Source organism: Triticum aestivum, chromosome 4D, assembly GCF_018294505.1.
Source record: "Triticum aestivum cultivar Chinese Spring chromosome 4D, IWGSC CS RefSeq v2.1, whole genome shotgun sequence".
Lineage (NCBI taxonomy): Eukaryota > Viridiplantae > Streptophyta > Magnoliopsida > Poales > Poaceae > Triticum > Triticum aestivum.
Window position 1 is genome coordinate 366,288,617 of NC_057805.1, and position 72,089 is coordinate 366,360,705.

Consider the following 72,089-nt stretch of genomic DNA (forward strand, 5'->3'; position numbering starts at 1 on the left):
AAAGATCTTCTCTAACTTGCAGATCAACTCCGGCGCCAACTCTTCCATTTCTTCTAGCACGCCAGGCGATAGTTCTTTCGCACAAAGAACACGGAAGAAATAGCTGAGTTCTGCCAGTACTAGCCATTCATCCTCAGGGATGAAGCCACGCAACATCACCGGCATTACCCGCTCAATCCATATGTGCCAATCATGACTCTTGAGACCAAATATCTTCAATTTATCAAGACTGGCTCCCCTCTGTAGATTCGCTGCATACCCATCGGGGAACATCAACTGCATTTTCACCCACAAGATAATTTCCCTCATAGCTGGCCTTCCAAGATTGAACCATGCCTTTGGCTTCGTCCAGTTCTGCTTTCCTTTCGGTTCTTTCATGTTTTGTAACGGCCTATCACATAGCGCCTCCAGATCGACTCTAGCCTTAGTATTATCCTTTGACTTCCCATCTATGCCGAACAATGTACCAAAAAGTGCCTCGGCGATATTCTTCTCAGTGTGCATCACGTCGATGTTGTGTGGGCAAAGGAGGTCTTTGAAGTAAGGCAGATCCCATAAGCATGTTTTGTGAGTCCAGGCGTGCTTAGAATTATACCCCTTGAAGTACCCTGGACGCTCTGGATCTGGCTCGAGAGCGTTTAACTGATCCAGGGTCTGTTGGCCTGTCAATGCATGTGGTGCAGAGTTTTTGACAACTCTACCTCTGATGAAGTTCTTCTTGTCTTTCCTGAACTTATGGCGAGGATTCAGGAACTGTCTATGCATGTCGAAGCAAGAAAACTTGCGACCGGCCTGAAGCCAACGAAACTCAAGAGCTCCCTTGCATGTGGGGCACGGGAACCTTCCATGCACACACCAGCCAACGAATAGCGCATACGCCGGCAAGTCATGCGTCGAGTACATGTACCAGACACGCATTATGAAGTTCCGTTTGCTATAGGCATCGTATGTCTTGAACCCATTATCCCAGGCTTCTTGCAATTCGTCCTTAAGCGGTTGCATGTACACATTCATATTTTTCCCCGGATAGTTGGGCCCTGGAATTATCAACGTCAGGAAAATGTTCTTTCTTTGCATAATCTGTCCGGGGGGAGATTGAGTGGAAAGACAAATACGGGCCAACAACTGTATTGGGCTGCCGTCATACCAAACACACTGAACCCATCCGTGCTGATGCCGACTCGAGGATGCCTCGGATCTGCCGCTTTGTCACCATGTAATTCATCAAACTTTTTCCACGCAACACCATCCGATGTGTGTACAATCATCAGATTCCCATCTGCATCTAGTTCGGTTCTTTTGCCCGTTTTGTGCCATGTCATCTGTCTGGCCGTCTCTTCGACCATGAAAAGACGTTGAAGTCTTGGTACGATTGGCATATACCGAAGAACACTAACGGGGATTTTGGTCTGTGTCTTCTCACCCATACCGTTGTCTACCACAACATACCTGGAAGACTTGCAAATGGGACAATAGTTCAAGTCCGCATAGTCAAGCCTAAACAAGACACATCCTTTCTCACAGGCATGTATCTTATCATAGGGCATCTTCAGTGCACGGAGGATTTTGTCCGACTGGTACAGGTTTGCAGGCATTACATGGCCTTTGGGTAGAAAGCGTCCAAATACTGTCATCATTGCATCGTAGCATTCTCTGCCCAAGTTGAACTGAGCCTTCAGAGCCATTACTTGTGAGATGGCATCCAACTGACAAAGCTCAGTGTGCTCATGGAGCGGACGTTTTGAAGACTCCAACATTTCATTGAAGGCCTTTGCAGATTCCTCCATCTCCTCGTCCGAATCCCGAGCATCATCAAAGTCTTGCACCATGTTTTCCATCCCGGTACCATGCTCGTCGGTGCGACGACGATCCACCTCAGCTCGGTCACGTTGGGCAGACTCACCATGAAATGTCCACACCGTATAATCGGGCGTAAAACCACTCTTCTGCAGGTGTTTGCCCATTTCAGCCTCTGTCCTCTTTTCCCAATTGCCGCACCGTAAACAGGGGCACCAGGTTTTCCTCTGGCCATTTGCAAATGCGGCTCGCACAAACCCCTTGGTTTTTGTGAACCATTCAGTGCTCCATTTGTTCTGACCAGTGTGACCGGTGTACATCCACGCACGATCACTCATCTTGACTTTCAGAGCTACTAGACACACAACAAATATATATATATATAATTCACCATGTATGTATTCATCAGTTGATCTACTTTGTCAATTTTATTACGTCCATGCAACCTACACTCTAATAGGTAATGATAGGTCCTAATCCCACCCGAGTATGTTTAGATTGGGTTCATTTTCCCATGCTATGCCCCGGATCCTACGCAAAATTTCGGCAGCACCTCCCCGCTGTTCTCCTGATACACGTCTCTGCAATAAACAGAGAGGATGTGTACCCGGAGAACAACAGGGGAGGCACTGACGAAATTTATGCGTCGGATCCGGAGCAAAGCATATGGGAAAACGAACCCAATCTAAACATACTCGGGCTGTCCATGGATAGCGTTGGACAATTCGAAAGAATCAAGGTTATAAATATGCAAATGCATGCATATTTATAACTATGACGCTTTCGAATGGGAGACACATATTGGTTACGCATACTGATGATTCAAGACACATATATATCTAGCTATCAAGTTTCATCGGAATAGATCAAATAATTAATGGGGGAGGAGGACATGTCATTTGTGCTCACCCACGAACGAAGGGGCAGAGCTCGTCAAACGCACGGCGAGGTCGTCGAACACCAAACCTCGCAGCGATGAAACAACTGCACATTTAAAACTACCCGATCAACACAATTATATATGATGTTTTTCATAACAAAATCGAAAGATATATGACCTAACTAATAATTCACAAATATATGACCCCGTCGGCTTCTGGAAGGCCAAAGAACACCTTTTCGGGAGGTGTCGGGGGTCGGGGTGTCGTGTCGGTCTCGGGGTGCCGTGTCGGGGTCGGGGTCTCGGGGTCGGGGTGTCGGGTCGGGGTCGGGGTGCCGTGTCGGTGTCGGGGTCGGGGTGTCGGGTCAGGCTCGGGGTCGGGGTGTCGGGGTCGGGGTCGGGGTCGGGGTCTCGGGGTCGGGGTCGGGGTCGGGGTCTCGGGGTCGGGGTGTCGGGGTGTCGGGGGTGTCGTGTCGGGGGTCGGGGTGTCGTGTCGGTGTCGGGGTGCCGTGTCGGTGTCGGGGTGCCGTGTCGGGGTCGGGGTGCTGTTTCGGGGTCGGGGGGTCGGGCTGTCGTGTCGGGGTCAGGGGGTTAGGGGGTCGGGGGGTCGGGTGTCGTGTCGGGGTCAGGGGGTTAGGGGGTCGGGTGTCGGGGTGGAGTCGGGGTCGGGTGTCGGGGTGTGGTGTCGGGGTTGGGGGGTCAGGGGGTCTTCTCATTCTTCTACTACTTCTACTTCTTCTCATTCTTCTACTTCTTCTCATCCCCCGTCTTCTTCTTCTTCTTTCTCCTCCTCCTCCTCCTCCTCCTCCTCCTCTCTTCTTCTTCTTCTCTCTCCTCCTCTCCTCTTCTTCTTCTTCTTCTTCTTCTTCTTCTTCTCCTCCTCCTCCTCCTCCTCCTCCTCCTCTCCTCTTCTTCTTCTTCTTCTTCTTCTTCTTCTTTCTCCTCCTCCTCCTCCTCTTCTTCTTCTTCTTCTTCTTCTTCTTCTTCTTTCTCCCCTCCTCCTCCTCCTCCTCTTCCTCTTCTTCTTCTTCTTCTTCCCCCTTCTACTTAACCTAAACCTAAACTAAAAACCTAAACTAATTAAAACTAAACTATTTAAACTAATTAAACTAAATAACCTAAACTAATTAATTCTAAACTGAAAAAACATAAACTAAAAAACCTTATCTAAACAGAAAAAAACAAAAAAAACAGAAAAAAAATGGGAGGGGCTCACTGTGGGGGGCGCCGACGGGTCGGGGAGGGGCCGGCGACGGGGGGCCGGGGCGGGGCGGTGGAGGAGGCGGGGCGGCGGGGGCCCGGCCGGCGGGGGGCCGGGGCGGGGCGGTGGAGGAGGCGGGGCGGCGGGGGCCCGGGGCGGGGCGGTGGAGGAGGCGGCGGGGGGCGCGGGGTGGCGGGGGCCGGGGCGGCGGGGGCCGGGGCGGCAGTGGGCCGGGGCGGCGGTGGGCGCGGGGCGGCGGGGGGCCGGGGCGGGGGGCGACGGGGCGGTGGGGCGGCGGGGAGCCGGGGCGGCGGGCCGACGGGGCGGCGGGGTGACGGGGCGGCGGGCGGCGGCGGGGTCGGAGGAGAAGGGCGCGCGAGGACGAAGTGAGTAACGGGCGGGGGGGCACTTGCCGTTAGTCAAGTGCCCTCTTTGCCGTCCGCCAGCCTTTGCCGTCCGCCTTTTTGCCTCTTTGCCGTCTGCTAGCGGACGGCAAAGAGGTGGGCCGTTAACATTTTTTCAAATGAGCGGGGGGTGGGGGCCACCACACTCTTTGCCGTCAGCTAGCAGACGGCAAAGAGCTGGCAGATGGCAAAGAGCTTCTTTGCCGTCAGCCTTTTCTTTGCCGTCTGCTTATGCGTAGCTGATGGCAAAGAGCTGCTTTGCCGTCAGCTAGCAGACGGCAAAGAGCTGGCAGATGGCAAATTAGCTGATTCCAGTAGTGTGAAGTGGAAAATCATCGTGACAAGAAAATAAAGTTTCTACGATCTGATCGTGGAGACAAATATTTGAGTTACGAGTTTGGTCTTCAATTAAAACAATGTGGAATAGTTTCACAAATTCGTGCCACCTGGAACACCACAGCATAATGGTGTGTCCGAACGTCATAACCGTACTTTATTGGATATAGTGCAATCTATGATGTCTCTTACCGATTTACCACTATTGTTATGCATTATAGACAGTTGCATTCACATTAAATAGGGCACCGTTTAATCCATTGAGACGACACCGTATGAACATTGTTTGGCAAGAAACCTAAGCTGTCGTTTCTTAAAGTTTGGGGTTGCGATGCTTATGTGAAAAAGTTTCATCCTGATAAGCTCAAACCCAAATCGGAAAAGTGCGTCTTCATAGGATACCCAAAAGTTACTGTTGGGTACACCTTCTATCACAGATCCGAAGGCAAGATATTCGTTGCTAAGAATGGATCCTTTCTAGAGAAGGAGTTTCTCTCGAAAGAAGTGAGTGGGAGGAAAGTAGAACTTGATGAGGTAACTATACCTGCTCCCTTATTGTAAAGTAGTTCATCACAGAAATCTGTTCATGTGACTCCTACACCAATTAGTGAGGAAGCTAATGATGATGATCATGTAACTTCAGATCAAGTTACTACCGAACCTCGTAGGTCAACCAGAGTGAGATCCGCACCAAAGTGGTATGGTAATCCTATTCTGGAGGTCATGTTACTTGACCATGACGAACCTACGAACTATGAGGAAGCGATGATGAGCCCAGATTCCGCGAAATGGTTTGAGGCCATGAAATCTGAGATGGGATCCATGTATGAGAACAAAGTATGGACTTTGATTGACTTGCCCAAATGATCGGCGAGCCATTGAGATTAAATGGATCTTCAAGAGGAAGACAGATGCTAATAGTAGTGTTACTATCTACAAAGCTAGAATTGTCGCAAAAGGTTTTCGACAAGTTCACGGTGTTGACTACGATGAGAGTTTCTCACTCGTATCTATGCTTAAGTTTGTCCGAATCATGTTAGCAATTGCCGCATTTTATGAAATCTGGCAAATGGATAAACAAAGCTGCATTCCTTAATGGATTTATTAAAGAAGAGTTGTATATGATGCAACCAGAAGGTTTTGTCAATCCTAAAGGTGCTAACAAAATATGCAAGCTCCAGCGATCCATCTATGGACTGGTGCAAGCATCTCGGAGTTGAAATATACGCTTTGATAAGTTGATCAAAGCATATAGTTTTATACAGACTTGCGGTGAAGTCTGTATTTACAAGAAAGTGAGTGGGAGCACTACAACATTTCTGATAAGTATATGTGAATGACATATTGTTGATCGGAAATAATGTAGAATTATTCTGCAAAGCATAAAGGAGTGTTTGAAAGGAGTTTTTCAAAAAAAGACCTCGGTGAAGCTGCTTACATATTGAGCATCAAGACCTATAGAGATAGATCAAGACGCTTGATAAGTTTTTTTCAATGAGTACATACCTTGACAAGATTTTGAAGTAGTTCAAAATGGAACAGTCAAAGAAAGAGTTCTTGGCTGTGTTACAAAGGTGTGAAATTGAGTAAGACTCAAAGCCCGACCACGGCAGAAGATAGAAAGAGAATGAAAGACATTCCCTATGCCTCAGCCATAGGTTCTATAAAGTATGCCATGCTGTGTACCAGATCTATTGTATACCCTACACTGATTTTGGCAAGGGAGTACAATAGTGATCTAGGAGTAGATCACTGGACAGTGGTCAAAATTATCCTTAGTGGAATAAGGATATGTTTCTTGATTATGGAGGTGACAAAAAGGTTTGCCGTAAAGGATTACGTCGATGCAAGCTTTGACATTGATCCAGATGACTCTAAGTCTCAATCTGGATACATATTGAAGGTGGGAGCAATTAGCTAGAGTAGCTCCGTGCAGAGCATTGTTGACATAGAAATTTGCAAAATACATACGGATCTGAATGTGGCAGACCCGTTGACTAAACTTCTCTCACAAGCAAAACATGATCACACCTTAGTACTCTTTGGGTGTAAATCACATAGCAATGTGAACTAGATTATTGACTCTAGTAAACCCTTTGGGTGTTGGTCACATGACGATGTGAACTATGGGTGTTAATCACATGGTGATGTGAACTGTTGGTGTTAAATCACATGGTGATGTGAACTAGATTATTGACTCTAGTGCAAGTGGGAGACTGAAGGAAATATGCCCTAGAGGCAATAATAAAGTTATTATTTATTTCCTTATTTCATGATAAATGTTTATTATTCATGCTAGAATTGTATTAACCGGAAACATAATACATGTGTGAGTACATAGACAAATAGAGTGTCACTAGTATGCCTCTACTTGACTAGCTCGTTGATCAAAGACGGTTATGTTTCCTAACCATAGACATGAGTTGTCATTTGATTAACGAGGTCACATCATTAGGAGAATGATGTGATTGACTTGACCCATTCCGTTAGCTTAGCGCTCGATCGTTTAGTATGTTGCTATTGCTTTCTTCATGACTTATACATGTTCCTATGACTATGAGATTATGCAACTCCCGTTTACCAGAGGAACACTTTGTGTGCTACCAAACGTCACAACGTAACTGGGTGATTATAAAGGTGCTCTACAGGTGTCTCCGAAGGTACTTGTTGGGTTGGCGTATTTCGAGATTAGGATTTGTCACTCCGATTGTCGGAGAGGTATCTCTGGGCCCACTCGGTAATGCACATCACTTAAGCCTTGCGAGCATTGCAACTAATGAGTTAGTTGAGGGATGATGTATTACGGAACGAGTAAAGAGACTTGCCGGTAACGAGATTGAACTAGGTATTGAGATACCGACGATCGAATCTCGGGCAAGTAACATACCGATGACAAAGGGAACGACGTATGTTGTTATGCGGTCTGACCGATAAAGATCTTCGTAGAATATGTGGGAGCCAATATGAGCATACAGGTTCCGCTATTGGTTATTGACCGGAGACGTGTCTCGGTCATGTCTACATAGTTCTCGAACCCGTAGGGTCCGCACGCTTAACGTTTCGATGACAGTTATATTATGAGTTTATATGTTTTGATGTACCGAAGGTTGTTTGGAGTCCCAGATGTGATCACGGACATGACGAGGAGTCTCAAAATGGTCGAGACATGAAGATTGATATATTGGAAGCCTATATTTGGATATCGGAAGTGTTCCGGGTGAAATCGGGATTTTACCGGAGTACCGGAGGGGTTACCGGAACCCCCCGGGGGTTAATGGGCCATAGTGGGCCTTAGTGGAGAAGAGGAGAGGCGGCCAGGGCAAGGGCCGCGCGCCCCTCCCCCCTAGTCCGAATAGACAAGGAGAGGGGGCGGTGCCCCCCCTTTCCTTCTTCTCCTCCACATCTTTCCCCCTCTTCTCCTAATCCAACAAGGAAAAGGGAGGGAGTCCTACTCCCGGTGGGAGTAGGACTCCTCCTGGCGCGTCCCCTCCTGGCCGGCCGCACCTCCCCCTTGCTCCTTTATATACGGGGGCACGGGGGCACCCTAGAGACAAAACAATTGATCGTTTGATCTTTTAGCCGTGTGCGGTGCCCCCCCCACCACCATAGTCCACCTCGATAATACTGTAGTGGTGCTTAGGCGAAGCCCTGCGTCGGTAGAACATCATCATCGTCACCACGCCGTCGTGCTGACGAAACTCTTCCTCAACACACGGCTGGATCGGAGTTCGAGGGACGTCATCAGGCTGAACGTGTGCTGAACTCGGAGGTGTCGTGCGTTCGGTACTTGATCGGTCGGATCGTGAAGACGTACGACTACATCAACCGCGTTGTGCTAACGCTTCCGCTTTCGGTCTACGAGGGTACGTGGACAACACTCTCCCCTCTCGTTGCTATGCATCACCATGATCTTGTGTGTGCGTAGGAATTTTTTTGAAATTACTACGTTCCCCAACGGTTTAAGCACAATTCCCGTGAAGTACTATCTTAGTTTATATGTCGTTGTTACTCCCACAGGAGTTGTTGGGATTCCCCCAAGAGTAAGGGTGAAGCAACAAGTAGCAAGTTTTCCCCCAGTTAAGAACCAAGATTTATCGAACCAGTAGGAGCTTCTAAGGTGCACAGGTCAATAGTACCTGCACACAAGACACAAACAACACTTGTCCCCAGCACGACAAGAGGGTTTTCAAACCCCTTGTCTTGCTAGTTACAAGGTAAAACACAAGTGATAAAGATATATAGTAGCAAAAGGTAAAATAGCAAAATAGTGGCAATTGTGTAGAAAAATTAAGCAACGGAGAATAAACCCCAGGGGCCATAGGTTCACTAGTGACATCTCTCTCAAAAACAACAAGTAGCATGGTAAACAAATTACAGTTGGCCAATTAAAAATATTACAATATTTATGACTACGATCTTCATGGTATAATCTCATATAGGCATTAATTCTGTGATAAGTAGACTATTGATCCAACTACAGCTACTACTAATGCTACACCCCAAAACTGCTATCCAGCATGCATCTCAGGTATTAAGTTTACAAGAAATAAAGTACCAAGTAAGCAAGATGACATAATGTAGACAGGAAGAAGTCAATCAATATGACGAAACCCTATCGTTTTACCCTTGTGGCAACAATACAATACATGTCTTGGCCCTTATTGTCACTGGGCTAGATCACTGCAAGTTTGAACCCACTACAAAGCACCACCCCCTCTAAAGAAAACCCCATCGAACTTGGTCAAAGAAGACAGATAGATCGATGAGCATGCAAAGCTATTTAATTATACAACAAATAAAACCTCGAAAAATTCAATTGATTTCAGTGAACAATCTGATCATAAAATGACAATTCATCATGTCCCAACAAACACACCACCGATTACATCGAATTGATCCCAATCATGTGAGAAAGCTCATGGGAACATGATATTAAAGATCCAAATAGAGAGAGTGTGTGATCTAGCTACTACTATGGACCCATAGGTCCTGATGGAACTACTCACACATCATCATGGAGGCAGCAAGGTTGATGAAGAAGACTCCGACAATGGCTTCCCCCTCCGATGGAGCTTCAAAAAAGGCCTCCAAATGGGATCTTAGTGTAATAGGAGTTTGCGATGGTGATAAATTCTTCTAGAAGCATGGCAAATAGTTTCAGTATTTATAAGGATTTATGGAGGTGGAATCAGGTTAAGGAGGTGCAGAGGGGCCCACACGGGCAGGTGGCGCCCCCCTAGGCCGCGTAGGGCACCCGTGTGGGCCTTGGAAACTCGTCTCGAGGTGTCCCGAAGCTTAGTGTGTTTCTTGTTGCCCCCAAAAAAGTATTAAATCGACAACTTATTTTGACCTCCGTAGATATTGATTTCCTGTGAAACCAAAAACAATCAGAAAATAGGAACTGAGCACTAAATTAATAGGTTAGTCCATAAAAATAATATAAATTGCTACAAAAGTATATAAAAGTGATAATATAATAGCATGAAATAATTAAAAAAGTATAGATACGGTTGAGATGTATCAATCATCCCAACGAAGAGCGTAGGCGAGTGTTATAGTGAGTGTGTTTATTGCACTCGAGGTGTCACTAGTCTCGAGTGAATTGACTAGTATGGGATCCGCAAGACTTGAGATGGTAATGGTGAAATAGGTGTTAGTGTTTGCAAAGAAGTGTGAAATAGCTGAGTATAAACTACTACAAGTGAAAACATAAAGTAAGCGGTGTTTCATGCAAATTTAGACAAGAAGAGATTCACTTCATGGCAAAAAGAATAGTGGAAGTGACATGTGCAATGGTAATGTAGTGTTGCCCTTCGCAATGAGTGTTCATTGAGTGAATCACCTTTGTATAGCCAAACTCCATGGATTGTTCGACTCTATGTCTTGTCTTTGGTTACCATCATCAATGGTCGCCTCGGCAATTAGGTCGTTAGACTGGACCAACTCTTTGACATGTCATGAGTTCTCGTGCTCCTTGTTTATATCAACACCTATCACCTGGAGGTCGTGGATTCGCTAGACAACAAGTACTTATCCATGTAGGTCTCTAGGTCATGTTGTTGCGTCCTTAAATTAGACAGAAAAACGCGTACACCATGTATAATTAACCTCATAATCATTCATCTAAATAAATACACATAATTAGAAATAAGGATTAGGCACAATCATATCTCACCATTTCCCTATATCTCCCACACCAAGTGGGATTCCTCTCACATAAGAAAGGAATCACAACAAACATGGACATCATGTAAAAGGAAACCATATCGATTTTATCGTAGTTTGCCACAATAAGACATATGAATTTTTGGGTCATGATCTTTGAGTCAAGGTATGAATAGAGATTACAAACCCTAACCCTACAAATATAAATCTATCTCTAATGGTGGTGTTCTCGATGGTTGAATGGAGGATCTTGTTGTAGAAGAGTCTAGGGTGGATCTAAGTGAAGAAATTCCCCTTCTATATATATCATCCTTTGCTCTGGTCTCTATATCTCTCCCCCATGTTACCATGATGTGTCTCCCTCCTTCATGGAATTTTTTAGGGGTATACGAGAGGGAGGCGGTGCCACCTGGTGCGATCATTGGTACGAGCAAGCATGCCTGTGCCAAAGTTCATCTTCTTCTCTGTTGATGTTGGATGAAAGTTGTCTTCAATAGGAAAGTTGTGCCTCGTTTCCCCATTTGTATTCCCTAATTTGGCTATATATCCTTCCAAAAGTGTAATATCCTGTAATCAAAGCAAGGATCCAAGTTTTCCCTATTTTTGATAGATAAATTGTAGGTAAAGAGTGAAACCCAACAAAAACATGAGACGAATCATAAGAAATCTCTTGGTAAACTCTATATAAAACAGAGCCATCAAATTCTTCAAGCTTAGAGTGTTTCTCGTCCTCAAGCAATTCTAATGAAGCCGGAGAACTCGAAGTTAAATAAAAAATCATACCGGTCTGAGGAGATATACTATTGTCATCTTTGCGATTCGAGCAAACCCTAAACAATATGATACAAATATTTCTAGTTCCTTTCTTAGGCCTTAAAGTTAGCTAGGAAGAGAAAACAAGTCAAAAAGTGCCTCTCTTTTTTTAGAGTCAAAACATTTTTTAGCACACAAGGCATTTTCACAAATTTAAAACGTCGATGACGAGTGTGATAAAGTAGCTACTTTCCTCCACCAAGGATTCTTTATCAAATCTCTCTACCTTGATCCAAGGTCATGAACTTAATAAGGGAACAATGCTTGATGTTTGTAATAATCTAGTTTGGGGACCATTATCTTGCCTGGTATAGCTATTACAACTACACTCAGCATTCCGCTCTTAACCGAGATGTAAGTGATTAGAGAGTTGAGCTTCATGTCATAGCGTTTCCGCTACATGATTTTCCCTACAGACACTACATGTAGGTGATGGGAAATGGCGTGTGTGGTGAATAAGTTGTGAGCGGCGAAAGAATATGGCTGGAAAAGGCGCGAGAAATGGCACAGTCAGTTAGCATGGCTGCCATTAATTGGCTTGTTTCAATGAGATGAGTGGTGGGATTGCTATGACTGTCTCCAAATATACAAGCCGTAGGAGCCAAAATGTAGTGCACTCCATAAAATATGCCAATCGTAAACATTTTGGCTAGAGCCCATTTTCATCCCTCTAACCTCCATATTATCAGTTATTATGGAGGAAGGAGTACATGACGATTCTGCTAGAGTTGTCTGAGGGTAGTATGTATGCCCTTTGCTACATGTAATTTGGCAAGAAAGGAAGTATAATTCGAAAATCACTTAAATGCGGGAGCAACTAACTGGAGGGTGCCCCCTGCCCACCGCGCGCCGAGGGGGGTGCTTTTCCTACCGTGGGGAGCGCTCCAACGCTCCACATGGTGCGCCTCAACACCGCCATGTGTCATGCGTTGGACACTTACCGACCGAAACGTTTTTTCATGATTTCTTTTTTTTTCCATTTTATTCGATTTTTCTATTGTTTTTCGGGTTTTAATTTTCATTTTTCTACCTTTTATTCTTCCTCGTTTTTCCTGTTTTTCTTTTGTTTTTATATCTGTCAAAGCACATGTGTGCTTTCGCGTAGAGCATAGAGGTGCTTCATCCCACGAGAGCACAAATTAGTTCACTTGAGGAGCATGGGTGTGCTTCCCCTCTTGGGAAGCGCAGTTTAGTTAGCTTGGAAGCACTGGTTAGTGTTGGTTGGGAGAACACACTATAAGCACCAATGTTAGTGCTAACGGGAAGCAGTTGGGAAACACATGTGCTGGTTGGAGCACAAGTTAGTTCACATTGGAAGCATGCCAATATGTTAGTGTTAGTACTAGCTGGGAGCATAGAGTTATTCGGAAGAAAAACTTCATGAAAATATATCAAGAAGAGGTTTAGTTTCAAAGGTCTCGACGCGAGAAACACAATGATGAAAACATACGATATTTTGTATGCACTGTCCAAGAGATATTTTGTTCAAAAAAAATGATTTTATTTTTAAAAAAAGTGCAACAACAGCAACAACAAAGATTTTAGTCCCAAACAAGTTGGGGTAGGTTAGAGATGAAACTCGCAAGATCTCGCAACCAACTCATGGTTCTGGCACATGGATAGCAAGCTTCCACACACCCCTGTCCATGAATAGTTGGTGATACTTCAGTCCTTCAGATCCCTCTTTGCGGACTCCTCTCCCATGTCAAGTTCGGTCTATCCCCGACCTCTCTTGATATTATCAGCACACTTTAGTTGTCCGCTATGCACTGGCACTTCTGGAGGCCTGTGTTGAATATGCCCAAACCATCCCAGACGATGTTGGACAAGCTTCTCTTCAATTTGCTACAAATGATGCGCATGTGATGCGCCACTTATCACCATTAGAGAAGATGAAACTAACCTTTTCAATAGATACCTCCGCGAACTAAGCCTAGGTAGATTTGGTTTCTTGTGGTGGAACAACTCCCCCGGGTTCAAGTTCTAAACTTGACACATGTGCTCGTATATTTACTGGATTTATTTCAGGCTCTCCGATGCCGGTGTGTTAGTCGACCATGAGTACCCCTGGAGATTTCAAAGCTATGTAAAAGCATCTTCAACCGATCCCCAAAAAATTAAAGGAGGATACGACCAAATACCTTTAGAGAAGCATATTTGCTCCTCTAGAAAAGTGTCGTTTCTAATCGATCCCCAATACTTAACTCCCTAAAAAATCAATACAAATTCGGTGCAAATTTGGTTCAAACTACTACACCAAACTTGATTCGAAATATTTTACATAACTTGAATGAAGATTAGATTAGATTGCATAAAAACTTACTAAAACTACTCACTAATCGCTCTCCTAGTTCGATTCGGTAAGCGTCGTGTCGTCGGAGTCATGGAGCAAAGGTCAATGACCTCCCTTGCCCCAGCCGCGTACTGCTTACATATGGCGCTCCGTCTTGATGTGCTCCGGGTATTTGTGGCGGAGCTCCGCCCTGTATGCTTCGCCGTCTTGCTCCGCCTTGAGGCGCTCCCTAGCCTCCCGATCTTCCCGCATCTCCCGTGCGGTGGCTAACCGAGGGTTGACGGGCGCCAACTGCGACAGGCCGTCGGAGAAGTTCAGCCGGTTGTTGGCACTGTGGAGGCGGACCGACATAATGTGGCATTCGTGCGCCGCCTTCATCGGGAGTGGGAGGAGCCAATCCAAATACTCTCGCGGGTGTTGCGGTCAGTGATATCCGCGACCCACTTCCCCCACTGGTGCTGCCACACTTGAGGTATTTCGGCTGCGGCGGCAGCAACGGCAAGAGGCCAGGGGTGCGGGGTGCGTCGACGCAGAAGGAGGAAGCGTCGTCGCAGGAGGAGGATGCGTCGCCGCGGCCACGGGCTCGGGACCACGTGACGGCGTGGATCCGCACTAGGGATAAACTGTGGGGAGCGACGGCGGCTGGATCTGGCCATTATCGGCGGCAGGGCTATGCGGGAGTGGAGATGGGGTGCCGGCGTGCCGACGGGGTCAAACCCCTAACATTAAAGCTTAGAGCATCTCCAGCCGTTGGCCCCCCAGGGGCGCCTAAAATCGCCGCCTGGGGGTGACCCGGCGAAAAAATGGGCCTGGGGCGAGTTGGCCCCCAGCCGCCGCCCCCAGGGCCGGCCCAGGCGCGGGGAAAAAAATTGTGTAGCAAATTTACGCAAAGTTCGGCTAAAACACGCCAAATTTCGGCAAACTTGGGCTTATATTCGCGGATATAAGTCGAGTAGTCGCCATTACATATAAAAACTAATAAAAAAAACTTGCTGAAGGCCGAGAAGTCGTCGTCGTCGCCGCCATCGTCGGCCTTCTCCTCCTTGACTCGGGCGCCCCTGCTGGACCCCTCCCCGGGTGGTGGCGGCGGCGCGTCGTCATCGTTGTCGTCGATGATGAAGACTCCTCCTTCGTCGCGGCCTCGGCGACGCTGCTCGAAGCGCCGCAGGGCGGCGCGCTGGAGCTCCGTCGCCATCTTGATGGAGTCCTGGCGTGCCCATTCAAGGGCCGCGTCGTCGTCGAGCTCGACCTCGCCGTGCTCCGTCTTCACCGGCGCGAGCCCCGGCTCCGTCTTTGGCTTGACGAAGCGCGGAGGAGGAGCCGACGAGGAGGCGCGCCGGCCGCCCTCGTTGATGACGATGCCGGGCTCGGCCTTGACGCCGAGCAGCGTCGGAGTGCCGGAGCAGTGGGAGGAGGAGTGGGAGGAGGAGGAGGAGGAGGCCGCGCCGAACCTCCTTGGCGCCCATTGCCCGTCGCGTCGGCGGTGCGCCGGGGCGGCCGCCCTCGCCGGGGGGTACGCCAACGGCGGGTTGTTGCCGCCCTCGAGGTGTGTCAGCACGCCCTCAAGTGTGCGGCCGGGGGCGCCCCACCACAGGTGGCGTCCCTCGCTGTTCTTCACGCCGCCGACCACCGGTGCCCCGTTGGTGGACGCCAGCCGCTGCTGCTGGCGGCGCTCTAAGTACGCCGCCCAAGCCGCGTGGTTGTCGGCGGCGTACTGGGGGAGGGAGAGCTCGGCGTCGGTGAGGGAGGCGCGCACGATCGCGACCTCGTCGGCGAAGTAGGATGGTTTGGCCACGGCGTCGGGCAACGGGGGAATGGGCACTCCCCCATTGCTGAGCCTCCAGCCCGTCGGCCCGGCGCGCATGTCCGGCGGCGCCGGGATGTTCGCCTGGAACAGGAGCCAGGACTCCTGTTCGCGGAGCGAACGGCGGCCGAAGCCGTTGGCCGCCGCCTCGTCTCCGGGGAAACGCTCGGCCATCGGGGAGATGGAGTGGCTGGGGAGAAAAGATCGGCGGCGGCGCTCGGGAGATGGAGTGGCTGGGGGAGAAGAGATCCGCGGCGGCGCTCGGGAGAGGGAGGGCTGGGGGAGAAGAGCTCGGCGGCGGCGCTCGGGAGAGGTGAAGAGGTGGCACTCATCACAGGCGAGCGAGGCCATATATAGCCGCGCCGCGTCCGTGTGTACGCGTCCGAGGGAGGGGAGGCGTCGGCGCGCCGCCCCGTGAACGTGCCGCCTGTGAGGAATCAATGGCAAAGCTGACCGGCGGCAGTCTTGCCATTGATTCCCCGCGGGAAACCGAGGCGTCGGGAGAAGACGAGGCGGGCGGTGTTGCTGACGCGGCTGGCCCGCGGCGCTTTCGCGCCAAAAACGATTCGTCCGGCGCCCAAAAAGCGCCCCCAGCGCGCCGGGTTCGGGTTGGGTCCGCCGGCGCCAATTTCGGCCCGAGCCGGCGAAAAAAGAGCCCCTGAGGGCGTGACTGGGCCGATTTTTTGACGCCGGCGGCCGAAAAATCGTCTGGAAAGCCTTGTTGGCGGTGCGGTTGGAGATGCTCTTAGCCTTACGCCCTTGCCCCTCATAAGAAAAAGAAAAAAACCACAGGGTGCTGGTCTGGTCTTCTTCCTAGGCGCAATTCGTCACGATTCCTAACAAGCCGAGCAGAATCGCGGGCGCAGAGTGCCCGGAGAGGAGCGTGGTCAGTGGAGCAGACCACGCTGCAGCCATGTCGGTGCAGGAGTACCTAGAGAAGCACCTGCTCCCGCGCAAGATCGAGGAGGCCGTGAACGCGGCCGTCCGCGCCAAGGCCGCCGACCCGGTGCTCTTCATCTCCACCCACATGCGGCGGGCGGCGCCGGCCGTGATCACGCGGGTGTGCGCGCGGCAGATCCTGGACAGCCGCGGCGCCCCCGCGGTGGAGGTCGACCTGCACACCAACAAGGCCGTGCACCGCGCGTCCGCGGCCGGGCCTGGCGCCCCCGAGGGCGCCGCGGTCGACGCCACGAGGGACGTCGAGAAGCGGAGGCTCCTCGCCAAGGCGGTCGCCGACTCGGTGCGGCTGATCAACGGCAAGGTGTCGGAGGCGCTCGTGGGGATGGATCCGCAGCAGCAGGCGCAGATCGACCAGGCCATCATGGACTTGGACAAGGCACACCACAGGGTACAGTCGAAACCCCGATTATTCTGTCTCTCATTCTCTATTGTTGATTTGTTCCTGCATTGCCAAGCTCTATTTGTGTAGATATGACAATGAATTATTATATGAGGATGCTGTTATGCTGTGTCTAGGTGTTTTCCTTAACCACATACTCCAATTGTGTACTCTGCTACACGGTGACAATATTTGGCACTGGCTTGCTTCATTTTAGGCTTCCCTGCTGGAAATAATGATTTGCCATTTTCGATGGTTGTAATGAATACTAGTTTACGAGTATCTCAATTTAGTATGATTGTGTAGTTCACAAAAGTTTCTGTGGATGTGCATTGTCCTCTCTGGTTGGAGGGCACCATGCAACACATCCTGCATACAAAGTAACTAATTAACTGTGACAACCATGTTCAGACTGAGGTTGGAGCGAATGCTATGCTGGCCGTTTCAATTGCAGCTTGTAAAGCTGGTGCTGCTGAGAAAGAGGTATCACTTATATTCTTTATCTGGGTCTTAGGTGAAAATTGAGTCTGTGACGATAACACAAATTCTTATAGTTGTTTGCCTATTTCTGTGCAGGTTCCGCTGTACAAGCATATAGCAGATCTTGTTGGTAAAAGCGCAACAACGCTTCCCGTCCCAGCAATTACAGTCATTAATGGTGGAACCCATGCTGGAAATAATCTTCCCATTCAAGTATTTCCACTTCACATTTAGGATTACCTTTTGTAGTAAACTTTGCTTTGCAGACTGCTGAGAACACTCTTTTTCTTTTTTTGCAAATAGACTGCTAAGAACACTCTCTTAGGCTCTTCTATAAACCCCAAAACTTTGCTGTGTTTGAGATTGTTACTACCTTGTTTCTTACTGTAATATACTACATGTAGTTTGACATCCCAATATACTGTAATGTTTTTTTTTTTTGCGTAGTACTTTGAAGTAAAGTTTACATTTCTGTAGGAAATTATGATCCTTCCAATCGGTGCCAAAAACTTTGAAGAAGCAATGCAGATGGGTTCAGAGACATATCATCATCTGAAGGTACCCTCCATTTTAACAAACTGCTTCACGGATATACTTCGATAATAACACCGTGCACACTTTCTTGGCTATGTGCGTGTTGTCTAGTCCCATATTTGGACCAACCTGCTACGTGCCCATCAAACATTCTAGGAACATTGTGTTTCCACGAAATCTTAACGCCTTATGCTAGCTTGCCAACTCTCTTTTATGTCTTCTTAATTCGCTTGGCACTATTTTTTCTCGGTGATTGCTGCTAAGACAAAACAGAGAAATTGCTTAAACATTGGCTGTCCAGCTGTTTGAAAGTTTTGTTTTTATAATGCAGTTCTGCACAGAATTGTTTGCTTATTTTCACTAATGATTTGTTAGGATATTATATGGGAGAAGTATGGTTCAGACAGTTGCAACATTGGCGATGATGGTGGATTTGCTCCTAATATTTCCAGGCAAGTAAGGAATTGATTTTACTTTTTCCTGATGTGCTTTCTTTCTCAGTTTCCCTTTTGAGCACCTACATATGGATATTAACATATACCATATCTATGTCTGGTGAATGTTCAGTATAACCGAAGGCCTGGATCTTGTCATTGCGGCAATAGATAGAGCTGGATATAATGGAAGGATCAAATTAGCAATTGATGCTGCTGCTACTGATTTTTGCGTAGGTAAGGATAAATCAGTGAAATCTCTATCATCCATATATCCTTAGCTGTTAACACCATGGTTTATATTCTCCTTTGAATAACATCTTGGGCATCTACATAACTATACCTAATAGAAATGCAAGTAATGGCGTGCATTTCGCAGATAGTTCCATAGTGTTGCTGTGTTAGAAGGATGTGTTTTTCAGCCTACTGTGTTTTCCAGCTTATTCTTTGTGTTCCATCGTTGTTGTTTTTACAGCTGCCATTGCTGCCTGTAACAGTGTAACTTGATATGCTAGGGCCAGTTAAAGCATACTATTGTAATCAGCATTTCCAATCAGGCACCATTTGACCAATCTCTTGCTATTTTACTGTTGTTCTACTTTTTGGAAGTGTACGACCTTGAAACATGGAAAACAATGAGTTTTTTCATTCAAGTTAGAAACAGTGAGCTTGAATAGCAGTCCGATGTACTCCCTCCGTCCCCTAGACATGTTTTAGTGTTAGATACATCCGTATCTAGACAAATCCAAGACAAGTAATTTGGGACAGAGGTAATATATTGTAGGCTATTGTTAATTAGTCTTACTATTTCCGCGAGTTAACTTCCCTGCTTGCTCATGCATCTCTTTGCAGGAAAGAAATATGACCTGGAGTTCAAGTCTGCAAAGAAATCAGGGCAAAATTTCAAAACTGGGGACGATATGATTGAGATTTATAGTCAACTATGTTCAGGTATCACTTGTTTGTGGATTTACATATTCTGGGAGGCAAATCTTTTGACTTCATGAACCTTATATTTCCTCTTTTTTGTACACTAGAATACCCACTTGTCTCCATTGAACAGCCCTTTGACAAAGATGACTGGGAGCACTCGAAAAAGTTTACCACCCTAGAGCTATGTCAGGTACCTATTGTGCTTTTTATTTTCTATTTACTGTCAGGAGCTCATGCCATAATGCATTTGCAGGTTGTGGGAGACGACTTACTGATGTCAGATCCTGAACGCATTAAGCGGGCAGTAAATGAATATACTTGCGACGCTCTTACTCTCAAGGTAAGTCACAAATCATTCATTTGTTTATTGATGTTTATAAATTTGCTGCTTTGTTCAAGTTACTGGGACCGCCGGAGGCTAACAATACCACAGACTCTGGAATTAGGCATTTTTTTTAAGCTGGAACAAGACGCAATTCATTTTGACTAACCACAGCAATCTTTGTGCCTGGATACTCAGTGTGGTTCTTTGTTTGATTGAATGCCGCTCATTCGGAAATTCGCTTTGGCACATGGGAGCGCGCGCTCCTGCCACCAGAAAAAATATTTCAAAGTGTGAAAAAATTGGAAACAAAAATTTGGTGATCTCGACATTATATGTGTGCACGTCAAGTTTCGGAGAAAACCGACATTTTTTGTGGCTTGTGTAAAAAAGACAAAAAGATGTCTTGTGAAAAGCACTTTTTAACACCGGATTTTGTCTTTTTCACACGCGACACATAACTTGTCGGTTTTTCACGAAACGACTTTGTGAGCATGTACAATATCGAGATGTACGCGCCAAATTTTTGTTTGGAATTTTTTGACATTTCAAAATACGTTTAAAACACATTTTAAAAACCAGGAGCGCGCGCTCCCGTGTGCCAAAACACCACTCTCGCCGCTCCTTCCATTTTGTGCCTATTATTTTGCATGGCATGATTTGAGTTTAAGGGCATTTACAGACAATGCGATGTAGTACCTGAATTCACGAAGATGAGCAATTAATAATTGAACTGATTGTAGGCACATAAGGTTGCAAGAGCCACATGATTGCACATGTAGTACTTGCCTCCTTGATTCTTCCTTGCTCTCTTGATTTCTGTAACTGTCCAGGGATTCTCTGTTTCATGTACCTTATTATGTGTTTCCTTTTCTTATCATGTGTATGTAGGCAAGTCAAGTGGGCACTGTCACTGAGGCCATAGAGGCTGTGAAACAGGCAAAGGATGCTCATTGGGGTGTGATGGTGTCACATAGGTCTGGGGACACAGATGATTCTTTCATCGCCGACCTGGCTGTCGGTGCAGCAGCTGGACAGATCAAAGCCGGTGCCCCCTGCCGTGGAGAGTGCCTCACGAAATACAATCAGGTTTCTGTTGAATGCTTGCTGCCTTTTATGTGAATACATGCACCGAAGTATTGGTCTAAAGTCATAGTACCATAGTCATTCTAAATATCTTCTTAATTTGTCTTGAGTGGTCTTTGATGACTGTGTGCATTGTGTTTGCAGCTTCTAAGAATAGAGGAAGAATTTGGAAGCGAAGGGGTTTACGCTGGCGAAAATTGGAGAACTACCGCGAGCTGACTCGTGGCTCACTGGATTCCGTTGATGCAGTCCGGGGGGTTTCTGTAGAAATGTGTTTTGTGCTGGCTCAGCAAAGGCAAGGAAAGAGGGTAGCTTAACAAACTGGGGAAACTTTCAGGCACACATTTCTTAGGTGTAGTGGTTGAACTGCAGGGACTTTACTTTGAGAGATGTTGGGCTATGCCTTTTTTCCCTTTTCATTTATATGTGGTATGGAATGGATCGTGCACAAGATACATGAATTTGAGAATGGGTTTGAAGGAGTAGAGTTTTTCATTTATACAGTATACACAGTTCCAATGTACTCCAGTTTTACTTTTGAAGTTCTTCAGATATACGTAGTTAGTCCAAAGTGTTTTTTCTACTGAGAGCAGTTTGCGTGAGCTCAGCTTATTAATATGGTAGAAATTGTGGAACAGTCGAGCAAATATCAAACCAGACAGCAAAATGGTGTGCTGAAGTATCGAAGCACCGAGGCACACAAGGAACTCCTTATATCAACGAACAGAAAAAAGCACACGGTACTTGATGCACAACAATTTCTTCCGAAATGACATTCAACTCCATGGTTCAACAACGTGATCGAGCTAGCCACATATGGGGACACGAAATATGGTCCTGGTATCCCCAGAGCTAGAACACAGCACACAGCAGGTTACAATCGTAAAAAAAGAGCAAGGCTTTCCAAACTTTCGCCCTCAAAGCCCACTTTAAAGATGACAGCATAATCAGGAGGATTCAGCAGCCGCCGGCGCTGTTTGTGCTGCCGCCTGGGCTGTTTGCGCCTCTGCTGCGCGCTTGACCGATGCGCACTTGATCAGATGGTTGTAGCTCCCCTTCTCCTTGAAAAGCTGGGAGAAATGGTGCTTGCAGTAGAGGATGCCTTCCAAAGCCGCGTAGTTGGACGGCGAGAGGGCGCAGCCTCCATGAGAGCATTTGAAGCAGGACTTGTGGTAGGACTTCTCTTCAACTGTTACCTGCAAGATTTGGTTTAACAACTAGGCATGAGACATCTGCATGTTCTGGAGGCTTGAGGATATAACTGAAAAGGAAGTTGATGATTCAAGACAATTATGACGGAAGTTGGCTGCCTAAAAGGTACTACCTCTGTTTCTAAATGTAAAACGCTTTTGGCAGTTTAAACTGAACTGCCAAAACGTCTTGTATTTAGGAACAGAGAGTGCAGTACAGATCATTATACAGAGGTGCAAGTAAATATCGAACCAATCGACAGTTTTCACATTCCGAAACATCAATTATTTCGTGAAATGACAGAATTCTGATACATCTTAGCTAGCTATGCTGACGCCTGGGTCACGAAACAAAACAAAACAAATATGGTATACTCCGTGATATTACCTTCTCAAGAGGGTATGCTGTTTTACCACAAGTGGCACACTTGTCCTGTGTTCCCGAAAACATGCCCGCAGCTTTGCTTGGCGATCTGGTCTGAAACAGCACATTTCACATAAGACTAACGGAATCGCACGGCAGCAAAGAGACAAGACGCATATAGAAAGAGGCAGGCTATATGGTACAGACCAGCTCAGGAGTCAGCTTCTCCGTTGCAGATTTTGCGGCTGAAAGAAACAAAACCAAGGATCAGGACAGATTTAATCAAGAAAACAATAGTCACTTTTGTCATGCTGACTGAAAACCTACGTGATTGTGATTGGAAGCTCTTGTTGTAGCTCCCGGTCTCCTTGAACAGCTGCGCGAAATGGGGCTTGCAGTAGGGCACCCCTTCGAACGAGGAGTAGCTGCTAAACTGCCAAATAGCAAAACAAGATGTCCAGACAGATTGTTATTTCTCTTGGTCTTGTTCTTACCAAGCCAGAAAATGCGAATTGGACAAAGTCATGATCTCCTATCCTAGGCACACGATTCTGACAGGAATCCAAGCGCCAGATCCGTGCGGCAGAGCAATCCGCAGATCTGACATCGCATTTCATTCTACAGATCCGTCGACCGTTGACGTCCATCCAACGATCTTCTTCTTCTCGCGTTGTCTCCCGGAAGTAAAAGAAGAGGAGGAGAGAGGGAGAGGGATAAGAGAGCGAGAGGGGAGATGACATACGGAGAGGGTGGACTTGCAGTGGTGGCACTTGAAGCAGGCGCGGTGGAAGACGGCGCCGTCGGTGGAGAGCTGGTCCATGGGGTACACCGTCTTGGTGCACACCTTGCACTTCTGCTGCGTCCCGCTGAACATGGTCGCCGTCGTCGCCGCCGATCTGATCTTGGCCTGGTTGATGTGACGAACACCCCACGAGCGCCCCAAATGGCCGCGTAGGACGCGGCAGCGGATGGATGGATGGAATTATGGCGGTTTCTTGAGGTGCGTGGGGGGCGGCTCGCTCGATCGGGCCGGCTCACAGTTGCCGCGGCGGAAAGAAAAAGGCAACGCACAAACGAAGCGAGGGGGGAAGGAAAGGAAAGGGAGGTGAGATGAGATGAGATGAGGGTGAGGGGCCGCGCCAGTGCTCTGCTCATTAACGAATACGCAATTAATTTTTACAGCCTTTTGTGCGAGTGGTGTGCTCCGCGCACGAACGTGCCTCCGGCTGCACGGCTGTACTGTAGGTGGGCCCGGGACCGCGCGGGGACCGGATGTCAGCGGGAGTGTGTTTGGTGGCACGCGGCTCTGGGCCTGACTGGCGCGAGAAGTGCAGCAGAAGCAACGACTATTATCCCTCAAAGAAAAAAAAGCACAAGCAACGACTACTAGTATTCGCATCGATGCGTGGGGCCCGGTGGTCAGCCCCTGCGACGGGGAGAGGTGAGATATTCTCTTGGGCAATCTGTTTTTATTGGTTATATATATACTGGCATCTTAGACTCAAAAAGAAAAAAGATTATACTCGCATCTGCTCCTTCCGTTCATTGTTATAAGGTGTTTTAGATATTTTAATACGAAGTACATACGGACTAAAATGAGTGTACAAACCTACTAAAATATATCTATATACATCTGGTTCAGAAAAAAAAAATCTTATAATGCAATAGTGAATGGAGGGCGTACGTATTATTTTGATTTTTTTAAAACAATTTATTATTTTGATTTGAAGGAGGAATATGTAGTGCGGGGGAGGGGTGGCTCTGCCGCAGCGGCGAGCGGTGCGGCCCACGTCGGCCAGCTCTTTCCCTGCTGCCTCGTCGGACCACTCGGCTTGTTCGCATTTGTTTGTCTATATTTATATTTGTGCAACAAACAGCGCACTGCGTGAGCATTAATTCCTGCTACGTATTTTATTGCGGTGCGAGAGGACAAGGCCGTGTTTTTATTGCATGCACAAGCTAAGCTCGGCCTACTCCGCCTAAACGGAAGAGACTGAGGCGTGGGGCCGGGCCGTTTAGGCGAGTGGGGCGGTGCCAACTGTGCAAGCACGCACGGCGGTGACCAGCTATGGCTTAGCAAACGGATTACTATTGCTCATTTATTCGCTCGTGCGTGCTTATACGGGCAGGATACAGCTCAATTTCGTAACGCCCGGTTCAAGCATGGTTAGGAGCATACTGGAATGTGCCCGTAACAGCCATCAAATTTGTTCACTGGGCCGGACGGTACCCCTAATAAGCTGATAGTACTACCAAACACGCCCGTACAGCTCATCTAAGGAAGATATCATTCCGGCCAGCAGTGCGTTGCAAAATGATATACCTAATAACCATCACATACTCACATAATGATTGGATTTGAAGCAAGTCCAATCGTCAACCACCGAGTGCGAGTGCGACCAACGCACCATTATTCTGCCCGGCACCAACCGGAAACGCAATCAACAACTCCACGGCACCACGCCAACCAAATCACTGCCACTGCCAAAACAGCATTGCACCATGCAGCAGCACATAGTTAGCTCGCGTGGCGCTATCATCAGGTCAGTGCTAATTCTTCTAGCTCCAAATCCACAAATTCCCCAAATGCCCATGACTGTAATCGACGAAACAGCTGTTACAGCATCGTAACTGACAAGCAGGAGCATAGCAGGATCGAAGGATGTAACCATGGAAAGTAAACGGGGCATTTGTGCATGCGCCACAGATGGGCGGTGGCTGCCGGCATTCTGATACTTCATCGGGGCAGATCTCATGTGCCCATTTTATATCAGCAAATCATAATGGTTCTTCCCACTGTATAATAGTCTCACCGGCACCCGTTTCTTCCCCTCTTTCGAGTCTTTGGTAAACTCCAACCCATACTCCGCAATTGGGATGAACCCGTTGCCCCGTCCGCGGTACTGTTGCACAAAAAGGGGCAGATTAAGTTCGAGATGAAGCGAGGAAAATGGTGAGAGGCACCGCGTCAAGCATAACATACATACGAGGCCATCAAAGCAGAACGCTCAAACATGATTGCAGTGAAACAAATAAAATGGTGCAATAATCCACACGGTATTTCCAATTTTGGAGACAAGTTGGATTTAAGCATCGAAAAAAGGTAAAAGGGAAGGTATTCAACAATCTTTCAAACAGTTCGATCTGCACTTCGCAAATGCCTTTCCAATTAATTATGCCTTCAGAACATCGGACCAAGGAAACAGAAATCAAAATGCAGTTTAAATTTTCAACACCCATTCTGAAGGAAACTTTAGGCAGATTGTCTAGTTCCAACCAGAGTTTTATTTTTTTATTGAATTAACAGGAAATTTGGCTAAATATTATCAATTGCTAGTACACGTGCCTTCCGATTTGATCAACTATTATCATAGTACGATGCAATGCCCATAGTGATGATGATGATGGTGTTCTTAAAGTCACTATTCTACCAAAACCCCTTGTTCAGTTTTTCTCTCTTATCAGTTGGAACAACTATTCCATTGATTTGTTATGAGAATCGCTTCCATCATGTCACAACCATATTATTAAATATAGATGAAGTTTTATTATCCTTCTCCACTCTGCACACATTATAGATTCATCATCACCTAGGGCAGTTGAATTTACCTCACGCTCCGGAATGTAAATAATGATTGGTTGCCGACACAGTCTAGACAAAACCTGGAAAGAGGAGATCCCAGATGAAAATCATATGTGAATGAGCCATGTATACAGATACAAAAATTTAAGCAACAACCAACAAATACAATATCAATCTACTCGGAAAAGGGTGGCCTACTTTAGAACATCCAGAAGTTAAACAAAAGTATATTTTTGACTTTATCGCGCTAAAAGGGAAGAATGATGCATGAACTGTACTACTTAAAACATAAAATGACTGTACGTGCGAGTCGGATGTTCTCCAGATGTAATTTGTCGAATAACTGATGCCTATATCAACTATGCATGTTAACTTTTAAAACCATCAAATCCATACCAAGAGTTCTGACTCTCCACCCCAGAAATCAGGTCGCCTTATCCTTTGGCAGTAGCTACAACAGCAGGCATAGCCGTTAGCATCTCTAAGTTAATGACATCGAAGTAAATAAGAAAGCTATGGGAACCTAACCGTTTCAAAGATTCATCCACTGTAATAGCTATAATCGCCTCTTCATACTTTTGACGCTCGGTTTGGTTATCACATATAACCTCTTTCACTGCCAGCCGTAGGTCGTCTAGGAAATTGAAGGTAAATTCCATCACTTCAAGAATAATCTGTCTTTCAATGGAGACCTGGTAATAATTATACTATATGGCCAGCTCCAAGGTTGAGTGATGGATACTCTCAGGTTTATCAGGATGGGGCAGTTGTAAAGAATGTGCAATGTAAACTCAAAAGACGTACAGCTCTTCTTCACATATCCCTGGCCACAGGATAAGCTTTTGAGTGTTCCATATCTTCCTACAGGGAGCCTCTCCAAAATATTTCCTATCACTATCTCTTCATGCTCCAGTGGACTCTTCATTTTTCACTCTCCATATTCCACTATTCTATATTTTATTGATATCATATAAACAACAATATACTTGTAACCGCTATGATTTCAACGGCTATGGACCTAACGACTATTTTTCTGATGGGTATATTTGTAATGGCTACGTTTTTCTAGTCTATACATATGCAAAGTCATTCGCTCTTCCTGACTGTTACTCCTCTACAGCATAGCAATGAGTCCTCGCTATTTACTGAAGCAAAGTCTCTTGGATTCATCGTCATCACATGACGGCAATGGACTTATTTTTACTACATACCCAGCACATAATATCCGCTTTTGAATGTTCCACGCCATGGCGGTTATGTACATAAACTATGTAATTCGTCCTATTAGGGAAATAGAGCTTTTTAGACTATACAAAGATTACTTTCCAGATTCTCCTACCGAAACCTAACTACTCCCTAAATTCCATAATACTTGACATGGTTTTAGTTCAAATTTGAACAACAACCATGACAAGTATTATGGAACGGAGGGAGTATATTTCAGTGTTCATCTACTTTACTCTTGGCTAGAGCTCATTCTTATTGGCAAATCATCTAATCCCCCCTCGAATGACTTCTCTATTTTTTGGCATAGTGCAAATTGTACAAGAGCATGACGACTATTTTGTACAGAGAAGAGATAGAGCTGGACATCTTGGGTTATATTCTACAGAGAAGATTACAGTAGCATTTCGGAATGTTAATGTATGACATAGCAACGAATGCTTCAGATAGTTATGTTCGGATTGAAGAAAGTATTGCAATAAAGGCTTACAATTTGTAAAAACTATTGTTGAAGTCCCTGAGGATGAGTATTTGAGATCTTCAAATGAGAATTGTACTGCTGAATGGGTAGCAATTGGAGAAAAAAAAAGGGGGGGGTTCCCAGAATGCTAAGTATTACCTCTGTTCCGAAATATAAGTCGCTGGGGGAGTTCAGTTTACACTCCCCAATGACTTAGGTTTAGGAACGGGGGGAGTAGCATAGGTTGCATGCATTAGAAGTGGAAAATTGTCTAGCAGCACGACAAAAATTCTCTTTACTCTGCAATTGCAAAACATCATTTTCATTTCAACATCTAAAATACTCACCTCCGAAGACTTCTGCCATAGCTTTCTCAAACATTTTAGGACACTATAAGAGTACTTACTCCGATCCCAACATACGAGGCCTCGCTTTGCGGCTGCGATGGCTGTGGTTTTCCAGGACGGATCCCGAGCGAGCATGGCAAGGGCTCGACCTCCAGTTCTCTTCCATGGAGCGTGCCCTGTTCTGGCATCCACGTCCATGGTCATCGGGAATGGACGGACCGCCCTGCTCTGGGAGGATTGGTGGATCGACGGCCAGTCCGTCCGTGAACTCCTGCCCAACCTCTACGACTGCATCCCCAAGCGACGGCGCACGGCGAGAACCGTGGCGGACGGGATGAATGGCAACTCCTGGGCACGCGACATTCACGGCAACCTAGGCTTGCATGAGATTGGTCAGTACCTGCAGCTCTGGCAGGTCTTGCAGCACACCGTGCTCTCTGCTGCCCCGGACCAGCTGATCTGGAAATGGACGGCTAGCAGCACCTACTCTGCACAATCCTGCTACTTGGCCACATTCCATGGATCGACGACTTGCTGCACCTGGAAGCTGGAAGCTTATCTGGAAGTGTTGGGCACTGGCTGGCCAACCAAGACCGGTGCTGGACCGCTGAGAGACTGGCTCGACATGTACTGCAACATCACCCCCGCTGCCTCCTATGCGATCAAGAGCCGGAAACGATCCAGCACCTGCTGCTGGAATGCCCCTTCGCTCGCCAGGCATGGCACGAGGCCCTGGCCTGGCTGCGCATTCCAGCCCCAATCCCCAACCGCGAGCCCTCGCTCATGGACTGGTGGAAGCATGCCAGGCAGAACACGCCGCCGAGCCTCACAAAGCCCTGAAATCCGTCGCTCTGCTCGTGCCTTGGATGGTTTGGAAACACAGGAACAGCTGCGTCTTCGACAGCGCAACACCATCCATGAACACGCTACTCGATAGGATCAAGGACGAGGCCTGCTCTTGGGTGGCTGCTGGGGCACCCGGCCTCCGGCTTGTACTGCCACAAACCTGGGACGTACACTAATCTCGCTGTAACCTGCGCGTCCTCGGACGTTTGTAACTGAACTTCTATCTTTTCAATGCAAAGAAACGCAAAGCTTTTACGTTTTCTCAAAAAAAAAATGTAATTCCTTCGGTCATGAAAAAAAGTGACATTGGACAGTTTTCAAAATATAATTCTGAGCACTAGTTTCTTCTGTAGCATATTATAGCACATAGTAAAATTATACTAGTATTTTAAAATTATTTTTCGACACAAATCGATACATTTGATTCTCAAGTTCCCAACCTAATTACTGAAACAATATAAGCGATCAAAGAGGTATGTCCAAAATATCACTTTTCTTTGAACTGGAGTGAGTGAGGAATACAAAGGGCGGAAAATGAAAGGTATGTCAAAGCGTGAGGAAATATGGAGAGCATTTTTTGGGCGGAGAGGCTCACCATACGGATATGGCTCAACATAGCAATGAGTTGTCACTACTTACTGAAGTGATGTCTCTTGGATTCACCGTCGTCATGATGGCAAAGTACTCATGCTTACTACATATCCAGCACATAATATCAGCTTTTGAATGTTCCACGCCATGGCGGTTCTGTGCCCAAACATAGGTAATTCGTCCTATTAGAGAAATAGTCTTTTAGACTATACAAAGACTACTTTCCAGATGCTCCTACCAACAAGCCAACTATATTTCAGTGCAGGTTTGTTATTGGTCCATCTATTTCTGTTCTCCTTTTTTTTGTTAATACTCTTGGCTAGACCTCATTCTTATTTTTCGCATAGGTTTAGAATGACTTCTCTATTTTTTTTTGGCACAGTGCACATTGTATAAAATCATGACGACTATTTTGTACAGAAAAGAGATAGAGCCGGACATCTTGGGCTATATTCTACGGAGAAGATTACCATAGCATTACGGAATGCTAATGTATGACGTAGAAAAGAATGCTACAGATAGTTATGTTTGGATTGAAGAAAGTGTTGCTATAAAGTCTTAAGATTTGTGAAAAACTATTGTTGAAGTCTCTAGGGATGAGTATTTGAGATTTTCAAAGGAGAATTTTACTGCTGGATGACTAGCAATAGGAGAAAAAAAGGTGTTTTCCCAGAATGCTAAGTAGCATAGATTGCATGCATTCGAAGTGGAAAGTTGTCCAGCAGCATAGCAAAATTTCTCTTTACTCTCCAGTTGCAAAACATCATTTTTCATTTCAACATCTCAAATACTCACCTCCAAAGACTTCTGCAATAGCTTTCTCAAACATTTTAAGGCACTCTATAACAGTACTTACTCCAATCCGAAATCATCCGCAGCATCAGGTGCTACTCCACTAGTTAGTATTCTAAATGTTGGGGTAATCATCTGTAAAAAAAGATAGCCCAAGATGTCCACAGCCATCAATTCTCTACACGAAGGTGTCATCATTGCCTTCTACAGCATACACTATGTCGAAAGTTAGAGAACAAGTCATTCTAAACCTGGACGAAAAATAAACATGAGCCATAGACAAGAAATTAAACAAAAAAAAAAAGCAAACACAAACATATCGACTAACAACAAACCTGTTGCGATGAATCACTTAGCGTATACTAATGGATCTTGGCATAGTGTGTATTCAAACGATAATATTGATTGTGTGCTTGGTTTGATGTAAGAATAAGTTCATTGCCATCATCAGACAACGAAGAATCCAAGAGACATTGCATGAGTAAGCTACGACCACTAATTGTGATGTGGTAGAGGAACAACCATAAAAAGGCAAATAGCTTTGCATGTATAGCCTAATATAACCATTACAAATGCATCCGTCCAAAAATAGCCGTTACAAATATAGCCATTGAAATTACAGCGGTTACACATATGGCCATTAAAAGAATATTGCTATTTATATCATGTCAATAAAATATAATTCCTCCGGCAGAGGCGGAGCCTACGTGTTGGGTTCAACTGAACCCAACGATATTCTCACGCACGTATATGTAGACACATAGTCACTTTGATGAACCCATTACGAATGCACGGTTGAACCCATCGAAGCTAGAACGCACGAGTGAGAAGCCTCTTGGCCCATTAATGTTTCATAACTTGAATAGCCCAACCAAAAGTCAATATTTCTCAAAAACAAAAGAAGCCCGTGAGTAAATGTGATCCATCAATGCCATTCACGAAGCAGGCTGGACCGCCGATCGATCTATTCCATGTCATGTACGCAACATACTTATCTAAAAAAAATTACACAACACACCGCACGCAGCCCGACTCGACAACTTCCTAGGTTTCTCTTGTTAGCCCATGGCGACCCCGATCGCCAACGCCCAGCGGCAAGCCAAGAAGCCGTCGACAGCGGCCGGCAATTGAAGTACACCAGATTGAAGGCAATGAGATCGATCACATCATTCCGCTTGTGCATGCCTTGTAACCTAGTAAGTAAGAAATTAACCTTTGCCCTAATTTTCTAACTGCTTTTCCTTTAAACTTTGATTGATCTAGGATTCCAGGCTATGGAATGATATTTGTCAAATAGAAATTGATCATCGGATTCATACAATGATGTAGGCACTTTAAGCCCACACACCAGATGTAGATGCGTCAAATATTGTTCATGGCTTGCTGCAAATAATCTTCCAAAGCCTTCTATTCAGAGAAATTAATTTATATGATCTCCCAGAGCCTTTTATGCAGAGAGTAATTAAATTTTAGGATGATGAAATATCGAAAGGGGACACTATGAAATGTGAGTGAATTTACATATTTCTTTCGCTAGATGGCAGTTTACTTTAAATTGTCAAACTAATGTGTTTTTTTAATCTTTTCCGGAGGATGAAAAGTTGACCCTGAAGCTATGAGGTTATTTTGGTTATACAAGCGGTTTTATACAACTGGTACGTCTTGCACTTTTAAGCTTTTTAATGTAATTACCATATGTGATAATTGGTGTCATATTTCTATTTGTTAGGATATCTTAAGTATTGTATTCTTGTTGTTCGATGGTGTGGAAATGTACTCTACACTTAATTAACTCGTACCCAAACCGCACAATGAACTAACGAGTGAACCCATTGGCCAAATTTTCTGGCTCTGCCCCTGTCCTCCTGTTCAAGGAAAGGTGACATTTTGGACAGTGACATGACTATCAAAATATAATTCTGAGCACTATTTTCTACTTTAGCATATGTATAACACCCAATAAAATTATAGTATCTTAAAAATAGTTCCCGACACAAATCTGTACATCTGATTCTTAAGTTTCCAACCTAAATACTGAAACAATATCAGCGGTCAAATAGGTATGTCCAAAACATCACTTTTTTGTAAACTGGAGTGAGAAAGAGTGTGGAATACAAAGGACGGAAAATGGAGGGTATGTCAGAGCGTGAAGAAATATGAAGAGGATTTTTTTTCCGGAGAGGCTCACCATACGGAGATATGGAGATTGGTACATAGACGTTCGGTTGGATATGCTCTGAGGAGTAGGTGTAGGGAACACGCCATGCATTTTTTAATGTTCAATGACTGAAAAATGTTCGACTCTTTTTCATGCATACCTGGCCATAATCGTCTGGAGTCTAGAGTGGTGGGGTCTATCTTTGAGTGTAACAATTACACCCGAATTGACTTCCAGGTCTATGACCTAGCAACACATTTGAATCTATCTACCATGTACCGCAACTCCTCTTACATGTTTTTGTTGACAATGATACCACTATTTAGTGGATGTTCTATTTTGTGAATACAGCTTTCGTTGTTAAAGTGGGAGCGCCTTCTCATAATATGACTGTAATCATATTTATTTGGTGAAAAGAAACAGGGATTTGGTTTGTACATTCACATCTAAAGACAAATTCTCCCCAGGGTAAAAGATGTTATTGATATGTACCGAAACCTAGACTAAAGCCCTACAAGACCTACACATAGGGAAAACTATCTCCATACTGACCCCAAAAAGTTTGACTACTTAAGGCTACACAAATGGAAAGTAAAGTAATTCTCGCACAAACAAAAGAAAGTAAAGTATAATAGTATTGCGAAAGATACATCCATGACCATGAGCTAGGCATAATATCGGACTACCTGCATCTTGTACTTCCTCCCTTGGGGTCAATGGAATTCCCCTGGTCTTTGCCATTCCCTTAGCCTACAAAGAAACACACCAGGATTCAAGAGGAACGGAAGACCATATTCTGAAGCATGCGCAAAATCCAGCAGAAAAAGATGATTCCGCGACTTACCAAGGCTCGAAACATGCACCGGCCATCGCCGGTGACTCTCTGGACCCCGTAGTGCTCCACCTTGTTCAACGCCGCCGACCACCCGCCCCTCCTGGACCGGGAACCAGTTCTTGTAACTCAACTCCGCTGGCACTTCAATCGAGTGGGGTGAAAAACTAAAAATGGAGACGGAGAAGGAGCGCACGTACAGCGAGGAGCCAATCCTGGCGAAGCAGTGGAGGCGGGTCCAAACCGGCGGCGCGGGAGCAGGTGCGGGGTCCTCGAGGAGCTCGAACCTGGCCGTGCCCTCCCCGAGCCGCGCAAGAAGCGTGGCTGCGATAACAACGGCCACCGAATCAGAGATGCGCATGGGGACTGGGTACTGGGGAGTAGAGTATGCACCACCTACCATTGGATGGCCGCGCCGGTGGCGCCATTGGCTGCAATCTGGAAGACCGGAAGCGGCACCGGAGGAGAGGAGGAGAGCCGAATGTAGGAGAAAGGGATAAGGAAGCCGGCTTAGGGCCCAGCCCAGCCTCCAACAGGAAGGATGTGGCCGGCCGGGGCAAGAAGCCAGCTGACGGCCCAGCCCAGCCTCCAACAGGGGCTTTGGGCTTTTAGCTAGGACATAGAACTGTTGTTCAACCTAAGCCCTTCTACCCCTCAAAAAAAAAAAAACTAAGCCCTTCTAGCTCGTCAACGTCAAGCAAGCATGGTGAGTATTACACTCACCAGGAAGCCTATGTGTGAGAACACTAACCCCTCCAAAAAGAATTTGTGTGGGGATACTAAAGGCGAAATACTTCCTGAGACTGAATTTTTGCAAGCAGAGATGTGATCGAGATCATCATAAATATGGCAAGCAGTTCTAAAGAGGAGAGACACCCTAAGACAAGAGATCATCAAGAGGATTGGGAAGGACGAAAAGACGGGGCCATGGAACGACACTGGCTCCCAAGAGATGGCAGCCTGCGCCCTATCGCATGTTTGGTTGATCATGCTCCTTCGTGGGTCAATGAGTTCATCGATCGCTCTAATGCAACATGGAGGCACGAGAAATTACAAGAATGCTTCTTGTCGATGGATGTGGAGACAATCTTGACTCTTCCATTGTCGACCAGGACCTAACATGATGAATGAGTTTGGCATTACGACTGTAAAGGATTGTTTATGGTGCGATTGGCGTATAAGATGTTAGTGCTTGCAAAAACTACCAGAGAATGTTGGATGGCTCGGCCTCCTCCTTAGATACAAAGGAGGAAGAAAAACAGTGGGCTTCACTATGGTGAATCCAAGTTCCTTCAAAAATTAGAACACTTCTCTGGAGGTTGGCAAAACACTGTCTCCCGATCAATGACATTCGCAAACATAGGAACATGGCTGATGATGATAATTGTGCTATGTGTGTAGAAACGGACTCGTGGAAGCACTCTTTGATTGATTGCACAACGGCGAAGTGTGTGTGGGCTTTGGCATCAGAGAATGTTGCGGAACAGGTGGCTCTAACGCAATAAGGAAATGCTAGGAATTGGAATTTCGTGCTCATCGAGAAACTACCCTAGCATGAAAAATAACAGAAACTTTTGTCATGCTTTTGGGCTATATGGCACGCACGGCAGAAGGCAATTCATGAAAATCTGTTTCAGAGCCCTTCATCTACTCGTTGTTTTGTCACAAATTTTGTGGAAGAACTTGGTTTGGTACAGGAAATGAAGAAGCACGAGGTGCGGGCAAGACAAGATGTGGCCACGGTCCAAAGGCGGATATCATCACCGATCGGCTAGACTAAGATCAATGTGGTCAGAGCTCTGGGGAAGCTGGATGATAGGGTGGCAGTAGCTGCTGTTGCCAGAAGTTGCGATGGTGAGTTCCTGGGAGCTCTTCAGTAGTTTTCTCGGGTTGTATGGAGGCAGAAACGATTGAAGCCATCGCAATCATGGAGGCTCTCTCATTAGCGGATGACCTCCTTGCTCGGAGAATGAAGACCGCATCTGATTGTCAAAGGGTTATCAACACGCTAAGGGAGGGATCAAAACATGTCTACTATCATATCACACAAGAGATTAAAGCCAGAGCATAGTTTGATGGCATTGACTTTTGTCATGAGAAGGGTAATTCAAATGTTGAAGCCCACAGGCTAGCTCAATCGTCTCCTCGAAAAAATATTGGTTGATATATTTGGCTCTTAGACCCGCCTAATGGCTTATGAATCCCTAGAACTCTTGTAGGTTAACGTAAGTAGCTGCATGCATCATTGTGATGCAGAGGGATAAAAATGCACAGAACCACCACATTAGCGTCATAGCTCGTAAAACCACCACTTTACAAAGCGTGACACTTTGCACCACACAATTTTGACAGTGGCAAAAAACACTGATTCATTTTTTGAGAGCGTTTTGACGCGGCCGATCACTCGCGGGCCGCCAGCAGTGACGACGAGGCACTAACGGCCGTTAACGGCCTTCTTTTTTCGCATGGGACGAAGCCGCTGGGCTGGGCTAGGCGGGTCGCGTTCGGTCGTTGGCTGGGCTGGGCTGGGGGCGTTCGGTCATTTCTATTTACTGGGTTGCTGGGTCGGGCTTTGCTCCTTCGTTTCTCTTTAAAAAAATACGCGGCGATAGTTCAATCGATTCAGTGCGCCCGTTCGTTTCTCTAGAAAACCCCAATCTCCACACACACAATGCATTCATTCACATTCACCATCCTTGCACAGATAACCACGACTCTCCATCCACTTCCTCCTTCCCACCCAAAAAACCTCCATCGCGCCATGGCATTTGGCCTCGGAATGGACAAGGCACTGCAGGAGATCTTTGACGGCGACAAAACCAAGCTCTCCTACGCGCACAAGGTGAGCACCCTGGTACGCCAGCGTTGAAATCCTGAAGAACCATGCGCGCGCAGTGAGGCCGGCTGTCAACCATGAGGAGTACGCCCGGTTGCCAGACCTCCACCACCCACTGATCGAGAACTTGGTATAGGCGATGGGGGAGGCAAGGGATTCTCCACTGATCCATACCAGAGGGCACGCCGGTACATGTATCAGAACCGCGACCAACTCCGCGTGGACTACACGCTCGACAGATTGGTTCTAGTGCTGCCCCTCGCTCCTCTGTTCGAGATGGTGCCGCCGTAGATGGAGCAGCAACAGATGCAGGTGGAGACAGGCACAAGCAGCAGGAGGAAGAAGAAGCAGCTCCACATCATGGGGCCAGTTCTCCGATCTCTCCGTCTTCTGAAGCTGCAGCAAGAGTGAGTCTGATGCAACATCTGCCCTTGTTAATTTTTGCAACAAGATCTAAACCAATATATGGGTTCAGTTAGTTTCTAAACTTAGTGTCTCAAGTACTTATTTTCTTAACTTATTTATGCAGCAGCAGGTCACTATGTGTGGTTTCTGAACTTATGTATCTATGACATCTATCTAACTATCTAGAGTACTCATCTATCCATGATATCTATCTATCTGAATGTTTGTGGTCATGGTTTCTGGATGTTTGTTCTCATAGTTTGAATCTTTGTGCTCATGGTATCTGAAACTTTGTGCTCACTGTGATGATGTAGGTGTCAATGCAAAGATATAGTTGTGCTATAGGTGCCAATGCAAAGATAAAATGTCACAAAACCTAAGTTTCAGACATTTTTTAGTCAGGTTACTATAGTTCTTTCCTATCACTATAGTTTGATTGAAATAAAGTCTGAACATTGCAAGTTTGAATATTGCAAGTTCTCCCCTAGCTAGGGACAATTTGAAATTAAATTGAGCACACCTACGCACACCTATTGACACTTCACATCAGTCAAATCACTTAAGCTCCTGTTGCACTGACTCACTCCTTCCATGGTCAACTTGTCCACTGCATCACTCAACCCAAAACTAACTCATGTACACTGCACAACACCCTGCAAAATTCAGTAGTGACATTTAGTGTTAGTTTCATTCAGTCCACAAAAATAGCTCAACTACATCTATCAATCAGTGAAATAACTAACCCTAGAATAATTAAACATTTACAAACCCTAAAATTCAGTCAAATAGGACATGAAAATTCACTAACAACGGTAAAGATTCAGTCACAAACGAACAAGATTTAGTTAAATGAATCTTGTTTTGATTTGATTCAATTAAATGAATCTTGTAGTTTGAATTAACCAAGCTTCAGTTAACTGAATCTTGTTGTGATTTGATTCAGTTAACTGAATCTTGTAGTTTGAATTAACCTAGCTTCAGTCAGAGTGAGCAAGTTTCAATTAACTGAATCTTGTTGTGATTTGATTCAGTTAACTAAATCTTGTAGTTTGAATTAACCTAGCTTCAGTCACAGTGAGCAAGTTTCAGTTAACTGAATCTTGTTGTGATTTGGTTTAGTTAACTGCATTCAATTCAGTTAACTAAATCGTGGTGTTTGAACTAACCTAGATTGTGAGCAAGATTCGGTTAACTACTTTCAATTAACACCTACATTCAGTGAGAGAGAGCTAGATTCAATTAACTACTTTCAATTAACACCTAGGTTCAGTAAGAGAGAGCTAGATTCAGTTAACTTTGTCCAGTCACAAACAACAATACTCAGTTAACTGCATAAGTTCACAACAAGATTCAGTGAAAAACAAAATTTGCTAGAATTCCACAAACAAAATTTGCTACTAGAGAGAGGGAGGCATCTCACATAAGGCTGGGCCATCGCCATATGACAGGAGCATAATGAATTTTCCTCCAAATGTGGCGACTATGAAAACTCTGTGATGGATGAATTTGTTGTGGCCGCACAATCTTCCTCCTCGACGAAGTTGCCCCCTGCCACGCCAGCCAGCCAAGGTCACAGGCTATGTTCACCACACCTTGCCCCCCACCACTGTTGGGAAATGTAGTAGAAAACAAAAAAAGCCCTACGATCAGCCAGGAATAATATGAAGATGCATAATGGGCTGTGATCAACGGTCGTTACCGACTCCGGGAGTGCAGCGAAGTAGACCAGTCGGTGTAGATAGTAATAGAAGTCCTCGAACATCGATGACGATCCCGTGAACAACCCACGAATGATCCCTCGAACGAAAGACTGAAAGCACGACCTCTCTACTTGGTTGCAAGCGTACGGTCTTCATGATCCGGCAGCGCTTCACCGTCCAGAGCTAATCGTCGCCGGTGAATTAGAGGGAGGAGATTAGAACCACACGGGGCTTCTAATTATGAGGATTAGAGGTGGCTACAGCTAGCTCTAATTAGTCAACTAGGACCAACAAGAATTAGAACTAGATCAACTAGAGGAGGCTCCAAAACTTGTGTACCAATAGGGTGGAAATCCTCTAGTATATATAGGATTGGGGGGACGAGGGGGCTACCACCAAGGGGGAAAGAGCCCCCTTGGGGTGCCGGCCAAGGGAGGAGGAGTAGGACTCCCCCTCCAAGTAGGATTCGGCTCCCCCTGTAGGAAAGGGGGGCGCCTCCCTTGTTGGGCCCTTGTGGCCCAACTCCTTCTCCACCTCTTGGCCTTATTTGGCCCGTTGATATTAAATTAAATATATATTTTTCTAAACATTTTTAGAGCATTATATACATAATTTAACATCTTTGGAAACATTTTTCACCTATATATATTAATCGGTAATACCCGGTATTACCCGATATTCACCGAAACCCTTCCGGTGACCCCGATACACTTCCGGAACCTCTTCAGCGAGGTATTTTTGGGGTTTTGATAATATGGATCTGAAAATAAAAGATGCAAATAAAGAAAGAGGCAAATAGCAATGTAGATCTGAAAGTATATGATGGGAAAATAGACACGACGGTCGTAGATTGCACTAGTGGCTTCTCTCGAGAAAATAACACATGGTGGGTAAACAAATTACTGTTGGGCAATTGATAGAAGATCGAATAATTATGATGATATCCAAGGCAATGATCAATACATAGGCATCACGTCCAAGATTAGTAGACTGAAACGATTCTGCATCTACTACTATTACTCCACACATCGACCGCTATCCAGCATGCACTGGTACACGCCGGTCCTAAACAAACGGTTTTTAACCCCTTTCCGCGACGGCATTTGGAACCGTCGCCAAGTGAGTGTATGCGATAGGGTGTCCTTCCCACACGACCCAGAAATTGTCGGGGATAGGCCCTCCTGGGACCCAGGTTGGGGCCGTGTGCGATCGGGCGAGCCATCGAAACCCAATCATTTCCGTAGGTATGTACATCCCACACGGTAATCCAAGAAAATCATTTCCGTAGGTATGTACATCCCACACGGTGAATCCTAGAAAAACATTTCCGTTCGTATGTATATCACACACAGTCAATCCAAGGAATACGTTTCCGTTCTTATGTACATCCCACACAGCCAATCCAGGGAAAACGTTTCCGTTCGGATGTACACCCCACACAGTTTTGTGTATACGCTCGTGTGTGAAAGGTGTAACTATCACACACGCTCTGCCTTGGTTAACTGTTTGCTTTCATTAACTACATCACACATGATTTGATGTAGAAAACTGTGTGGCATTGGGCTATCCATCACAAGCGCTTTTACTGCCAGAACCGTTTGCAAAGTTCCATGACCGTCTGTTCTCTTTTTATTTTTGCCTATAATTTATTATTCTAATTGGAAATTTTGAAATATGAAACGTGCAATTCAAATTCTCAGCACAATGGTTCAACAACGAATCCATAAATAAAATTGCCAGTACAATATGTTCAGTAATTATAGGATTAGGCAGTAATTAACTATGATGAACCACAGTATTTAAAGGCGGTAAAGGTGAAGAGACAAGTGTAAATCATTTTGACTGCCGACGGTGTTGAAGAAGTGGAATGCCCATAATGTGCCTTGCTGCATGCCATAGGCACGAACCACTTTTGTCCAACCCCTTGTGACGATCGCCCGCCCATCCTTCACCGCCTTCAGGAAGACTCCTAGAGCATTATCATGGTAGCATGAATTATATACTTTAACCTTAGTTGCCTCCACTCCGGTCATGTAGTTTGCAAGGTAATATCAGTAAATAGCTTCGGAAACCACTAAAAAGAGAAAAATATCAGATATTAAGGTCTAAAAGAGTAACTTGTTGTGGGCAGGGGGAAAAGGCAACACATTACTTACCATCCTAAAGTTCATTGTTGTCTTCGACAAAGTGTAAATAAAGAGCTTAATTCCAATCACCCGTTTCTTTCGCCTAACAATCTTTCTTAGTTTCCTCACTTGACGCTTGTTCATGAATATCTCATTGCCCCATACGCAAAAGGGATCGAAGCGTGGATCAGTACCGCTCTTATATGTACCTACAAGCAACCAGTAATGTTAGAAGCTAAACTGAGATTGCACAAATGATGTAAAATACAACTACCTATGTTCCTAAGTACAAGTATTTTTTTAGATTACATACAGATGTATATAGAATTATAGATATAGTTTAGATTAGAATCTAGATTCACTCATTTTGCTCCTTATGTAGTCTATATGGGAATCTCTAAAAATACTTATATTTAGGAATAGATGGTGTATAAGACATGGGATGCAGCTAACCTCGACGGCAAACAACAGCATCACCCATTGTAGCCCCGTGTAAGTACGTGGAAAGCCAATATTAACTACAACAGGGTTAACATCCACCAAAAATAGCAAATGGTAATAAAACGGCAACATCTGTAGTGATATCTTCATTTCGAAAGAGTAGCACGGTAGCAAAGGGACGGATTAAAAAAATGGATACAACTGTTAATTGTAACAGGCTTAACAACATCCTAATGCATGTTTTGTAAGTTTGTAGCCATTGAAATACAACTCTTTAAAAATGGATACAATTGTTAATTGCAACAGGCTTAATGGCCATTGAAACCAGTACTGATAAAAATGCAATTGGCAGAGTTAAACATCACAGGGCAGGTGCTGCTAGAGTAGATAATGGCCCAGTTGCCTATAAAAGGTAGGGAAAATAGCTCAAACGTGTTGGACATGTTTACTACAACATGCTTAATACATCCACAGTACAAAACATAGCCATTAATTGCAACTGGTATTGGTAAGATTGAACTGGTGGGTACATACTTGGTAAGTCCTGAGAGGTAGTTGCTGGGGCACTTCATCTTGGCCATAGCCCGCCCAAAGTCAGCGGTGGCGGAGGCGAGCTGTTCCTACGGGTCGAAGCGTGGATCAGTGCCACTGACATGTGTACCTACAGGCAACCAGTAAATGGTAGAAGTTAAACTGCAATTGCACACATGATGTGAAATGCTGTAAGACATGGGATGCAGCTTACCTCAACGGCAAACAACAGCATTGGCCGTTATGACCCTGCGTAAGTACATGGACAAGCATGTTAAGTACAACAGGGTTAGCATCCACCAAAAATAGCAGATGGGGCAGCATCTCTAGTATATCTTCATTGCAGAGAGTAGCATGGTAGCAAATGGACAGACTAAAAAATGGATACAACTGTTAATTCCAAGAGGCTTAACAGCATCCTAAGTCATGTTTTGTAAGTTTGTAGCCATTGAAATACAACTGTTTAAAAATGGATTCAACTGTTAATTGCAACAGGCTTAATAGACATTGAAACCGGTACTGATAAAAAAGCAATTGGCATAGTTAAACATCAAAAGGCAGGTGCTGCCAGAGCAGAGAATGGCCCAGATGTCTATAAAAAGGTAGGGAAAGTAGCAAAAACGTGTTAGGCATGTTTACTAGAACATGCTTAATACATCGACCGTATAGAACATAGCCATTAATTGCAACTGGTATTGGTAAGATTGAACTGGTGAGTACATACTTGGTAAGTCCTGAGAGGTAGTTGCTGGGGCGCTTCATCTTGGCCAAAGCTCGCCCAAAGTCAGCGACGGCGGAGGCCAGCTGTTCCTCTGGGTCGAAGCGTGGATCAGTGGCACTGACATGTGTACCTACAGGCAACCAGTAAATGGTAGAAGTTAAACTGCAATTGCACAAATTATGTGAAATACTGTAAGACATGGGATGCAGCTAACCTCGATGGCAAACAAAAGCATCGACCGTTATGACCCTGCGTAAGTACATGGACAGGCATGTTAAGTATAACAGGGTTAGCATCCACTAAAAATAGCAAATGGGCAGCATCTCTAGTGATATCCTGAATCATGTATTGTAAGTTTGTTGCTGGTATTGGTGAAATTGAGCTGGACACGGTAATATTTGAACATCACACAGTGTGCAGTACTGAAATAAACAAGGCACGAACATGCTTAATACATCAACCATACAAATCATAGCCATTGCAAGTGGTAATGGTAAGATTTAGCTGGTCAGATCTTACCTGTTAAGTCCTGGGGGTAGTTGCTGGGGGACTTCATCTGGGCCAGAGCCTGCACCATGTCGGTGGCGGCAGCGGAGGCGAGGTGTTCCTCTGGGTCAACACGCACAGCGGCCATCGTGCCATGGACCTCCATCAGCTCCTGGCGGGGGGGATTTGGAGGCATGAGGACGTTTCGCAGGCGCCATTTAAGCAATCAGGTCGGGGACATGATAGATATCGGTGGGTTACCTGACTGGATCCGAGCAGAACATAGATGTGGTTGAAGTTATGGTTGCGGCGGCGGCGGTTTGAGATGCCGGTAGGGGGAGGCGCGAGGGAGGGGGGATACTGAGGGGAAGGGGATGTGGTTGGAGGAATAAATTCTGAAATCGCGCGCCTAATGAAAATTTCGGTGCGAAACTTGAAACTTGGGCGGGGGAAACACACAACGCAGACGAAGCGCATAAAATACTCGTGTGCGAGAAAAAAGAAAGTTGGCAGATCCCGTCTCCAAAAAAATGTACACGTGTACTTGATTTTTTTCGGTCAATGGTACGCCTGGTTTATTAGGAAATATCTCACAGGTTACTGACTTATGGGTCACTAACGCAAAAAAGCAGACGGGTACGGCATAGAAACCGTGTGTTTTGTGATCTTCTAATGATTAACGCAAAAAAAACGCACACGGGCACACATGCTAATCAACGCTCAAAGCCCTCAAAGGATGCTCTTACCGACATTGTACGTTAATACTACAAACTTAAAGTACTACTGGTAATTTGCTCTAATACTACAAACTTAAACTACTTCTCACATGTTGCCATTAGGGCATGCTGGCCAGACGCCGGCGTTCTCCTTCCCGGCCTTGTAGGCGGCAGCCCACCATGCTTCGATCTCCGCCAAACTCTCCTCACCACGGCGTGCGGCCGCTTTTTTCTTGCGGCGGCGGGACTCTCTTTTCTTGACTGCTTTCTGCCTTTTCCGCTCCTTCTGTGCGGCTTTGGCCGCCTCTAGATCCACCACCCATTCGGCCATGGCAGCCTCAAAGTCCGCCCATGTAACTGTCTGGCCACCGGCGGCGATGAACTCGGCACGGCGAGATGCCATCGCTTCCTTACCATGTGTGCGGTCGCGGGCGGCGAGGAACGCGGCGCGGCGGGATGCCATCGCTTCCTTACCAGTTACTATGCACCGCGGTGCCATGGACGACGCTTGGAGAGAGCTCTGGGACGGAGGGGCCGGGTAGCCGTACAGTACGGTGGTATTCAAGAGCTCAACGACAAACGACAATAGAAATTTGGCTTCCCTTACAATTTTGCTTGTTCATTATCGCACACAGTTCATCTCACGTCCCTTCCGGAAACAGTGTGCGCAGTGTGTTGCGTTATGATTGGCCGGAACCCCAGCCACGCGGATCGCGCGCGTGCACCGTTGGATGCGCCGTGATTGAACGGCAATCCACGTCCCTCACATCACACCTGTGCACCTGTAGATGGATTGGATTTATATGCGCTAAATGCCTAGAAAATGCACATAATCCCCTAAATATGGTAAATGAGCCCGGAAAAATGCGAAATTTGAACACGGTGATTTGCAGGGTGTATGTTCGTTGTAGAAAAAAACTCCAGGGCAAAGAACGAAGAAAATTTGGATTCCCCTTCAATCTTGGGGATTTCCCTCTCGAAAGCATGGAACTTCCTCGGTGATGGTTCGATTTATGAAGGGCGTGCATGACGACATAAGCCAAACCTTCTCAAATTTTTACCAGGGCATGGTGAGGTCATACCATGGCACCATGACAAGCGTCATGTTTTTTAAGCATTTATTTCATTTTTTCTATAGTTTGAAAACCCAACAAACAAACATTTGTGGTTCACTATTACCACACATTTCATCGAAATATTTGTCCATTCCTTGTAAAAGGCATGAGAATTTACTAAATGGCACGAGCATGGTTTTCTAGGCCATTCTTGTGGACCCTTTCATGCATCGATTGCTTGAACTTGAATTATTTGCATTAATGCCTAGGAAATGCACATAATCCCCTAAATATGACAAATGAACCCGGAAAAGTCCCAAATTTGAACACGGTGATTTGCAGGTTGTATGTTCATCATAGAAAAAACTCGTGGACAAAGGACAAAGGAAATTTGGACCCCCCTTCAATCTTGGTGATTTCCCCCTCAAAACCATGAAACTTCCTCGGTGATGGTTCGATTTATGAAAGGCGCGCATCACGACATAAGGAAAACATTCTCCAATTTTTACCAGGGCATGGTGAGGCCATACCATGGCACCACGCCAGGCGTCATGTTTTCCAACCATGTGTTTCATTTTTTGTATAGTTGTTAACCGAGTAAACGACGCATTTATGGTTGACTATTGCCACACATTTCCTTGAAATATCTGCCCATTCCTTGTAAAAGGCATGAGAATGTACTAAATAACACGAGCATGGTTTTCCAGACCGTTCTTGTGCACCTTTTCATGCACCGATTGTTCGAATTTGAATTATGTCCATTAATGCCTAGAAAATGCACATAATCCCCTAAATATGGTAAATGAGCCCAGGAAAATGTCAAATTTGAACACGTTGCATTTGAGGCGGTATGTTGATCGTTGGAAAAAACTGAATGACAAACTAGGACGGAAATTTGGATTCCCCTTCAATCTTGGGGATTTTCCCTCTCGAAAGCATGGAACTTCCTCGGTGATGGTTCGATTTATGAAGGGCGTGCATGATGACATAAGCCAAACCTTCTCAAATTTTTACCAGGGCATGGTGAGGTCATACCATGGCACCATGCCAGGCATCATGTTTTTAAGCATTTATTTCTTTTTTTCTATAGTTGAAAACCCTACAAACAAACATTTGTGGTTGACTATTGACACACATTTCATCAAAATATCTATCCATTATTCCTTGTAAAAGGCATGAGAATTTACTAAATGGCACGAGCATGGTTTTCCAGGCCGTTCTTGTGGACCCTTTCATGCACCGATTGTTTGAACTTGAATTATGTCCATTAATGCCTAGGAAAAATGCACATAATCACCTAAATATGGCAAATGAACCCGGAAAAGTGCCAAATTTGAACACGGTGATTTGCAGGTTGTATGTTCATCATAGAAAAAAACTCGCGGACAAAGGACAAAGTAAATTTGGATCCCCCTTCAATCTTGGTGATTTCCCCCTCAAAACCATGAAACTTCCTCGGTGATGGTTCGTTTTATGAAAGGCGTGCATGACGACATTTTTACCAGGGCACGGTGAGGTCATACCATGGCACCACACCAGGCGTCATGTTTTTTCCAAGCATGTATTTCATTTTTGTATAGTTGTTAACCCAGTAAACGACGCGTTTATGGTTGACTATTGCCACACATTTCCTTGAAATATCTGCCCATTCCTTGTAAAAAGCATGAGAATGTACCAAATAGCACGAGCATGGTTTTCCAGACCATTCTTGTGCACCTTTTCATGCATCGATTGTTCGAATTTGAATTATGTGCATAATTAATGCCTAGAAAATGCACATAATCCCCTAAATATGGTAAATGAGTTCAGAAAAAATGTCAAATTTGAACACGTTGCATTTGAGGCGGTATGTTGATCGTTGGAAAAAAACTAAATGACAAACTAGGGCGAAAATTTGGATACCCCTTCAATCTTGGTGATTTCCCTCTCGAAAGCATTGAACTTCCTCGATGATGGTTCGATTTATGAAAGGCGTGCATGACGACATAAATCAAACCTTCTCAGCTTTTAACCAGGGCACGGTGAGGCCATACCATGGCACCATGCCAGGCGTCATGTTTTTCAAGCACATATTTCATTGTTCTATAGTTGATAACTCAGTAAATGACGCGTTTGTGGTTGACTATTGCCACACGTTCCATTGAAATCTCTACCCATTCCTTGTAAAAGGCTTGAGAAATTACTAAATACCACGAGTATGGTTTTTCCAGACCGTTCTCGTGCACCTTTTCAAGCATCAATTGTTTGAATTTGAATTATGTGCATTAATGCCTACAAAATGCACACAATCCCCTAAATATTATAAATGAACCCAGAAAAGTGTCAAATTTGAACACGGTGACAAGCAGGGTTTAAGTTCATCGTAGAAAAAAACTCATGGATGAAGGACAAAGGAAATTTGGATTCCCATTCAATCTCGGTAAAATGATTTACTATCGCACACCATTCATCTCCGTCGCCTCTGCGAACCGTGTGTGTTCACTCACACATGCAAAAGGAAAAGAAAACCCTCGCCCACTTCGTCTCCACTCACTCGTCGCGGACTCCTCCGCAACTCTGCACCCTAAGCTCGACGGCTGTTGGCGGCGGGCGTAGGTCGCGCTCCAAACAGCACCGGATTTCGCCTCCATCGCTTTCTGCCGCCTATTTGCACCGGCATTCTAGACTCTAGTCGACTGGGGTTTTCTGCGGGATTGGGCCGGGGATTTTTCTCATGGAGAAGGTAATCAACTTAATTAGCGAAGTATTCACTCATCTCTTATCGCAGTCCGTCCGTCCGTGTTAATCAACCGGCGGAAATCGCCGTGGAATCATTTTTGTTCTAGCTGATTCGTGGGTGTTCATTCATGTGTCCACAGTGTGAGCATAAATCGGGCAACTATGGTCGTGGCCAGTCGGAAATGAAATTCTATCTCATCATTCCGGATGACTTCAGGGAGCGCTTGGTATATTCAATCTCAACCTACCACGGCCGGCATGGCCTAAATTTGTGAACATATACCGTCTGTTGCTACATTATCTATATATTTGCATCAAATCTTTGTTACATTATTTATTTTTTAATTCTATATATTTTTTACTTTGCTTTCATCTATATATATATATATATGGATCTGTTCTATCAGTTACTCCCATATTTGCATCTTGCTCTGTTATTTCAATATATCTAATTTACGATCTTAATTTTCATTTCAAGCAGTACATCCCTTGCTTTGCAAGAACAGGAGTAGAAGGAAATCTTGGGCTTTACTTTGCTGATGACTCCCAGGATGTCATATTGACAACGCAGCATGGATTTACAATGACGGTTAGCATAAAACTTGATAAAGATGGTCACTCCTATTTTAATGCGGACCTTTGGAGAAAAATGTCTAAGTGTTATGAACTGAAAGCTGGCAATAAAATTCTAGTGCGTGCACCACAGCCTGGTCTAATTAACATGGATGTTTACTTCCCCAACGTCATCAGCCGATCAAAGTCTGATCGAGGTTAGTGTCCTTTCAACTTTCTCCTTGCTGTCATATTACTATTTAAGCAACCAATTGATCACTATTTAAGCAACCAATTGTGATATCATATTCTGACTCCGTTCCTAGGCAGTAACAAATTCTATTTACCAATTTATGCGCACTATATATTCTTCTGCCATGTTCTGAATAAATAATACCTTTCCACCTTTTAAGCAGGATATGTTGGATGCATAGTGAACGATCTGTATGTTACTAAGCGTACCAAATTTCACTGGAAGGACTTGAAGCATGTCATAAACTTTGTTGATAATCTGACAGAGATAGCACAGCGTATGAACGCTGGATTTTGGATGGGATTAATTAGACCTATGGTGCACACACTGAACAAGACCAATTGTGTGCACAAACGCTGGTAAAAAGTCTTATTTTAATGTTGATGCTCATAAACTATATATATCTTCAACGATATGTTACAATTGTTTTTTATTCTACATGTCAACAGAAATTGCCCCCTGTAGCAGTTCCTGGATCGATTTCCCGGCGTGGTCGAATTACACTTGTGCCTGCTAATAACGCCAAAGTGATTGCAAGGTACTGCATTTCCCGCAAAAATGGAACCATTCAAATTAACAAGTTCTCGCTTCTCGTGGCAATGCATCCATATTGGAAAATTGGAGACACTGTTCTACTCATGCTCTACCAAGGCACAGGAGGGCTCTTCCTTTTCATTGACGAGATGCCGAGTCGCCGTGATCAAGCTGCTTCCAGTGGATAGTTGTGGTTGTTGGCCCTCAGCCTCTTAAAATGTGCTAGCTGTTACTATATATGTTAAGTATGTAGATATGGACCATATGGTTGTTGGCCCTTAGCCTCTTAAAATGTGATAGTTGTTACTATGTTAAGTATGTAGATATGGACCATATGGTTGTCAAAACCGTGTTACGAAGATCTTCCTTTTGTCGAATAGTGTAACCACTATATATATGTTACTCAAATGCTGTTACCCAAGTTCATAAATTTTCATGGAAAGTATTAGTATCGTACACAGTTCATTGAGTTTAAGCGTGCGCCCGATGTCCAGAAGGCATTTGGATATTAACTGTCCATATTGCAAATTCACACACATGTTAACATAAGGAAACGTATGTGTAACATACTAATCATCGCACACGAGTACTCGCAGACGCATCGTGTGCGATACTCCGCCACCGCAAGAAACTAGTTTGCATTTTTCAAAGTTTTTTGTACAGACAGAATCGCACACGAAGTAACTGTATTGACTGTCTGTGTTGTAATTTCTCATCACAAACAGTTCATCCGAGTCGGCTATTTGCCACGTATCACACACATCTTGTTTACACGACTCGTTTGTGTTCTTTTGGCTCATCGCAAACAGTTTATCCATGTGAACTGTATGCCGCATATCACACACATCTTGTTAAGTTGAACCGTTTCTGTTGTGTTCCCTAATCAAAAATAGTTCGCCCGAGTTAACCGTATGCCGTATATCGCACACACATTGATATGGCTGCCCGTTTCTGTTGTTCTACCTCATCGCAAACAGTTCGAATGGACTAACCGTGTGTCCTGCATCGCACACACATTGTTATGGCTGCCCGTTTTTGTTGTTCCGCCTCATTGTAGACAGTTTGAATGGATTAACCATGTGTCCTTCATCGCACACGCAACTAAAATTTGAGCCGTGTTTGATGGCTCCGCCATCACAAACGTTTTGCACCTTTTTTGACGGGTTTTTTACACCACCGTCTGCGATTATTGCATCGCACACAGTTTCGGCAAAGGGTCTCTGATCATAGTGTCGCGTTAGCAGTCTCCTACAGTAGTGTACTATTTGTATAGGTGCTGTCTGACGATGTGGACAGCGAGGATGAAGATGGCCAGAGGAGGTACAAGAGGCAAATCCTGAGGGAGCTTTATGCGGGAATGCATAACAGGCGTATTAGGACCTGGAACGGCGGCTATGGATACCCATTTTGCAACCAGAAGCTTCATGACGCGTATCTAAGTGTTCTGGCGCATGCAAGAGGACGGGCCGTTGGCTCCTTCAAGCAGAAGTATTCTCGCAGGGTGGCGCACGACGCGTACGCCGAGTACCTGGAGAAGCTCCAGGATCGTGTCGGCCGCATGTGAGATGAGATGTGGGATGGATCGAACTATGTACGCTTGAGTATGCTTAATGACGGTTGAACTATGTACTTATGGTTGAACTATGCTTATGTGCGTGTACGCTTATTTTCTATGTCTGAGTATGTTAAATATTTCGCTAAATTTTGGTAAAATTACAACGGGGGACCAATAAACCAGGACGGAGGTAGTACGACAATCACACACAGTTCCCAAAATTGGAACCGTGTGCAATGACGTTCATTTTCCCTGCTGCGTCAATCACACACGGTTCACTCTAGCAAACCGTCGCCCCCAAAATTCTTTGTGGGACAGAAAACCCTCACCACCCAATTCAAAAAAAAGAAAACCCTCACCATCCCCACGTCACAAAAACTCTCACCCCGCCTGCCACCCCCACGGCCCCTCCGGTACGTTCCCCATTCACACCTGCACAAGCTCCTCCGCGTCTATGCCATGGCACTGCCTATCGTGGCGGTAACACTTAGCTCGATGCCTGCCACCGCCGCCAGGCTGCCGGCAAAGCCCACCGCATTTTGCCACTTCCGCTTGCCGCTGCCTATCGCCATCGACTTTCTCGACGCTGCTCGCGGTCGACCCAGCTCCGCTCGGTTGGGGAATCTGTCGTACTGAGGGTTCTTTCTCATGGACGACAAGGTAACTAATTTAACGAGATATTATCTCATCTCTTATCCCAGTTCATCTGCCTCCTTTAATCACCCGACGGAAATCGCCGTGAATTCATTTTTATTCGAGCTGATTTGAGGGTTTTCTTTCATTCATAGAATGTACAGTGCGCCAACACTTTAGGACTTTGCGACCGCCGCCAGAGATTCCATCTCACTATACCAGATAACTTGAGGACGCGTGCGGTATGTTCAATCTCACCCTAAATCGGTTGGCATGGCCCACTTTCCTGAACATATTCTAAATATTGCTACATTTGGATAAAAGGTGCCACATGCACCATATACGTCAAAGGGGATTTCCCCCCTCTTCTTTCTATATTAGGCAAATTAATGATGTATTGTTCTTTCGATTACTCTCATTTTTCCATGACATCATGTTTACCCTATTTGTTTAATTATTGATTTTTGTCCTTCGATTTCAACTGCTGTACAGTTCTTTCAATTTGGGCCCATATTTGCATGTTACCATATTTTCTTTAGCAATCCTACCATTTTCTGCAGAACATCCCTCGCTATGCAACAGATTGTGTAGTGCACAATTTTTCCCTTTACATAGATCAAGGCTCCACGGATGTCATACTGCACACAAACCATGGATTTACAATCGTTGCTACTGTAAGACTTGATGAAAGTGGTGACTCCTATTTTGGCACTGGCTTTTGGAATGAAATTACAAAGTTTTATGTACTGAAAGCTGACACTAAAATTGCACTGCACATAAAAGGGCCTGGTCATGAGATATATGCTAACTTCCCCGACAAAATCATCCGTCCAAACTTTGTTCGAAGTAAGTTTTCTTTTCAATTATCTGCATATGTTGACTTACCCAGCAATGTCAAATGAATTGTGTAGTATTTAAGCAACCAATTGTTATTCCCTTTTCTTACTATATTCCTACCTAATAACTTCTAGTTACCAATACACTTTTCTATTACCCTATTTTAACTAAACATTCCCTGTACTCCCATTTCTATCAGAAAGCGCCGCTGACAAGGAGACTCCAGAGGTGGAGAACGGGGCTGCCAACAAGTGGAGGCGGGGCAAGCTAGAACCGCAAGCGACTCCAGCAGGCCTAGATTTATTCAGCAGCCTCCCCGATGATATGTTGACAGTCATCATCTCCCTCATCCCAATCAAATATGGGGCGTGGACAACCCTCCTTTCCCGGCGGTGGCGCCCCCTATGGAACTCCAGCCCTCTCGACCTCATCGACACCCACGAGCTCTGCTATGGCTAGCGCAAAAGCTTGGATGCGTTCTCCAAGATCCTCGGTAGTCGCCTTGGCCCAACCAATGGCCTTAGAATGGGCAAGTTCCGTTCCAACGGCAAGGACCGAGCTAAGCTTGACGATTGGTTCCGATCCCCCGCCCTAGATTAGCTCGAGGAGCTCACTTTTGATGATGGGCATATGCGGTCGCTGCCAACGTCCGCACTCCGCCTCACGCCCACGTTGCGCGTCGCCAAGTTCAGGAACTGCCATTTCCCGCCCCTTAATGACGCGCCCGCTCTTATTCTACCACGACTGAAGCACCTCGAGCTCGTCGCCGTCTGCCTCTCAAAGGGTTACATGGAGCGCCTGCTCTGTGGCTATACTGCACTCGAGTACCTTCGTCTTCAGGCGATCAATGGGTTGAGTACCTTCCACATCACCTCCATGACTCTTCGGACTATTTATGTGTGTTGCTGGTGCGGCAGGAAGACATCACAAGATGTGTACCACGGTATGGTCATCCAGGACACACCTGCACTTGAGAGATTACCTGTAGTTGATCAAGAAGGTCCAACAAGAATCAATGTCATTTCTGCGCCGAAATTGACAATGGTGGGCTACTCGTCTGACAAATACTCTGAACTTGTTATTGGATCCACACCCGTTCAGGTACAACAGCCGCCTTCTACCTCTCCTTCTACAAATTAACATTATTTCTAATTTTGAAGATGTTTGTTCGTCTGTCATTTAGAAAATGATTTCGACAAGCTTGACCCCGAAACTGCGCACAGTGAAGGTCTTGGCACTAGAATCTATCGGGCCCGACCTGGAGCAAGTTGTCAGTTTCCTGAGATGCTTTCCATGCCTAGAGAAGCTATATACCGAGGTGATGTTCCTTTCCTGTTAAATGTTAACCATAAGGAAGTTCAATTTGTGACACCTTTTTCCAAGTTTACAATGACAATGTACTACGATTTTTTAAGGTTCTTTTGGAGGATTTCAGTACATACATGTCCCCCCCCCCATATTGGTTGCTTGATCCATATGGTTACAATCAATAAGCATTTCCCCTTTGGATTCACATGTACTAGCTTTCTTAGGGAACTTTTCATCCACTCCAACCTCTTGTGAAGAAGGCTACATTTTTCTAGAATGTAATCAAATGCCCATGTTAATCATGTCAGATCGAAGATGGCATGTTAGTGCATTTTACAAATCCTGCAGACCAAATAGTTAGGCCTATAGTAATGTTCAAAACTGCATGTAGGCACTAACACGTTTTCTTCTTTTGCAGATAAGATTAGGCCCAGTGGCGGATAATGTGATACAATATAACAATCACGTCGAATGCCTAGATCTGCATCTCCCATAAATTACTTTGAACTCCTACCGAGGGACCTTATCGGAGATTATATTCGCCAGGTTCTTTGTTCTCAGAGCAAGGGTGCTGAAGGAAATGAGGTTTGCCCTACATTTATTTCGCAAAAATGAATGGTTTGTTGATCAGCGCCGGCGCCTGCGGCAGAATGGAGTAGGCTCCAAAAATGCTGAATTTCATTTTGGAACTTCGGATGACAGAGTAATCGGAAGTCATCGTGTCACCCCCATACATGACTTCTCAGTGGCTGACCCCTTTGCAAAAATTGTGAGGTTTCAAAGCCAGAATTAGAAGCGGTGATATTGGTTTGAACCTCTCTGATATCCATGTACAGCGGATTAGCGCGAGCGTTTGCAGCTGATGAGCTGAAATTCATTTCTAACATTAGTTTGAACCTTGTAATCTTCGAATTTGAGCCATATAACTCTGGAATTTGAACCTTGTAACATTTCGAGCTTTTGTGGTACAATCATTGAAATGGCATCGTCTGAGACTCGTATATTGCTAGCACTATTTTGACCTTAATATGCAATGGTCTTAGATTTTATTAACCATTCTCAAATCAGTTTACCTTGTCGATCTCACAACACATGATCTGTATAGCTAACTCGACTGCGATCTTCGACATTATTGCACACAGTTGGTTTCTTCCACCGTGTGCACTGTAGAGCGTAGAATTAATTATCGCACTAGAGTGTCCAGCATCACCCTTCTGCGTAACTTTGACCTCATCACCCAAGGGTAAACTTATGACCGAAGTCATTCCACACACTTCATTTTTAAAAAGCTTTTTGCCAATAAACGCCCATGATTTGTCCCTCTTCTAGCCGACGCGTGGCCAAACTAGCCGGGCGGGAAGCTTGCGCGGTAAACAGCGTGGTAGCGCGGGAACAGGCTCACCGACGATACATTTGGCGCCTCTTCGAGCCCACACGTGTGGTGCGGTGTTGTCAAGCGTGCACTGGAATCCTCCGCTATGAACGACGTGACAAGACGTGATGATTACAGGCCGGCCGGCCCCATTTATTACAGCGGCCATTTAACCTACCCTTGTGTCTCTTCAACCTTTCGATCACGCCCCACCATTGCAATAAGCACACCCACCACGAGAAATTCTTAGAGGGTATCCTACGCGGCTCCAATGGCGCTCCGAGCGGCTACCGACGACGAGCAGCAGTTCACCATGCGTGCCGTGGTGGACACCCACAGAAGGTTCATGGACCTCTCGGTGGTGTACACCAACGACCCGATCTGGGTGGAGCACTCCTTCCACATCATGGAGCTGTTGCTTCCCGAGGAGAAGTACAAGGTGGTCGGGTTCGACCTCGAGTACACCCGCGCTCGTGCCGGGTCTCGTCCCAAGGTCGCCGTCACCCAGATGTACGTGCGCCACCACGTCCTCGTCTACCACTATTGCCTGGCCACAAGGCCTTGCGAGCGTTTCGCCAGGTTTTTCAACAACCCCCACTACATGTTCGCTATGGTGGACATCACCAACGATGTAAAGGCGCTCCAGAATTCGGGCATCGCCTGCTAGAATCTTGTCGACATCCAGGGCCAATACAAGATCTGGGGCAACAAGGAGCATGAGAAGGACTCACTGGTTCACCTCGCCGAGGCCATCATCGACCCCTACTACTGAGACATGAAGGATTCGTGCAACAAGGGCAAGCGTGCCTGGCACTCGGCCTGGATGGAGAAACTCGACAAAGCTCACGTCGTGTACGCGGCCAAGGAGGTGTACATGAGCTACGACATGTACAGGCGGATTGTTGACATGAGGAAGTGCCTCCTTCCCCAAAATGGCCAGGGATCCAGCCGGAAGCAGAGCAATGTCAAGAGTCATCGCAACAATAAGTAGATGATTAGATCCTCGTTTATCCTACTTTAGTATGCATATAATTGCTTTCTTTGGTGTGTGGAAATGTTATGTGTGTAGTCACTTGTGTAATTGTATGCTTAATTTGGTTATGCAATGCTATCTTTTTAAGTATATATGTTGATGCTCTGTAGACAGAGCGTAGATGTTGTGCGGACAAAGAAAATCACATCGCACATGGACTAAACAATGGAACCCGTCAGTGATGTTTTCATCAATCACTCACAATTGTATACCAGCAATCATTTGCTCACAACACACACGGCTTGTTAGTAGTAATCGTCTGTGTTGTTATCGGTCTTCGCACACGTTTCCGATTACAGACCTATTTGCCTCGTATCACACACATCTTGTTCATTTGAACCGTTTCTGTTCAAATGTCTCAATGCAATTAGTTCATCCGAGTGAACCGCATGCCGTATATCGCACACACCTTTGATCTGGCTGACTGTTTCTTTTGTGTTGCCTAATCACAAACAGTTCATCCGAGTGAACTGTATGTTGTACATCGCACACACCTTCATCTGGCTGCCCGTTTCTTTTGTTCCTCCTCATCGCAAATGGTTAATTGAGCTGAACCGTATGCCCTGCATCGCACACGCAACTAAAATCTGAACCATGTTTGATGCATCCTCCATTGTAAACGTTTTGCACCTTTTTTGACGGTTTTTACACCACCATTTGCCATTATGGCATCGCACATAGTTTCGTCGAAGGGTCTCTGATCGTAGTGTCATGTTAGCAGCATCCTGTAGTAGTGCTGACTCAACTCTAAGCAGTAGCAGCCATGACAACAAGCTTGAATGAGTAGGCACATCAGGGCTCAAACAACTCCTACTCATGCTAGTGGGTTTCATCTATTTACTGTGGCAATGACAGGTCATGCAGAGGAAAGGGGTTCAACTACCGCAGCATGTAACAGTTGAATCGTTGTTGTCCTAATGCAGTAAAAGAGAGCAGAAGCGTGAGAGTGGGATTGTATCGGAATGAACAAGTGGTTTTTGCTTGCCTGGCACTTCTGAAGATAGTATAGTTCTTCATCGGTGTCATTGATCTCATCGTCGAAACCACGTCTACTGAGAGGGGACAAACACCGACAACAGAGAAAAAACGCAATCAATGCAATGCGATAATATGATGTATGATCATGACATGGCAATATGATGTGATTTGAGCTAATGCATCTAGCAACCCGATTAAATGAAGTTGGTTTGAATCAAAGATTCAAATTCAACTCCATACATGAAGATTCAAGTGCCATTTATTTCATTTGCCCTAAACAGTAGTCATAAGTTGTTCTAACATGCATGCAAATGGTACAGATGTATAGATTGGATTTTTCTAATATTTTTCATATATAAATTATTTCATTTGGAGTTATAGATTATTTTCTATGATTTTTTGAAGTTTGTAACAATTTCTGGAATTTTTTGAATAAGTTTAAATCCAGAAAACTCTTTACCGCATCACTATGACGTCTGCAGGTCAACGGGGCCGGTCTAGGTCAAACCTGACCAGTGGGGTCCACACGTCAGTGACTAACTAACTAACCTAAGTTAATTCATGTTAAACTAATACTAACTAAAAGTGTCAGTGGGGGGTAGCCCACGCGTTAGTGACACAGGGGAGGTCAAACCTCTGGTCAGCGGGGTCAAACCCACCGGACTTGGTCCACGGCTCGTCGTCGGTGAAGCCCGAGACAGCGGAGGGCTCGGGATTTGCCCACGGTCGACCAAATCGACCGCGGTTTGGTCCTACGCGTAGCTGGGGCTCACGCGCATCTGGTAGGGCAAGCGGGAGGAGCTAGGGTGGAACAAGCTCGCCAGAGTCGAGCTCGTGGTGGCGGCCGGAGTTTGGGCGAGCTCGGGTTTGGCGTTAGGGAGCACAGCAGGGCTAGCGGGTGGGTGCGCTCGGCTCCTGGGAGCATGCTGAGTACGGTGACGCGCTTGGACGCGAGTGGCAGCAGTTGTGGCCGCGGCGGCGACTTGGCCGGAGGCGGAGAGCTCTTGGGCTCGAAGGATACGACGACTACACGGCGCAAATGAGCAAGGGGAGAGAGGGGATCGAAGGAGAAGCTCACGGAGAATGCAGCGGTGGCCTCGACGAGCTTGGGGAAGCAACATAGCGGGCGCACGGTCGCCGGCGATCTCGGCGGACCGAGGTTGAAGAAGACGGCGATGGCAGCGTTTTAGGGCTTCCGATGTTGATTGGCTTGGTGAGGATGTCGACGACAAGGTAGCCGAGCTACTGGGCACGCTGTAGGTCGAGGGGACGCTCTGGGTGCGGCAACAGCGAGCGGTGGCGACAAGCTCCGCTCGGGCTGCGCGGGAGAGAGAGCAGAGGAGGGGAAAGGGGTCCAGGGAGAGTGAGAGAGATCTAGGGGGTCGGGGCGATGTACGTAGCGTCGGTGGCCGCGTCGGGGAGGAGCCAGGCAGGCAGGGAGGGAGGAGGTGGCCGCACAGCGGTGCGCGCGCGTCAGGCACGCGCCCGTCCTCTTGGCAAGGAGGAAGATGACAGGAGGAGGTGGCCAGGTGGGCTGGGCCGCCAGCTGGGCTGCAGAGGACCTGAGCCAGCCAGGTAAGGCCAGGTAACTCTCTCTCTCTTTTATTTCTGTTTTCTAATTTCTGCAATTGTGTTGGCTTTAATAAAATTACGAGAGCATTTCCAAAAATCCTGAAAATATTTGTGGGCACTGTTTCAATTATTTCCAACGACCCTCATTTCCTTTCATGATTATTTGGGCATTTAAAATTATTTATAGTATTTAAAAGCCCAAATGCAAATAACTTATGATTTAATTCAGTGACCCAAGGTGTCCTAGAAAAATGTGAACCATTTTTGGTAGAGGTTCTAGACCAATGCAAAAATGATGAACATTTTTGAAGGGCATTTCAGGTTCATTGAAAATATTTCATTTTGATCCTAGTTGGATTTCATTTGGTGCTAGGGTTTGAACATCGCCATTTCAAGTTTCTGAAAAATTTAAACATGATGCATCACTCTAATGCAAGCACTGGCTAGGGTTGTGACAACTCACCCCCACTAAACAAGAATCTCGTCCCGAGATTCAAGACCTGAGGTAAGAAGACAGAGGGAACACAAAGCTGATACAATCTTCATGACCCATTGCTTCATATTGATCTTGACTTCTTTGCTTTCAAGATCTTCATCCAGCACGACGATGACAGAAAGAGACTATATAGGAATCGATCTTCTCGAAGATCGAACAACTGACGATCAACTCACGGAATGAGACGTTGAACATCTCTTGAGATGAGACACAAAACACACATCAGGGTGATGGAAAAAGCGGATGTCGAAGGTTCAAGTTGGTAGGCAACACTCCCATGCTCAAGTAGATGGTGAGTGAGTGTCAAAGTCGCAAGGAGATAAGTTGTCGTGATTCCATAACGGGGCACCTTAGAAGAGGTGACTCGTGGGATTACTCCCTTAAGTGGCAAAAAGAATTACTTTTGATATCTAGATCATTGAAACTCTTCATACCAGCCTGAGGCAATTCACAATTGATCATTTGAAGGAATTCAAAAGAATGGCATACTCAGTTTGGAAAGGGAACTAGAGTTATAAGACAACTCGACAAACAGAAGGCACATTCCAAATGATGCCGAGTATATAACCCAGTGACCGAGCGTGCTCTCAAGAACTTGAGCATTTCCATATTCATCAAGGTTTGACCAACATCCATGTCAAGATCCTGGCAACACTTCATACTACCATGATGAATAGCTATGGAGGATGCAGATGCAAAGAAAGACAACACTTTCTCATATTTTACCTTAGCAATGCCAAGGAAACAAAATCTGGATGATCGACCGAGAGACATTTAGCACTCCGCTTCTAATGTTCTCCTTGATGTTTGAGATACCACTAGCATGCTTCAAAGTGGCACCAACATGGTCATCAAGTAAAGGTCAGACTTCAGGAACACAAGGGTCCATTAGGATCAACTTCTAGAATAAGTCAAATCCTCATGGGGAGTGGATGATATCTTGACTCGGCAAAATGACCACTACATTGACTTACCAGGATTATGGAAGAACCAAGATCAAAATCTTTGAAATGTCCCAACCATCATATTTGCCTGAGATTCAGATCTGGTTGGTGGCAAGATGCTTCAGACTCATCATGTCTGAAGAGAAAGGTTGCAACACAATTCGACGAGATGACGATGCGAGACTCTCGGGAAATGAACTACGATAGCAAGCTCCAAAACATGAGCGGGTTCTGCTACACACATGTGATCACGCTGTCCCAGACAAGCATGACCACATAGTAGTCTTATATTAAAAACAGTACCGAGTTCTGATTGGGAACCATCATTGAAATAATGAAGTCTTGTGCATGTCCGTCTCGGCCCTTCGGGAATAGCATTTGAACTTCTTATCCTTGAACAAATCAATCAGTGGCTTTGTGTGCTAGGGATACCTATGGAATGGAGATGATCAGTCTATCAGACCATAGAATACTTCGCACGTACATGATTGACTTGGGATGATTCCAGAGGAAGCAAAACAAACCTTTCTCAAATTCATGGTGGCAACTTGCACCTAATGCACGTGAACTTGGAGAAAGTCACTTCTTACACCAAACATATGCTTCATGAGCTAGCATGAACAAATGCTTTCAAAGTTTCCAACACTAGCTTAATGTTCAACATGAATCATGGACAAGATGAAAATATTGCCGATGGACTCAACAACAAGTCATCCAGATTTCCATGAGGATGGAATTCCACAACTATGTGAACAAAGCGATAGCATTGGTCAGACCAAAAATATGTAATGGTGTATGCTCGAGGAAACAACCACGAGTAAGACAACATTACGAACATCGTTGGTTCTGATTTGATCTAACGATAGCCCATACTCAAATCAAAGTTCTGACAAGACAATAGATCCAACAACTGACACGGGGACCAAATGATGAAGATATCATCTTTCTTCAACACACACACACACACACACAAAGATATCCCTTAATGATGAACTAAGTCGGACAAGCTTCCATCTTCCAACTCTCCAAGTTGTTGTTTAGCTCAACCAACTAGTTCAGGGTATCCAACACAGAATCTTGGAGAAAGGGTGGTTTAGAGGGATAAACCAACTTGATCACGAGCTCAACATAGCGGTCAGGGGTGAACCTGGTGATACTTCCGAGAAGATATCCGGAAAATCGCAAACCACCGATATGTTTTAAGCTCGAGAATAACCTTGCTTTTCAGGGCGAGATGATATGATCAAAAGAGTGATGGATTGACACAATCCTACCTCACTGATCGAGGAGTGCACCAGGGAAAATGGACTAGGTCACGCGATAAATCTTAGGATGATGATTCAATAACCAACACACTAAGAATAAGATTGTTGTCCATTAACTACCAAGCAACGGAGTTGCTAGGAGTATTGATTTCACACATCACAGTTCACTTGTCAGCATTCTGGTTACAACCAACATGGAGAACGAGGGATGAACGATGATGGCGAGAAGTATCACTGTATCAAGAGTTCATAGGAGGTGGTGCAATTCCATGACATTCTTGACACAAAGATGGTAATACTCGAAGGTAGAACAGAACAAAAGCTGGTTTGGCATTTTAATCTGCGGAATAAAACTACTTTGACCCAATCCTAGAAATGGACGAGGTACTGGAGTTTGTTTCTCCTAGTCATTCCGGAATAGAATGGCCCGACGGACCACAGAATAACAGGCATCGATGACACGAATACGCCATTACTCTTGACTATCAACTGATAGACGAAGTCAGGATACAACTAAAGAGGAACAACTCAAAGGAACATATGTTTTTCTGAGTTGTGAATGCATGGATTAGCATGTCGAACAAGTCCAACATATTTCTTCTGAATAACCCATGCAGAAGAGGAAGGACTGGCAAATTCACAATCATAGAATGGAGAACTCATCAAGAGCACTCTTGTTGTGATCTTTTGGTTCAAAAGAACTTCTGCCATATCGGTTCATGGTTTTGGAAGAACGATATACCACGAACCTCAAGGATTATCACAAAAGTTACTAATAACCTAAAGGAACGAGCAAACACTAACAACATGAAGTAAGTAGAGTGAATCTTGGGTTCAAGAACCTAGAAATGGAATATCTGCTAGCTAAATAACATCACGAGATGCTTTCGAGAATGGTGGCCAGAATCATCACACTAGGAACACAAAACATGGCTAGACTATTGGGTGGTTCTATAAGATACCCTAGTGTCATAATAATAGCTCCAACATATATGTTGAGGCAATGGAGTACCTCAACACTCCGATTAGTGTGCTTAATCTTTCCCATAGGAACATCGGGAACAGAGAGGAAAGATTTGCAAATGCATCAGACTAACTAGAAACCTGGGATGACTCGGACAGCATAACGGCTGTAAATGCTCAAAAGATTTGAGACATCCTGCAAAAATGGTGGCATAACCACTCAACATCACCAAATCAAGGTTCTGAGATCAACTGTCAACACACGGAATTAGCGGGAACTGAACTGGGCCTGAATCCATCATACCTATAAGTCTCTAGCATAGTAACTCGTCATCCTGATAGATAGATGAGAAGGCCTAGTTTCTTAACCCCGTAGAAAATATTAGGGTGACTCAGATCAGAAGGACATAAGGTAAAGGAGTAAAAAGAGCCTTATGTTCCCTTCCACAATCAATTCCCCTATATAACTAAAGCATTTCTGGACTAGACTTTGACCAGTTGGCTTGGTAATCCTACAGGCAGTCAGGCTCTGATACCAAAGCTGTCAGGACCCCAATCCTAAGTCACACCGATCTAGCATGTAACACATCATATCACTTTGCGGCCTCACGCACGGTATTCCCACGGGTGCCACCTTACCTAGCCCGAGACCGTTTGCGCCTTTTAGCTCATGTATATGATAGTGTCGCTAGCATCCACATGACAAAGAACCCGGGCTGACATGACTAGTCGTGAATCCAAAGTGGCACTAACTTACAGGGACAGGCATACATGACCCAACAACGAACGTGTCGGTCATCAACGTATGAACCCAAGTCGTAGCAAGCTACAAGGACTTAAAGGAACAACGCGTGACATTTCCCCGAAGGGACAGACACATGAACGAAGAAGGACACATGCCGGCCATCCTAAGTGTTCCAGAGCAGTAGCAAGCTACCATGGCTCAGTGGAAGCACTAGGAGACATTTCCCGGTAAGAGAGGCTACCAAGAATAAACAAGTAGGTTGTCGGATCCCACACATACCAAGCATTTCAATAACATACACACAATATGCTCGATATGTGCAAATACAACATGGCATCACAACAAAACTCTACGAATCAAAGTATTTATTCATTAGGCTCTGAGGAGCCAGATATTACAAACATGGTTCTGATGACCCATCATTCAAGTCATACAAGCAATAAGCACATGCTGAAGCTTAACTTGTCTGAGTACAGACAACTACAAATGAAAAAGGCTGAGAAACCTGACTATCTACAAGACCCTGCTGAGGGCACAAGATCGTAGCTGAGGTAACAAGCTAAACGTCGAAGTCCACGCGGAACTACTAGTGAGACTAAAGTCTCTCTGCAAAACATAAATTAAGCAAACGTGAGTACAAATGTACCCAGCAAGACTTATATCAGAACTATCTACATATGCATCAGTATCAACAAAGTGGGTGGTGGAGTTTAACTGCAGCAAGCCAGCTTTGACTCAGTGGCTATCCTGAACTACGTCTGCAAGTAACCCTTTTGAGGTGGCGCACAGGAGTCCACATATTCACCAATCAATACACCACTACGGATCCGCTCCCGTCTCCCTACGAGAATGCCATCTATAGCACTCACGCTTATCTTGCGCATTTTAGAGTATCCACTTTCACTTGTCTATGAATTGTATAGGCAACCCAGAAGTCCTTTACTGTGGACGCGGCTATTCGAATAGATCATTTATAACCCTGCAGGGGTGTACTTCTTCACACATGTTTCCACCACTTAGCGTCTGCACATGACATGTGCTCGACATACTTCAAGCGAAAGCCGACGTGGGTGTAGACCACGACCTGACTAACCACACAAGTCCCTAGTCCAGGTTTATCGCCTATTCAGGTTCCATCCGTAGGGAGTCCGGCCGAGGTTTCCACTACGGACCCGAACGATGTGTGCAGGGTTCCCGAGGCACCAGACGGGCGACTCGGTACACCGGGCCACATGCCTACCACATCACAGCCCACCCCTCGGTTCAGCGCTGCGCACGGCCTCCAGCATACTACAAACACCAGAAACTACTTGCAATTCCTGGACAGAGGATAGGGGGGTTAATAAGTCGAGCGGGGTCATATTTCAGGGCCCAACGTGTGGTAGTTGCTGTTCATGGATCACAAACACAGAACTCAGTTCCTGAGGACGGTTTGAATGAGACAACCCACCATGTACTCCTACATGCACTACTAGGGAAAAGCCTAGCAGCATCGCGGGTTCTAGGTATAGCAGTAGCATGGGTACCCGCGCTACTGATAAGGCGCTACAGCTAACCTATAGCAGCAGCGCGTGTTCGCCCGCGCTACTGCTATACAAGTGTAGCAGCAGCATGTTGTATGGAAGCTCGCTACTGCTAATAGCTCTAGTGTGCTTTGCTGGGCCCCGCTACTGCTACTGGCACGCTGCTGCTAACTTTTCTCCGCTCGCTACTGCTAATTTGAGTAGTTTTTGATTTTTTTTCTGCATATTTGTTTTGTATTTGAACAGGCTTTATACAAGAATCTGTAGCACATACAAATGTCATCATCATACACATAAACATGGCTGCGAGACCACAAATGTAAGCAGAACATATACATACAAATAGTCTCATCATAATCATCATCCAACACAAAGTGGTATCTCGTCATCATCTCGAAAATAGTGATACATGCATGTCTCGAATACTTGCAACTACAACGTCATCCATCTAAAAAATGATATACGCGAGAAGTGCTATCACTATGAGTGATAGTGGAACTATGCAGTACATGATGCGACGGTCATGAGTCCTCTCTCGCGCTAGCGTGAACCTCAAGTAACTAGCTTGTGCTTCTTGTCTGCTTTTGAAGCCTTTATGGCTGGCGCCCGAGACCCCCTGCACTTGCGCCTGACACTCATGCCACTCGTCATACACTCCCGGAACCTTCCCTTCATACACGACATAGCACTTCGCCATCAAGAATCTTGGTACCTGTTAGAGATGCATCTTGATCAAGAGAATGCACGATCATATGCAACAAAATATACTAGAGCAACACGAAAAAGAAAGGGTTAGCAACTAGATGCAACATATAGTACGCAAACTAATTAACTAGAGGTACGCATGTCATCGTACCCAAACTAACAAAGTAGCGTTACGCAAGTTCGTATGGGACCGTGGACATCACAAAGTTTCATCGCTAAAGAAAGTATACAAGTTCAACCGACACATATCATCATCATTGGCATCGTAAATCACTAGAAGTTCCATCCTTCCATATCATCAAGGATGGACCCTAGCTTCTTGAACGGCGTGAGGTCATGACATTGCATGCCTATGCGAGTTCGGACGTCAGCTCGCGATATAGGGCCGTGGTGGAACATCCCCTTCTCATCGATGACTTCTTTCATGATGATTGTCGCAATGTCCCTTTGGATGCGAAAGAAGTCATCTCTAAGTTTATAATCCGCTTCTCCATGAGATTCTACCCACTTGCGGATATGATCATTGTTTCTGGTTGTCATACGAAGGTTTTGGTGATCCGTGTTGAACTCAATCATGAGATGGAGGAGGTAGAATCCATCTTTCTTGCTTGGTTTTGGGACATGGATGCAGCAGAAGTTAGTTTTATGCGAGAAACCCAACTTCTTGTTCCTTTGTTTCCTGATCTGCAGGTGGCCACCCCTAATGCTGAAGCCTTGGAGAGCATCATCTAGAGTATTCATTATGTGGGTGTAGTCCTTCTTCTCGTAGTCTCTGGTAGGCTCGAAATACACGGCGTGGGAGACTCGCGGGTAAAGAACGATAAGGATGGTGCGCCCCTTGCTGCGGGGAAAAGACACCTCAAATTATTCTCCATATGAGCGAGAAGGAATGATTGAAATGTACGAAAGGGTTGTCCGGAACTGACTTACTTTGGATGATAAGGCAGGAGGACAATTTCCTGGTCCTTATTCTGTACCATGAAGTTTTGGAGGTACTCCCTAGCAGTTTCACACTCAAAGTCGCTGATACGTCCATTTTGCATCATGCTTTTATATCGATATTTATTGCATTATGGGCTGTTATTACACATTATGTCGCAATACTTATGCCTATTCTCTCTTATTTTACAAGGTTTACATAAAGAGGGAGAATGCCGGCAGATGGAATTCTGGGCTAGAAAAGGAGCAAATATTGGAGACCTATTCAGCACAACTCCAAAAGTCCTGAAACTCCACGGAAGTTATTTTTGGAAATAATAAAAAATACTGAGCGAAGAAAATACCAGAGGGGGCCCACACCCTGGCCATGAGGGTGGGGGGCGCGCCCTACCCCCCTGGGCGCGCCCCCTGCCTCGTGGGCCCCCTGGTGGCCCTCCGATGCCCATCTTTTGCTATATGAAGTCTTTCGTCCGAGAAAAAATCATAAGCAAGCTTTCGGGACGAGACTCCGCCGCCACGAGGCGGAACCTTGGCGAAACCAATCTAGGGCTCTGGCGGAGCTGTTCTGCCGGGGACACTTCCCTCCGGGAGGGGGAAATCATCGCCATCGTCATCACCAACGATCCTCTCATCGGGAGGGGGTCCATCTTCATCAACATCTTCACCAGCACCATCTCCTCTCAAACCCTAGTTTATCTCTTGTATCCAATCTTTGTCTCATAGTCTGGGATTGGTACCTGTGGGTTGCTAGTAGTGTTGATTACTCCTTGTAGTTGATGCTAGTTGGTTTACTTGGTGGAAGATCATATGATCAGATCCATTATGCATATTAATACCCCTCTGATTATGAACATGAATATGCTTTGTGAGTAGTTATGTTTGTTCCTGAGGACATGGAAGAAGTCTTGCTATTAGTAGTCATGTGAATTTGGTATTCGTTCGATATTTTGATGAGATGTATGTTGTCTCTCCTCTAGTGGTGTCATATGAACGTCGACTACATGACACTTCACCATTGTTTGGGCCTAGAGGAAGGAGTTGGGAAGTAATAAGTAGATGATGGGTTGTTAGAGTGACAGAAGCTTAAACCCTAGTTTATGCGTTGCTTCGTAAGGGGCTGATTTGGATCCATATGTTTCATGCTATGGTTAGGTTTACCTTAATACTTCTTTTGTAGTTGCGGATGCTTGCAATAGGAGTTAATCATAAGTGGGATGCTTGTCCAAGTAAGGACAACACCCAAGCACCGGTCCACCCACATATCAAATTATCAAAGTACCGAACGCGAATCATATGAACGTGATGAAAACTAGCTTGACGATAATTCCCATGTGTCCTCGGGAGCGCTTTTCTCTATATAAGAAATTGTACAGGCTTGTCCTTTGCTACAAAAAGGATTGGGCCACCTTGCTGCACTTTATTTACACTTGTTACTTGTTACTCTTTACAATTTATCTTATCACAAAACTATCTGTTACCTATAATTTCAGTGCTTGCAGAGAATACCTTGCTGAAAACCGCTTATCATTTCCTTCTGCTCCTCGTTGGGTTCGACACTCTTACTTATCGAAAGGACTATGATAGATCCCCTACACTTGTGTGTCATCAAGACTCTTTTCTGGCGCCGTTGCCGGGGAGTGAAGCGCCTTTGGTAGGTGGAATTTGGTAAGGAAAAACTTATATAGTGTGCTAAAATTTACTGTCACTTGTTACTATGGAAAGTAATCCTTTGAGGGGCTTGTTCGGGGTATCTTCACCTCGACCAGTAGAGGAAAGAGTTGCTCCTAAACCTACTGAACCTACTGAAAATGAAAATGTTTACTTCGAAATTCCTTCAGGTATGATAGAGAAACTGCTGGCTAATCCTTTTGCAGGAGATGGAACATTGCATCCCGATTTACACTTAATCTCACCACAAAAAAATACACTTCCGTGATGATACGTGTTTGTCACAGTAGGTCACATTTTTTGTCATGCATGTACATCCATGACAATTTTATGACAAAATCAAGATAGTCATACCTGTGCTGTCGTAGAAGTGTTCCATGACATTACCAAAATTATCATCACGGAAGTGTCCACTTCCATGACGATAAATCGCGCGTCACATAAGTGCTTTCATCAAGGGTGACCGACATGTGGCATCCACCGTAACAGAACGCTGTTAAGCTATCGGGTCCGGTTTTGGATCCGATAACCCATTAACAGCCCCGACCAATGGGGATTTTCCACGTGTAAAATCATCATTGGCTGGAGGAAACACGTGTCAGCTCACCGTTGGGACAGATGTCATCCACTCATTGGACACAAAGCGCCTATGATACGTTGACACGTGGCACAACCCAATAGAGGCCCATTCATGTGAAAAGGCTGGCCCGTTTGACTTGGTCAAAAGGTGGCGTGCCGGCCCACGACAAGCCTGTTAACGGCCTGTTCGCATATAGCCCATTTATAGCCCGCTAACCCAGGGCCCATTTACGGCCTAACCGAATTAGGCCTAGTAGCGTCATCTGGGCCGTCCAATATAATTCCGCCCCGTTTTAACTTCCGGCCCTTGTATGGCCCATGACGTCTTTCGGCCAATATGAGGCCCTTATTACTCTCGGCCCATTAAAGGCCCATGGTAAAACTGGCCCGTAATGAACAGTGTATCACTTTATACCCATTAACGGCCCGTGGTGAAACTGGCCCGTAATGAACAGTGTATCACTTTATACCCATTAACGGGCCATTATTCAGGTGGGCCATTTCCAGCCCATGTTATCTTTCGGCCTTCTCGGGGCCCATTTATTCTTGGGCTCATTTCCACATTCGTTTACTTACGGCCCGTTACTGTCATTTTCTGCTTGTGGGCCAAATTCAGCCCGTGGTTACAGTCGGCCCGTTTGTGGCCCGTTAATACATTGGGCCGTTTTGATAGCGTCATCAAAATACGGCCGATTAACGACGGCCCGTTATGGTCGGCCCATGAACGGACGATTTCAACTCTAGCCCATTTACGGCCATAATGTGGTCTGTTATTGGCCCATGTTTGGCCAACCGATCATAAGCCCGTAGAAGGCCCATTGATGATACGGCCCATAGAAGGCCCATTGTGTCTACGGCCCGTATAAGGCCCATTGTTTCTACGCCATGTAGAAGGTCCATTGTTTCTACGACCCTTAGAAGGCCCATTGTTTCTACGGCCCGTAGGAGGTCCATGTAAACTACAGACGATGGGCATCAAAGTTCGCCACCAGTGCAAATATAGGGAACACCCTACACTATACAAAAATGGCTTGCTGTTTTCTTCAGCCGGTGGCTGCACATTAAGAACAAATTTTGTATCGCACCAAAAAAAATTACAACTATAAAACAAAAGGAAGGTTGGCATAAAAGTTAACTATCTAGCAGATAAATGCACCACCAGAAGTTCAAAAGCTCAGTTCATTTGACCTGACTGTTATGTTTTCATGCTGTATTGTCTGATGGAGCACCATAACCTTGGCCTTCAGTTCTCCTAGGCTCCTGAACAACATAGCAAATGTCTGATAGTCTGGTTTCAAAACCATGCATATCTTGACAACATCGAACAATGTCTCTCCTTGTTTCACAAAGGGTCTTTGTTAGGGAATGGACTTGTGTCGGGAGCGCAGATACAACATTGTTTTGAGCTTGCATATCTTGATCATGAGGCAGTTTGGACGAGATTGCCTTAACAACCAACCCAGTATTACGCAGGAACGTGCTTTTGGCACTGTTAGTGGACATGTATTGACCCACTGCAGCAAGAGCTGACATTGCGGTTATAGTTGCCTCGCCACCTTCAGAAGGTGGCGGTTCCACCATTTTTTCCATAGCTCGCTGAAAAGTTTTGGTTTTACATTAGTTGTACCAGAACAGAAGATATTAAGGAGGCCGCAAAACCAAACAAAATAGCTTTGGTCTATATACAGAACTTATTCTGGTGAACCCATGTAAAATAATAGTTGTATTTTATTGCAAAGTACATAATAAAACCAGGTTCCAAAGATATGACCATGTACCATCGCTAATGTATTGTCTATTTCGTCACATTGTATTGAGGGCTAAGGATAAAGAGACGAAGTTTATAATACGGTAAGCATAGTATGACATCATTCATATCACAACAATTGTAACGTTGTGTGGGCAAGTCCAGCACGGAACTAGATTATAGGTCAAGATCAAAGGAACATCACTCCTCTCTTTTAAACCTTGTAAGGTGCAATGATACGCGACAATTGTGTATGAAATTGAAAAGAGTAATAGACATGGGCTGCAAACCATGCAGTTCAAGGCACAAGTCAGAGTAAGTAGTAGTTAAAAAGGCATGAGGATTAAGGACTTACAACAGCGGCTTTGACTGGTGTAGTCATGCCCTTCTTCTTGCCGGTGTGACAGTCCTTGAAGATTTCCACAACATTTGGTTCAGGTACTTTTTGGTCCTTGCGGGCTTTCCTCTGCATTTGTAACAAGTCAATATAGATCTGATAATATGGTACAACGAAAAGAGTGAAACAGAAGCTAATTACAAGAGCCTCGCAGTGTGCAATATAGCTACGAGATCCTATCGTCTGTTGGAATTTCACTTTCGTACGGTTGGCCTTGTTCTTTGAACAGTTCACCTACAAGAAGATAGATTTGTGTGGCACATGCGTAAATAGGACTTCAACATGTGATCTAATCACATATATATAATGTACCTGATACTTCAGATCGGACCTGTGTTTAACGAGGCCTCTCCAGTCTTCATCAGATATATTTTCCACTGGAGATGTTTGGGCAAGTTCACTGTTAGCCTTGCCTTCAAAGTGAGTTTTCCTCAAGTTATACCGATACTGTCGTAGAGCAGACTTGAAAACATGGGTGCAAGCCTGTCTGGTTGCATCATCTTGGCTATCCAACTTGAACCTCATCTGTTGAAAATTATGGGAGTCTCATTATCAGCAACCTAGAAAGTATTGGACACAGCAAGACGATATTACTAGTTTCCATACATAACCATAATTACAGATAAATGGTCGAGGAAGGTGTTGAACTGGGTTTCGTCTTTTTCATTCCTGTACTGAATCCATGTTGGGAGGATACATACATGACACCTAACAACAACCGCTGCCTCTGATACTAACTTGGCTGACTCTGTAGCATCACGTGGCCTTTTTGAACCTGCCTCAAAACGGATCTCCATTCTTCCTCCTCTAGATTTAGTTAACCTATTGAGCATTATCCCTGATGTTTGTTTCCTCTTGCGCCTAGGTGCTAGTCCAACAACAAACATAGGAAGTGTTAGTGTACATCAAACTGTGAGACTACATATATAGAAGCATGCAACTATAACTTGACTCCAACAACTACCTTCTTGTTGTTGAAGCTCACAAAGTTCATCTGATCTTGCCAACTCATCTTGTGTCAAGAGTGCTTCAGAAGTAGTGTCAGGTGGCAACGGAGCTTGGGAACGTGCTGCTAGCTGAGTTGACGAACGAGTAAATCATGCAGCTGGTGGTACTGTGGAAGGTGTTGCAACAACTAGGGTTGTCTCTGCTTGTTTGGTGGCAGCTATTTGTTTCTGTTTAGCTTGTTCTGCAGCTCGTGTAGCATGGGATACCCTATCGGTACAATTTTCCACTGGACTTTGACCTTCTATTGCACCATCAGTACCAGCAGAATCTGCAGGATTGTTTCGCTTCCCTTTCCCTGTCGTTCTGTCTTGCTTCCTCTTTCTCTGTGCCATGTTAAGTCAAGCCGACAAGAAAAACGAATAACAATTTAGTTCTTCAGAACAAATGTACTTTGATGTAAGAACATGGTGTGATAGACAGATATTGTATGTTCTAGAAACAGGAACACGTGTCTTAGTCACAAGTATAATGTGTAAAGTAAGCGGATGCAATTCAACAAAATTAGAAGCAATACAAGCTAGACATCATACATAACATGCAACCACATATAACAGTGCCAAGTTAGAGGGAGCACCTGTGATGGTGCACTAGGGGAGACGTGCTCATCACCAACACAGCTACGTTGAGTGTCTATGCATGTGTTGTCTTGGAAATCATCTTGGGGGGATGGAGGAGTAGAATATGTAGAGGCCCTCCATTTGGAAGGAGCACCTTCATCCGCTGCCTTGCTAACTTCCTTCCGCTTTATTGATTTTGAATTGTCAAGTAAAACCGACAAGAAAAAGCAATAAAATTCACTCTTCAGAACTCATTCGTGCATGATACTGACAATCACTACTTTGATGTAAGGCAAACACATGATTCCAGGATGGAATAATACGAAAAACAGGACGGCATGGCATATTCACAACTGTTTGTGTAAACTAAGCAGAAACCATTTCACCAAATAAGAAGCAATGCAAGCTAGACACCACGTGAAAGATGCAACCAATATGACTCTGCCAAGTTAAAAGTGTCCCATCATAAATGGCATTTCAACAAATTAGAAGCAGCGCATGCTATAAATCATATCAAAGAGGCAACTAATATCACACTGCATATACTGAAGGTGTCTCATCATATTGATTTATGGGGGATACAAAAAAACAATAGTTTTATGTGAGGACATGCTTAATAGACAGATGTACTATGTACTAAATACAGGAAGGCATGTCACATTAACAGGTATAATGTATAAGCTAAGCAGAATATCACATGTAGTTTAACCAGATTGGAAGAATTACAATCTAGACACCATATGCAACATGCAAACACATATCACGCTGCCAAGTTAGAGCAAGCACCTGTGATGCTAGTGTAGGGGAAATGCGGTAATCAAACTGAGCTACGTTCACTATCTTCATCTAGCCTTGCTGTTTCTTGAGAATCATGTCGGGAGGCTGACGCTGCATTCTTTAAATGAGGAGTAATCCACTTGCCTGACTGCCTCATCATAAGTGATTGATGAGGGATACACAAGAACATTAGTTTGATGTAAGAA

General features: G+C 45.2%; 3 protein-coding genes across 4 annotated transcripts; 1 reads left to right on the forward strand and 2 right to left on the reverse strand.

Annotated features, from left to right (window-relative positions):
- The first annotated feature begins 16,470 nt into the window (after positions 1–16,470).
- On the forward strand, positions 16,471–21,327 carry LOC123097957 (cytosolic enolase 3). Of its 2 annotated transcripts, XM_044519819.1 has the most exons (11): positions 16,473–17,041; positions 17,444–17,515; positions 17,609–17,725; positions 17,990–18,070; positions 18,422–18,498; positions 18,614–18,717; positions 19,333–19,431; positions 19,518–19,603; positions 19,667–19,753; positions 20,627–20,824; positions 20,966–21,327. In XM_044519819.1, exons 1-11 carry the CDS (start codon positions 16,607–16,609, stop codon positions 21,038–21,040), a joined length of 1,431 nt encoding a protein of 476 aa, XP_044375754.1. In that variant the 5' UTR covers positions 16,473–16,606; the 3' UTR covers positions 21,041–21,327. The 2 variants fall into 2 exon arrangements, with proteins under 2 accessions (XP_044375753.1, XP_044375754.1); XM_044519818.1 differs by having other exon boundaries at positions 16,471–17,041; positions 19,518–19,753.
- A 238-nt stretch (positions 21,328–21,565) lies between these two features.
- LOC123097959 (LIM domain-containing protein WLIM2a) lies at positions 21,566–23,524 on the reverse strand. Its single transcript, XM_044519822.1, has 5 exons — positions 23,118–23,524; positions 22,703–22,808; positions 22,583–22,620; positions 22,400–22,489; positions 21,566–22,017 (listed from the first exon to the last, which is right to left on the reverse strand). Exons 1-5 carry the CDS (start codon positions 23,247–23,249, stop codon positions 21,769–21,771), a joined length of 615 nt encoding a protein of 204 aa, XP_044375757.1. The 5' UTR covers positions 23,250–23,524; the 3' UTR covers positions 21,566–21,768.
- A 1,171-nt stretch (positions 23,525–24,695) lies between these two features.
- On the reverse strand, positions 24,696–33,787 carry LOC123097958 (OVARIAN TUMOR DOMAIN-containing deubiquitinating enzyme 3). The gene is made up of 8 exons (XM_044519821.1): positions 33,609–33,787; positions 33,409–33,532; positions 33,221–33,311; positions 33,063–33,126; positions 26,487–26,592; positions 26,355–26,409; positions 25,985–26,038; positions 24,696–25,278 (listed from the first exon to the last, which is right to left on the reverse strand). The coding sequence occupies exons 1-8, from the start codon at positions 33,634–33,636 to the stop codon at positions 25,141–25,143; spliced, it is 660 nt and encodes a 219-aa protein (XP_044375756.1). The 5' UTR covers positions 33,637–33,787; the 3' UTR covers positions 24,696–25,140.
- Positions 33,788–72,089: the final 38,302 nt, after the last annotated feature.

Excerpts from the sequence above, each read along its gene's own strand:
- LOC123097957 (XM_044519818.1), top strand. The coding sequence starts at position 16,607 with ATGTCGGTGCAGGAGTACCTAGAGAAGCACCTGCTCCCGCGCAAGATC. Across the intron at positions 17,726-17,989 it reads GAAATAATCTTCCCATTCAA|GAAATTATGATCCTTCCAAT; the intron begins GTATTTCCACTT and ends ACATTTCTGTAG. Across the intron at positions 19,754-20,626 it reads GCGACGCTCTTACTCTCAAG|GCAAGTCAAGTGGGCACTGT; the intron begins GTAAGTCACAAA and ends ATGTGTATGTAG.
- LOC123097959 (XM_044519822.1), bottom strand. The coding sequence starts at position 23,249 with ATGTTCAGCGGGACGCAGCAGAAGTGCAAGGTGTGCACCAAGACGGTG. Across the intron at positions 22,809-23,117 it reads ACTGCAAGTCCACCCTCTCC|TTTAGCAGCTACTCCTCGTT; the intron begins GTATGTCATCTC and ends GCTATTTGGCAG. Across the intron at positions 22,621-22,702 it reads GAGCTTCCAATCACAATCAC|CCGCAAAATCTGCAACGGAG; the intron begins GTAGGTTTTCAG and ends TGTTTCTTTCAG.
- LOC123097958 (XM_044519821.1), bottom strand. The coding sequence starts at position 33,636 with ATGGCGCCACCGGCGCGGCCATCCAATG. Across the intron at positions 26,593-33,062 it reads GGAGGAAGTACAAGATGCAG|ACGACCTACGGCTGGCAGTG; the intron begins GTAGTCCGATAT and ends TCAATTTCCTAG. Across the intron at positions 26,039-26,354 it reads GTGGAGAGTCAGAACTCTTG|GTTTTGTCTAGACTGTGTCG; the intron begins GTATGGATTTGA and ends TCCTCTTTCCAG.